Source organism: Notolabrus celidotus, chromosome 17, assembly GCF_009762535.1.
Source record: "Notolabrus celidotus isolate fNotCel1 chromosome 17, fNotCel1.pri, whole genome shotgun sequence".
NCBI lineage: Eukaryota > Metazoa > Chordata > Actinopteri > Labriformes > Labridae > Notolabrus > Notolabrus celidotus.
This window is the reverse complement of record NC_048288.1, coordinates 7,553,623-7,625,711: the sequence shown is the minus strand read 5'-3', so window position 1 is coordinate 7,625,711 and position 72,089 is coordinate 7,553,623. Positions and strand designations below refer to the sequence as shown.

The window sequence follows — 72,089 nt, the reverse complement described above, 5'->3', positions numbered from 1 at the left end:
AATCTCTGGATTCCCACCACCAGAAAAAACCCACCCTGGCTGTTTAAGATTAAGAAGACAGTCCGCTAGACAGTACCGTAGTACACTTTGTAAAATGGTTTTACTTGTATTGTTGGTCAAACTTTGAAACTTTTTCTGATTGCTTTGTGACTGAGAATTTTCCTGATAAATACATTTCCGGTTGGTTTGTAATTATTTTCTCGGAAGGAATATTTGTTGGTTTTCCTATTTTAGATGAAACTAAACTGTTATGGCTTGGTGTTCTTATTTTGGCGTTGTTCACTACTAGACAGAGTGGATAGAAACAGGACATATGTTCAGGGGATATTGGGGGTGACATGCACCAAAGGGCCGGGGGTTGGCGTTAAACCTGGGGTCAGAGCGTCAGGACATCATGGGCACGCTATAAACACTGAGGTAAACCAGCACCACATATATTGTTTTTTCAAACGCTTAACTTTGATTGTGTTCAGATTGTATGATCCAACTTATATCTACACGTTTCAGTAAAAGCTGCAAATTGGTCTACAGCTATGTTTTACCTATTCTTTACAGAGACAGGTGATAACACGCTTAAGGGCACCAATGGTGCCAGATCACTACTGTCTGTTTTGGTGAAGTGGGTAGCTAAACAAAGTGGGAAACAAAAATGTGTAGTGACTACAGGGTCGTACATCTCACATTAAATCCACACCTCAGTAGTCTGCTTTCTGCTTGCTTTTATTACCAGGTGAGGTGTGTGTGTGTGTGTGTGTGTGTGTTGGCATATATGCACTCACTTATTGTACAAGATAGGCCCTACAGTTGAAGTAGCAGTTACATAATTTCCCCTTCTCTGTGTCAGACTCATGTGCATTAACGACAAAAACCACTGCATTATCTTTTTGTTCCTAGTCAGATGGAAGTATATGGCTAGCTAGCTGGCTAAGTGAAGGATAGCTAGTGTTAAGCTATCAAGCTAACATCTTTTCTAACACTACTCAGACAAGGATATTTCACTTAAGGTTAAAAGTGTTACCTACCTTTTCTTTCATGTCATTTTCTCCAGAGAGGGAATGTCCTGCATCTTATGTCTTAAGGGGCCAGAGGGAGAAGTTCATTTTTGCGTCCCGTAACACTTAAAGTGATAGCCTCCTTCAAACTATAAACTCATCCTTCTTTTACGAGTATTCAGGATTAGAAGCTATAACTTAATGAAATATAACGTGAACAAATAGTGTGATTGGTTTAGTTTTAGGGTAACTGGGGGCTGATCTTGCCTGGAGCTTTCATCTCACAAATTTGCAAGCTAATGTTCTATTAACTCGGTGCAAAAGCAACACTTAAAGAGCATTGACTGTAATTTTTCAATGAAGATGTAAAATTATTTACCAACCTTTTCTTCTGCTTAATGTTTCTCTTAAACACTCGAGCAGAAAGTCAGCCTTTAGGGTTTTAAGGGAGTCCAAGAGAGACGACCAGAAAGTTGACCTAGCCGCCTGGTAGATATAAAAATATGGACGAGTGACGGTCGTTTCTTTGAGGTGTAAAACGTCACTGAAGGTGAACCACCTGCAGCTGGATGACACTACAACTACCCAACTCTCTGAAAACAACCAAGAAAACCTGACCCGGCCGCTCTGACCCTGTGTTTGAGGAGATAACATAACCCAGCATTTCTCTGTGTGCATTTTGGATAACAGGCGAAATCAATTACCTCAGGACAGTTATCTCAGAGACATACCTCTTTGAAGTGTTTGCTGTCTTACCTGGAATTTCATGGAAGCTTCTTTTCTCTGAGTTCACAGAGAGACTGGTTCAGGGTTTGTAACAGAGGTAGTGAGGAGGTGTGGTGACGTTAAGTTCCTATGAAAACAAATACAAACTATCTCATGGTTCATCTACATGTGATCTTTTTATTACATGTGTTTCTTAGCTGCTAGCCGATCGTTAGCTTTGATTCGTTTTTAACTGATGAAATTCTGATAGAAAATTAAGAGCTTTTCTTGAAAGAAACCGCACCTTTTTTCTGACCTCGCAGTTTTGGCAGATCCACTTTTCCACAAATCTGACCCCTGACTCCCCCTAAGCACTATCCCCCCCAGAAGTAGACACACACATAACCAAGAACACTGATTTGATATTGAAAATATTGATCCTACTATGTCTGCAATGTTGTATAAACATCAGGGTATAAATTACTGTATCCAGTGATCACCCTGGTGCCCTTATGTCTAAATAACTCCTCCAGATGTGCCCTCTTATATTCCTTTGTAAATGTTGAACATGTGAAAAATGCCCCTGTTGATACCTTACCTGAGGATAAAATCCAAACAAGGAGCCCTCTGAAATCTTCTTCCAGTGTATAAAGTGTAATAGCTTGCCCCCTCAGGTGCCCTTTTATAAATATTTACCAGAATGCAGACAACTAACTGTGGATGCTCAAAATTTATCAGGGAGGGCCCCAGCCCACTTCGTATTACTTGTTCCTCAATATGTTTTTTTTAAATCCTCTTTCTGGTTACCAGGGGTTAGAAACATTATTCCAATTCTGTAACCTCCAAGTAACCTGCTGCTCAGGTACCCACCTAAAATTTAACCAGCCAACCTTTTATTTTCGAAACTACCGTATGGTAACAGAATGACAAGGAGCGATGGAAAACTGAAGGGCTCACAACATAGGCGTTGTTGGTCTAGTGGTTCAAGTGCACCCCATGAACAAAGCTACAGTCCTCTTCGCAGCAGTCGCAGGTTCAACTCCCAACCTCGACCACTTGCTGCATGTCTTCACCCTCTTTCTACTAACCACATTTCCTGTCGCTCTTCCGCTGTCCTATCAATAAAGGCAAAAGTGCCCCAAAAACATAACTTTAAAACGCAGGTTCGCTTTTTACTATTAGTTTTTGCCCCTGCCCCTCTAACAACTTGTGTAGAAGACGCCAAAGGACTTGTTCGGCAGGTGCTGGTCAGGACAAAGTCCAGCACTCTGGAAAGACCCGTTGACAAGCTTTGCCTTATATGTGAAGCTAAGGACTGAATGATGTGGGCATTTCCTGCCTCACAAATGGACTTTATTTAAGGATGTAGGCATTCCCTGTCTCACAAACGGACTTTATTTAAGGATGTAGGCATTCCCTGTCTCACAAACGGACTTTCTTCAAAGGATGTAGGCACTTCCAGCCTTACAAATGAACTTTCTTTAAGGATGTAGGCACTTCCAGCCTTACAAATGGACTTTCTTTAAGGATGTAGGCACTTCCAGCCTTACAAATGAACTTTCTTTAAGGATGTAGGCACTTCCAGCCTTACAAATGAACTTTCTTTAAGGATGTAGGCACTTCCAGCCTTACAAATGGACTTTCTTTAAGGATGTAGGCACTTCCTGCCTCAAAAAAGGAGTCTTTCATATGAAGATTCAAGAAGATCGAGAACACTTTGTTATTGCATGTCAATACTATTTGTTTGTTAAGAATGATACAGTGATTATGATGTCCAATAGAGGAAATAACTTTGTTAACGGTAGAGCTATGTTTATGAGTTAATGTTAATGTTAATTAGCTCAGCATTTAAGTTAATTATAAGAACGCCTACCTTATAATTAGGGGCCGGATTTGTAGAAGCCGTTTTAGTTTAAGTGGGAATTTACCTGCTGGGTTTTGGTTATGGGCGGGGCCAGTAATTATATAAGGCAGGAGGCACAGGTGTGTGTAAATACATTCTTTTGTTTTGGGTTAGATGGAGCGTCACGAGTAATGCTTTTTGACCGTGACCTATTTGAGCCTGTTTTTGAGTATGTTTTCAGTGGAAGAATATGGAAAAACTCTCATGGAATAAACTGAGATTGAACTACGGACCTGTGAGTAAATTGATTATTTTTATTTTTTATGAATGACGGTGGACACGCGTCAGAAAAGAGTGCTCCTACTAACCAAGTGACATTTCAAATTGAAGTAAGAGATCTGCCACTACAGCTTGAGAACACAACTGACGGCATCTTTACTATCGTGGAACACAGCATGCTAGGACCTTTATTTTGTTTTGTCTGACAAGCAGACAGCTGTTCTGATCTAGCCTCATAACATGACCGCACACTGCAGTGTCTTTACAGAGATGACTCCATGATAAATAATACAAATTATATAATCCAAAATTTTAAGATGTTTGGATTTTTCTCAGATTTTATATCACTGAAATGAGCACACTATGAAAAATCTGCATTTAACAGCATGTTGTTCTGCTTTCATTCAACTTTTACACTTTTTATTTGGCATCTGGACCCTGCAGATGACCAGCAGTGATGTCAGAAGACAAACAGCTTGCTCGGCCAGTAGATGTCTTTGATTGCAGCATTTGTTATAACCCTCAAAACACTGACACTTTTTCAAACGACTGCCTCAAAATCCGACCTCACAGGCCGCGGCACTCATAGAAAAAGCCATGTGAAGTCCTGGAGGGACTGGAAAGAGGGTTTTCACTTATTGTCATCACTTCCTGTGTTTGTATGTGACAATTACAAACTTGGTTTTAGAGTGTCAATTAGACTGAACTGTTACAGAGCACAGAAAAGACGATTCAGGGAATATCTGTGGTGCTTGGGTTTTCTAAAAAAAAATGCAAATCAGATGTCATGGGGCAGATGTTGCATTCATACAAGAAAGGAAATTAAAAATCTAAACTCCAAGTCGTCTCTGGCCTTCATCACCTAGTCCCCGTTTCTGTGACTACCTCAGACCTCATACCTGTCACCACAGTCTCTCTAAGAGGTTCAGTCTCAGTGAATTTATCAAGTCTAGCTCTGATACAGCTTGTCCTGCCAGCTTTTCTAAAAACCACAGAATCTCTTCAAGCATGCGTGTCTGTGTCCCTTAGCACACTAGCGTCCAAGCTGTGTGCTTATCTTTCCGCCCTCCTCTCTCCACAGCTTCTCCTCCTTGTCCTCTCTTCTCACTCAAGCTTCTCTGTGCAGGACTATCAACTGTCCAGGGACCTCTCTCTCTTTCTCTCTCTCCCCTCACTCCAGATGTTTTGGATCTGTGTGTTTGTCCTCCAGGAGACTCAGCCTCCTCTCTTGCGTTGTCTTGTCTGCACGTTGCCCTTGTCTCTCTCTCATCCTGTTTGTCTGTTTCATTCTCCTACTTGTGTGGATGCTTACTTGTATTAGATGCTTTATTAAAGATCATAAAGTATATATGCTGTGTTTGACAAAGTTCAGGGCCTAGTAGACTTATTTATTATCTAAAAGCTTGCTTGAATCAGTCTTTGACAAAAGAAGAGGTCATGGCATTAATGGTGCTGAACTGTGCCTCACACCAGACACTCTGAGTGTGAGGAGCAGCAGGTGGAGACTTGTCACATCTTCATTTCAAGAGGTCAGTTAAAGCCTTTGTTAATCAAACATGAACTGAATATCATTTCAAGTAAATTTGGGTCTCCTACAGACGAGGGCTGAACAAAGTACACTATACTTAAGTAATGACTTCTTTTTGATTCAGTGATGTACCCATATAGTTTTCAAGTCTATGAATGTAACTTACTTTAACATTCAGAATATAAGATGCACTTTTAATAAAGTTAATTTTTTCATCTGAAAAGTTGGTTGAATTTTAAATAGTGGAAGAACCAAATGAACTGGTGAAGCCTGTAGACTACACAGCTACACAAAAACTGCACCTTGTGGACCTTACTGAACAGATACACCACACAGGAAGACGCCCGGATTTATCGGACAACCTGTTGTTTTATTCCTCATGTTCAACAATCTCTCCACCTCATAAAATCTTATTTGTAACAGACTCCACATGTTGGTTTCAGTGCCTTTAGGTGAAATTATAGATTATTTTAATTTACATCATTGTAAGTTCAATGAAAAATGTTTTAATATATATTTCTGCATTACTGTTAATCAGAACAGCACAATATCACTGAGAAAAACACTTGTTGGCATATCGATCAGTGTATATAAAGCATATATAAAGATTAATGAAATCAAACAAACTAGAAATAACATCATGATTAAACAAGAAAGTAAAATCTGATCACAAAGAGGCGTGCACTGAATATGATGCCTGTGACAGACATTGAAAACTTGTATCCACATGGATGAAAGTGAATTAGCCAACATGACTGAGACTCAAGTCGGATTTGTATCCTGAATTCCAGGACTCGTGACTCAACTCGGTCTTGAGCACTGATGACTCAGACTTGAGCTCAAGTATTGAACTCAGAGGATGGAGTGGAGGATGAGGACTGATTCACTGATAAAGACAGTTTTTCTTTTTTATTTAAGTCTCTAATAATTGATTCCAATTGGAGCAAAGGCTGGTACTTGTGGTCACCTCCATGTATGTTCACACGTTGTATCATTCAGCAACAGTTCCTGCCAGGATGTCTAAAGAGGAGCCAGCGATTGTGCATTTTTTTCTTTCAAATATTTAACTGCAAATGAAAGCAAGAGCAGGGCAACATGTTCAGTGTTTAAGAGTAACATGGGGGAGTAGACAGGGACAACCTCAAACTGTAACAGACATCTGTCCAGGATGCAGCCAGCAAAATAAAGTGGGACAGTAAAGTTACTTGAACTGTTGCTAACTTTGTCAGTAAGCTAGCAGTAATGCTAGACTCCCGCAGTGATCCCACAGCAACAGAACTGATGAAGACGTTCCTCAGTTAAGCGAGGCACACTGTGCATTTACACACAACATACAGCACTCTAACTTTATTGATAACTCAAGTTTCCAGACACACTGACATGATACCAATATATGAAATAATAATTAAATATATTTAAATAAATATGTTTTCTGCACACAGAAGATCTCCAACAGTCAGTCCAGGTTCATACAGTAAATAGTTTGGGGTAAAACATCACTCCTCTTTATGATGAATGATGTTTCATTTAACGGTGAATAATCTCAGATTCTTCTAACTTGGATTTAAGACTTAAACACAAAGGACTCATGCCTGGAAGTTTGATGACATTACCATGACACAGATGAATGTATAACTTAAATGTATCTATTTATCAGTTTAAGCGTTGTAGTCTTTCAAATATTACAAGCAGTTCAATTAGCTTTGAACAGAAACAGCCAATGAATGCTCTTCAGATTAGAGATCGACAGATATCGGTTTATAAATGGCTGATGCTGATAATTAGAGTGCAGGTCAGCTGATGGCCAATATATAAGACCCATACAACAATACAATTATAACATCCATTAGTCCATGCACATTATAATCTTATAAATGTGGACATTTTAGCCAGTAACATGTTTTAGATTCATTCATAAAATAGAAAAATACACTGGATTGTACTAAAGATTTCAGAGCATGTCATACATTTTTGACAGCAGCAATATTAAACTGCATTATCTTACACATCATAATAAGTGTTAACATCGCTGGACAGCAGCCTGATGAGGCTGCAGACATTTAATTTTGTAATCTGCCTCAGGAGTGTAAGCATCGGCAGATGCCGATTATTTCATAATACTAGTATTGGCTTTGACGATTGATCCGTCTATCTCTTTTTCAGATGGTTATGTTATGTCTTCTACACCAGTAAAAATAAAAGTACTCAACTAATGTGCTGAACCAGAAAAGAAGAAAGTTCCGGCCTTTAATTGTATTCAGTCTTTAAATACTCAAGTATTTGTCCATCTCCTTGAGTTAAGATCTTGCGTACTTTAGGCACCTTTAGTCTGTTGAAAAGATGACTAAGATTGAGGCTTTCACTGTCTCAATGTACGAGCTGAATGCAGAGAATTCTTCAAACTGTAGGAAAACAAAATGTTCCTCTTTGGATGTTTCTTTGAATATAATCAGAACTCTGTTGATATTCCAGCACATTTTCATCCTGCTACAGAGCATTTTTAGCTACAAGATATAATTCAGACAAGGTTTCCACACAGGAGGATGTTTTGCCTCACATTAGACACCCAGATCAGGTTTGATGTAAAAGTGGAAGGTCATCCTCTGATAACCTCGAAAGATTGCTTCTCTTGATGTGACTAAGTGTGGAGGATGGCACTCTGATCACAGCCTTCTACTGAAATGTGGTGAAGGCTGTTGATCAGGTGTGGTGTGGAGTGGATTTGAGTTCAAACACTGGAATTTTGAGGTTTAGAAACAGGTTTAAAAACAGAATTTGAAAGAAATACACAAAATCAAAGGGATCAGTCCTTACAAATGAAGCAGTGACAGAGTTTGAAATGAGGACGCAACTAAATATATGTGATACTGTTTTTAGTCTGAATGAAGAAGAGGAACAAAGGAGAAGCAATACAAACTCAATCTACATTCACAATCAGCTCTTATGGATTTATAGCAATAACTTTTTCAGATACAAACCTTTAAAACAATCTGGGAGAGAGATCCTAATTCTGATACAAATAATGGAACAAGAGTCTGAAGCCAGGTGGTCAGTAATCAATGCAGTGGGTAAATTAACCCTTTACAAAATCATACACAGGTGTTATAACACACCTGTGAGAGGACTCACGATGCCTGCTGATGGAAGAAGCTGGTATTTTTTTGTACCTCTTCTTAAAAATCACAGTCAGATTTATTGGAGAGTGGATGCATAAACCATTGCCAGAATCTCCCCAGTTGTGCTTACTTGGAAACCGATCGCTCTTACCACCAAAACTAAAATTTCTGACTTGCATTGGCAGGTTTTGTTGGCACTTCAAGGACTCATCTCTGCCATTTGAAGAGCCAGAAAAGCCCTGTTTTTGCTGAAAGGTTAAATTTTAGAGAAATGCTGCCTCTTTGAAACTTTAATCACAGAATGTAATAACCTCTGTGGATGCTCAGAATATTTGTCAAGTTTTTGAAGTACATAAGGAGAGAAACATACCAGACATGTCTGTTTGGTTATATTTACTTAGTTGAAAGTTCTTGTGGTTATATAATAATCATGATTTTCATCCATCAGAAAACCCACAAATACAAAAACTTGAATTGCATACTGCTCATTAAACAATCCCCAAGGTGGGATAAATCCTCTGTGGTGCAGAAATGTATTAAGAATATAATCGGAGGCTTCTATGAGGCTTCAGCTGGAGATCCTCCAGATAAATATCCTTTTAATTTATATTCCCTTTTTGTAAACATACACTAAGCTGCTTTCCTGGCAAACACAAAAAGAAACTTGTGCACATGAAAGACTTTATTTTGGAAGATGCAACTTGATTTGACAAACTCAGGCTGCTAAAGCTTCATATGAAGTTTGGATCAGAACGAGACGTGGATGGTTGATTATTTTCCCTCATCAGAGCAATAGAGGGGTACAAACAGGAAGTCCATATGTCTGTTTTGGTGTAAACAGGAGAAAATATGACAACAAGACTGTAATTATTCACATGGGCACTGGACTACAGGGGTGTGATAATGGGGTGGCTTGGGCCCCACCTGTAATCTGATAAACCCACTCATGAACTGCATCAGCCTTAAAGTGCAAACTCACCGACCAACAGACCAATGTGTTTCATCAGGAGAAACAGGCTGTGATACCAAAACAATGAAAATTCAGAAATGCAAAAGTATTAAGCAAATACAACGATGTGAAAACGCTTTAAATTGTGCTACAAATACATAAAGAACATATAAGAGAGGGGACCTAAGAACAAACCACTTTAATGAGATTGGTTGTTATAGACTTAGAGCATTTTGTGTTGCTACACTTTACCTTGAATTCACTAGATATAACTTTTGCAGTATCTAAAGACTCCTCACGAACAGTTAAGTATAGAAGAACGATATATTCACTGGTGATATTTCCAAATTATAAAACTCATACAGAGAAATGTAACAACTGTATGATAGCTTAAAGGTACAGTGTTTAGAAATAGGATTATGAAGTAATATGTAGTGGTCAGGTTCTAGACGGAAACACTCCCTTGCTCACTCCTCCAGTTGATGAAGTGATGGTGGCTTTCCTATGTTAAGTTTGATCCTCCATTTGTCAAGTTTTTCCTATCAAAACCTTCAATCATTACTAATTTTATTGGGCCCAACTTCTTTGTCTTCCAACCAGTGCATTTCACAGGATCACTCACTGAATACAAATACGCCATTTGTTATAAGTTTGTCTGTTCTGTGCCAAATGGTGGCCTATATGAAGGGGACCTGCTCTTCTTTGGATATAAAAGTCTCATTCTAAGTTAACAAGAGCAAAACTATAATTAGGGGATTATACGCCAATTGTAACATACTTATGTATATCATTAAGCATTTCTACCAAGTCTGTTCAGCAGGAGTCAGAAATGGTTAATACGTGTTATTTAACCTTGTTTTGTGCGTGAACACCAAGTGGTGTTGAAAAATAAAGCCAATGTAGAAGTGCGTAAAAGTGCAATTCATCCAGTGATCACATGAAGCTGGCTCTAAAAGCTAATGATGAGCACATTGTAGCAGTTTACCAGGCTGCAAGGCTTTGCCCACAACTTAAGGTCTTTGTCTGTTTTCAGATTAGTCAGAAGTTAGTAGATTTCAGCATTACCATGGGCTTTACAATACATGGACGTAGCCTCTGTGACCACCCAGATTGTTTCTGTAGAGGAGGCTTAAAGCATATATCGTTTGAATATTGGTTAATGCTGATTCAATCTAACTTTCAGTTAAAATAGCAAGAGGCCTCCTCACTAAAAGCTACATTGTGCCTGCTTGTCAGTCAGGTTAGCAATGACCTTAATTAGGTAAAACTCTTAAGTTTAATATCTTCAAAACAAACCTGTTATGAAAAATATTCAACCCCCGTACAGTGTGTGCAGATAGAGAAATTAGCTATTTAGACCAAATCTGTTCTTTGTACCAGGCTGTAAACATGTTTATTTCTACCGTAAAGATTGTCTTCTTTGAATGGGTGTGTATGTGGCTTCTGGTGTTTCTGCAAACAGCATCTAGTGGACACTCGATGAACTGCACTTTTTAGCACTTCAACATTGGCTTCATATTTTAAGACCAGAGGCCAGCATATGACACCTCTTCAGAAACCAATGGATGACATCACTGAGACTATGTCCATGTTTTAGACAATGTAAGGTTAAGCATGTTTTTTCTCTGTTGTAAAAAATCTCCCTTAAAATCCTTTGAGTGAGACACACTAGTATAGACTGTCAAGCTCATGAGACCATGTCATCAGCTCAAAACCATTCACCAGCTGATTTGGTCAAGGTAGCGTTCTGAAATACTTCTTAAATAAAAACAGGATAAACCTTTCAGTTGTCTTTATCAAGACCACATGATAAAGAGCGTGGACTGTCAGAGCTTTTCAATACACAGTGACATTCTGTGAGAGCTGCCCAGAGCTACCGGAGCATTACCACAGAATTATTGAAAATCCCTCTCTTACATACGGGCACATCGGAGCCATTGTCAAGCCAAGAGCAGAGTGTTTTTCATTCTACTCCCCCAGCTCAGATATTCCCTGATGGCTTTCAGTAGTCAAACTGGCAACCCTGCAGTCACAACCCCCCCTCTCAAGCCTTCAGGTCGCAGCTGCCCTCCTCCATGATTTGTAATTTCTTCCTGCAGAAAACTGGATGCTTCACAACCTAAAGTGCTCTCCAGATGTTTGAAGTGTCATAACATAACAATGCAGGTGGCAGACTGACAGTGAGGTGGATTTCACTCCTCGGCACTGCCAGGAAGTATCTCCTGTCAAGACTCCCATATGACAAAGGTGTTTTTTTTCAATCCGTGCTGTTTGGGTGGTTACAAAAATCCCTCGAGTAAAATGCATTTGTGCACACATCCTCTTTATTTCCTCTCAGTTGTCATAGTGACCACATTTTTATAGGTGCATGCTATCATAGTATTTTTTTGATCTTTCATAAAACTGCCATTGAGAATGACCACGAGGAAGCTCCTTTAAAGACCTGGCTCACCTCTCACCTCATCTCTTTTTTTACTGACTCTGGTTCAGTATCAGCCGTGACAACACTGCACGCTTACTGTAAAAGCAAATCAATGCAGTCATGCACTGAATCAACACATCTGATGTTGTCAAGTGTGGATATTGTCAGTGTCAGAGGGAGAGCCACAGGGAATACTAGATATTTATCAGACACGCTCGTCTCCTGTCTCTTCATCGAGTGTCACAGTTATCCGAGAGCTCGGACAAACCAGCATCCCCCCTGCGCCTCTCTCTCTGCTCAACATTAACCCCGGGACACCATCAATTAAAGACTAATTAATCCATTCAAAGTGAAAAATTAGCATTCGTTGCCATCTGCCAGTTCTGGTAATAAACACAAACAACTTACTAATTCATCATCACTTAATGTGTTCCCATGAAAATATACAATAAATCTATTATTATAGAACCAGCAATGCTTAACTTCAAACCATGCTATGAAGATGTCTCATACGCTCCTTTGTTAATTCTATTTTTATCTATGTACTGGAAAATAGTTACAATATGATGAAGACAAAGTGACGAAGCTGTAGAAGCTGAGAGAAAAAGAGAATTCAAAATATTGTTTTATGGTTACGCCAATATTTCTGATATAAATCAGGAAAAAATGAGACAACCACGGAGCCTGGTGAGAAAATACAATTAACCGTACAAGCTTACACTGATACCAATGAGTCAAAAACTTTGAAACAGTAACAGGGCATTGCAATGGGTTGAAGAAATACCTTGAGTGTTGTAATGTTTCAGTCCGTTCAAAGTTCTTATTTTATGATTTGTTTTGTTATTCTTGTTTTCGTGCAGGTTTATTAAGTTTCTAGTGCTACCTGTTTCATGTGTTGATTTTCTCGTGTTATATTTCAGTTGTTTCCTAAGTGTAGTTTATATATTCTTCTTACTTTTTGTATACCCTTATGTTAGTGTATACCTTATCTGTGTATAGTTTAGTGTTTCCTTTTTTATTTTTTAGAACAATCTCCCAGTGTGTTAGGTTTAGTTAGTTATTGTGTTTTTGATTGTCTACACCTGTGTTGTGTTGTCTCACCTGTTTCCCCTTTCTCGTTACCCAGTGTGTGTGTGTGTGTGTGTGTGTGTGTGTGTGTGTGTGTGTGTGTGTGTGTGTGTGTGTGTGTGTGTGTGTATAGTTTCTGTGTTCCCTCCCTTCTGTGTCAGTTCATTGTTACGTCTACCATGAGTGTTACTGTGTGTTCCCTGTGTTCTTATGCTCTTGTTTTTTCCATGGACTAGTTTAAAGTAAGTATAGAAGATCCACATGTTGTCACTGTTGCATTATTTTTAGGACCGTCAGTGTTTAAGTGTTGATTGCAATGCGAGTAGGGTTAGAAATGATCTTTTCTTATATCATGTGCTATTTTGTCCCTTCTACACACCATGGTCAAACTGCCGCAGTGTCTTCCTGCTTCCTGCTGCTGCTATGACGGGAAATATTTAACTAAAATATCACCAAGATTGAGCTACCACCTACGAGCTAAGCATACAGGTGATATCAGCAGGCAATTACACAAAAGCCATCAGAGTACAATACTGGAGTATGAAAATCACTGCAGACCTGTGGATGAATCTAAATTGAAGAAGTGAACTACAGCACTTGGGCAGTAAGTGCATTATCACCTCTAGTGTTCCATCTCACTTCTGTGATTTCAGGTGAGAGATTTCTTTTTTATTTTATCAAGTTCGTCCCTTGTACCAAAACTTTGGACAATGATGACTCACTCCTCATATTTTCTTTTGTTAAAGTCATTTTCCTCAGTTTTTCAACAACACTCAAAGTAAATGGAGCTTTGGGATGTTTTTGTTTAACATGTGTCCATTGCGTGTTGTATTATTTGCACATGCATTCCTGCAGGTTTCTTAATGTGTGTTATCTGGAAATTATTGTAATTAAAGTAAGCTGTGTATTTTACAGTCTACTATCAGAGAGCTGTGAAGTTGTCTCTTACCTCTGAGTCATGGTTTCAGAGCAGTCTGATGCAGCAGAGCAGCATTTATTTGAATAATTAATCTAAAAGTCAACATCATAAAGTACATTCCAATGCATTCATTTGATTACCAAATCAAGACACTGGTAAGAATTGCTTTCCATTGGACTTAAACAGTGTTTTGAAGTGCAAAATAATTACATTTCAAACACGAGATGAAAATGTGATTGATTATGATTAACTTGAAATTTATGGATGAATTGCAATTAAATAAATAAATGATTTCTTATTTAACAACTTATATCCGTGAGACTAACATCCACATGATATCTTTGTGTCATTCTGTAAAGTAGGTTTGATTAGTGGAGAAAGAAATGATGAATAAATGTCATCTGGACTTGTTTCAGTGTGAATGGATACTTCAGGGCCACCCCTATGAAATCACTTCCTCTATTAAAAAGTCTGGACACACCCCTGTCTAAAATGAAACAAACAAAAATAAAACCATGTATTTTTACTTTTTCCTCTGGTGTTATATTCTGGCATGTTTAATTTTATAGTTTTGTCAATACCACACATGTTGAAGAAAATATGGGGAAAGCGTTGAGACAAGGTATCAGGAAAATCATGGAACAGGTCCTTGGATTGCAAATTCTTCGGACATTCATGTGACATTTTTTGGTAATCTACCAGAAGAATAACAGCAAATGACAGACACAATATTTCCTACTGTGGCTAACTGGCTGAAGCTCATTAAAGGGATTCATTAGCAAGAAAGTGACTTGTTTTTACTTGACAACACCATTAGTTTTGTATTTAAATGTGTATGGATCTATTTGGTATGAAGATGTAGACATATGAACATGTTGTGCTGCAGAGCAAAACCCTGTCTTGTCTCGACTTAACATTACATACACTGTTTGTTGTCTAGAAACTGAGAATGATAAAGAGGTCAAGATATTTTGCAACTGTATTGATTGGTACCCTGTGTTTTTTTGCTGTTGTTTGGTCAGTCAAAAGATTCAGTAACAAAAGAGAGAAATATCATACGCTTTATTTCACTTTCAAAGGGGTCTTGGGTGGCTGAACAAGAACTTAATCTAAGCATGGCTGCTGATTGACGGCAAATGACTGATAACGCTCTTCACAGGATGAACAAAAAGAAATGATTGTGCCGTGTGCAGGTGCTGAAACTGTAATTGGACCAGTGTTGTACAATGCCTCTCTTTCATCATAAAAGGGATCGATATCCCCGAGGAGGGAACCCATGAAATTATCCCGGAGATCGGCCTGTATGCTTCAGAGCTGACGATGCCATGGGCGAACACCGGAGGACCACGGCGGCCTTGAATTTAATAATGAAAAGTTTTTACTCTGACCACAAATATTAGCACGTTTAAGAATATAACGAGCACCTTGAAAGACAGGGCGCCCTCGGAGCGCTTGAGGAATGTACTGCTTTGTCTAGACATGTTAAATTTTTATGCTTCAAAATAAAATTCATGCCCTGTTGTGGGAATAAATATTCTTTTGTATTTGTGGGAGAGTGAAAAGAGACAAGAACTACATTTTAATAGAGTTTAAAGAATAACAGCCTCGCAATAAAATGTTTACAGTTTGTTTTTATTAATATCCACAAGGAAGCATTAAATTTAGGGCTTGAGTATGAAGCTTAAACTTTGGAGGACTCAAAGGAGATGGGCAAATGGCTGACAATATATGTGACTGTTTTATTTATACTGTCAGTCTGCTGTTGTGTGGCTTTTTTACTGTGCTGGTATAATTTAGTCTAATATTATAGGAGGATTCAGAGGTGCTGGAAATCAGTCATAATTGGAGGTGCTCAGAGAAACCAGTTGATGACATCATACTTTCTGCTGCAGAATTTAATTCACTAATTTGAAGTTTCAGAGTTATACTTCATTATTAACACAAGCTCATGATGATTTGATATAAAGACAATGTATGTTTACACAGGTTTGACCTTTGACCAGTTCATCATAGTTCTTAATAAACAGCAGCGAGGACACGATCATTTCAAACATGACAAACTCATACATTGACAATCCATGTATCATCTGTTACAAGATTTTTTTAATATGACTGAAACAAAAACAATAGAAAACACTCCTTTTTCAATATTTTCTCTTAAACCATAACAAAAATAATCGATAACGTCACCTTTTCCACGTGCGGCCATCCCCTTGTGACGTCACGCTCACGGTGGGTAGCTTAAATATTAATATGGGTTATTTTGTGTTCCAGGTTGTAAGCCCAGTTCTTTCATAGCTCACTGATTTCATAGGCAGCCATGAAGGCAACGGACAGAGAAATATTGTGAGAGATCAGGCCATATTTTAAGTTAAGTAACATATCAGACAGCCCGTTAGCCAACATAAGAATACTAATGTTAGCATACAGCTAGTTCCTTGTTCAAATTGACGTTCAAAAATCACAGATACGACAATACAGAAGAAATGTTTACACAAGCAAAATAAATATTTTATAGATGACTACTTTGAAAGTGCCAATAATTATCTTGGTGTCTATTTTCATATCATGTCATTTGATCATATTATATGGGGGTCTTACTTTTAACATCTGGGATAAAAGCTCCATCCACTTGCTGTATTCCATCTGTTGTAGGCAATCTTGGTTTGCACAAAACATCCCGTTTCAGAACAACTTCTCAGAATAATCCAGGTGTGAACGTACCTTAAGTTAAACATAATTCTCATTGAAACACCTTAATGTGGCAGACCCGCTGGGAGTTGTATCACTCCAGAGAAATTATTCTAAACACTTTACAGACTACTCAGAGCAAAAGTAGCAAAGAAAATCACCTTGAGTATCAGTGTATGGCATATTACGTATAAAGGGGGAAACGAGGTGAAATGTTTTCTTTAACTCAGTTTTAATCAGGGATGCTCATTCTGGCACTGTAGGTGGCAGTATTGATCCCAAAGCATTAGAACCATAGACTGTAAATAAAAATGGACAGCGTTGCTCCGCCTCTTCCTGTTGTACAGTTCTGAAGCCAAAAAATCCCTCTCCTTGGCGCCGCCATTGTGCAGCCAGAGCTTGCGAAGCCACTGTAATAAGCTCCGCCCTACAGCGTAGCGTCATAAGACGCTGTGTGTCCTTTGAAGTTTCTCTCTATGGCGGCTGTGAATCAAAGGAAACCCGGAAGTAAAACCCCGTTTTTTAAACTCTAATAACTAACGAAAAAGAAACTTTTCAGGAAAAAGAGGCCTTGGACACAAAACAGTCAAATACTAACTACATATCACCACAGTATACGGATACGGATGATCATTTTTTAAAGTTTGACTGCTGGGGGAGACAGATTTTTTGAGCTATACTGCAGCCAGCCACCAGGGGGCAGACTCACTGCTGAAAGCTTCACCACCAAAGCCGTAGGCACGCTTGAGTAGAACAAGCACATGAGAGAGTAAACATGGCGTCACTGATTTGGAGGTTTTAAACAGAGGGGAACAATACAGTTACAGAAAAACATTTGCTGCAAGGATTCCCAGAGGAGGAAAAAATCTTCAAGATATAACCCAAAAAACTCATCATAGCCACAGAGATGGTGTTAAGGAATGCTAGGCTGCATCAGCCGCAGCTAGCATTAGCACCAAGAAAAAGATGAGTGCTGTCATGTCTGTACAAGAGGCTTTTTAAAAACTGCAGGAAGTGGCCAGAGACAGTTTAAAGGCAAAAGTTATTAATGATACAACTGCTTAATTTATTGCATTTCATGATCAACCTGTCTCTGTGGTAGAAGCCCAATGATTTCACTGACTACGCTCAAAGAAATATTTTGTTGGGTGAACGTAATACAATTATGGAAAGAATTTCCACCTAATTAAAATGCTTTCATTTAACAAGACACAATTTTGTTGAACCAACTAGTTGTAAATATGTTGAGTGAAAATAAAGTTTTGACGTTACTATTACTTATTTGCGATGTTTGGGTCCAACTTAATTTTGAATGGTACAATAACACTAATGAATCGTGCTGACTGAACAAAACTAAAGTTCAATCCATCCATAATCATGACCACTTATCCCGTTCAGGGTTGCGGGGAGCTGACTTAGGGCGGAGGCAGACAACTATTCACACACACACACATACAGGCAATTTAGAGAGACCAATGAAACTGGTGAGCATGCTTTTGAACTGTGCGAGGAAGCCGGAGTACCCGGAGAGAACCCACCCATGCACAAGGAGAACATGCAAACTTCACACAGAAAGGCACCTGACTCGAACCTGGAACCTTCTAACTTAGAGGCAACAGTGCTACCCACTGAACCACTGTGCAGCCCGTATGTTCAATCATCAGAAATGATTTGAATTGTGAGAAAAACCTTTTTATCATGTGAAAATAAACTCTCAAATAGTCATTATTGAGAAAATAAGACATTTTTTACATATCAAGAATGTTTACATTTAGCAGTTTAAAAGTGCCGACTTAGTTTACCCCAGTTGGTGTCAAGTTTGGAAGAAGACCACAAAACAGACTGGGTTTGTTGGAATAGAACTCGATTCCCCAGAGAAGGCAAACAATGACAAACAAAAAATATGGATCTTGACTTGGTAGCCTTTAAAATAAGCGCTTACTGATTAAGACATTTCTCCACTGTAGATGTCACACGTTACTGCCACCTTCTGCTCTGGAGAGGTATTGCAGATGGGATTCCTACCTAAATCCATTAGGTTGTTTTGACATAAAATAATCTTGTAGTTTTAAGGATTTTGCATGTCATGTTTAAACTACATGATTTAGAAAAATGTTTAACTACTAAACAAGAATAAATATAATAGAAGCTACATGTTGTACTTATGTTGATAAAACAGACACCCAGGTTGCTTTTTTTGAGTGTAATAGGATGTTGGGAACCAGGGTGTTCTCTCCTGATTCACTGCAGACATATCCCTGCCTGCCCTGTTTGATGTGGATGATCGACAACAAGGTGAGTGGCAAAAGTTTCACCACAGACAGATGGACTTCTGACGTTCAGGTAATTATCTGTTATTGGGATTGGCTCAAAAATATTCATATCATGCATCCCTCATCATGCCTGGTCCTGCACCGATGTTTGAATTGAAGGAAATCTTTTGACCTGAATAAGGGTCATAATGGGACACAAAAGATTTTGGTCTTAACTGGAAATTTTCAATTCATAATGTTTGAAAGTTTGAAGATTAGTTTGAAAAGTGTTGGTATGACCTACCAACCCAGAATGGACCCAATGTAATTCAAAATCTGCTCCTTCTGCAGAAAAACAAACAAACAAAAACCCAGTTGTTTCAAAAAACTATTCCTGTATTTCCAACAGAAAGGCTCGTCAAAACAACCAAGCGCACTTATTTATGAAGTCCAGTGATTGATAACAGGTGAATTGGCCATACAGCCGTGTGTTTTCTCCTCTCTTCACGGCAGAAATGAAAATCGTTCTCCAATAAAAATCCTGCTAAAGAGCAAATTGTTGAAGGAGGTAATCTTATTGGTCCTGGTTGGGGAAATTGATAGAGTCACACTATATGTGGATTTCTAATCAAACAAAGTGGACATGACAAAGCTGAAATTAGAAAAACAAGGAGATTGATGGTGGTGAAAAGAAATGAAAGGGAGCTTTTAATAGGTGAGGCTTTGGAGGAGTTTGTTCTATGACACAAACACCAAAAATCTTTTATTCATTTGGAGACATTTATTTAACGTCTTATCAGGATTAAATATTTTGCCCTGAGGTTCTGCCTCACTCTGTGTTAACTCAGAAAGGGATTTTTCATATGGTTGTGAGCTTCAGCATCAACATATTCCACTAAAGCTTGTTTTTTGGGGAAAATATTGGATCTATTTTGCTAAAGAGAGATTGAAATGGACCCGAGTAATGTTGTCATGAACCAGAGGTGAAATTCTGACTATGATGCATGACTTGACAGTTTCCCCATCCCTCAAATCTATTGTTTTAAATCGACTGTGCTTTCACACGATTCAATTATACAGTCAATATTGCAGAGGCTGCCTTTCCGCTGCAAAATATTTGACGATATGAGAACCTTGTGTGACCCATTTATTTTGATTTGGGGAAAACAATTGTATCTCATCCGTAATGCCTGTCGTGGGCAAGGTTCATACATCACTCTGCCTGCTGCATACAGATAAGAGGTGTAAATTCAGCAATATCAAAAAGGAGGAATTAGCACTAATAATGTCATGTATTTATCAGGGATGTGTTCAGAATACAGCATGTGCCTTCCCCTTTCTTCAAACCTCTCTTTAAGAAGAGTCAAAAGTTGAGCATTCTGGTACAGACACTCTCTTTCTAATCAGAATAAATTCCTCAGAAGATCTTTGAAGTTATTTTTCCTCCCTTTTGAGGTAAACCAAATGTCACTCAGTGCATATGTTTTATGCAAAACAGCAAAGAAAAAGGGCGTGAGCTTTAACACCGATGATAGATCAAACCTCTCTGCGTTACCAATACACTGCCTCTATTTTCTGCTCTGTTGTCTTTTCCTGCCATGAAAGAGAATTGTAAAAAAGACCCCCAACACTGCAAGAGAGAGAGAGAGAGAGAAAAAGTGCACGCAAGGAAAGGGAGGAAGTGCGAGAGTGTAGAGAGATAGTGTTTATTGCTTGTGGGAGGTGAATGATGGCGCAGCATAAAAACCCCCACCAAAGCGAGCAGATGGAGCCGATGTGACAGTAAAACCCCAAACGTCCGCTGAAGGTTTTTTACCAGTGACTTATGAAAGCTATCTGTCAAAACAAAGGCAAGAGTTAGCAGGATGATATGATAATGAAGCAGCTCGGCTCTGCTGACAAATTATGCTCAAAAAGGTAAATTGTTTCTCATAAGAGGCCTCTGTGTGAGGAAGGACAGCGCAGAGTGGCATATTATTGGCCTGGGAAGTGATATGAGACAAGTGGTTAGTGAAGTTCACAAAGAAATAGAAACGATAAATTTTTACTTTTTGGGGATGACAAAATGGGAAGTGACTTAATAAAAAGTCAATGAATTAATAAAGAAATGTGCTCCGTCGTTCTGAACAGTCTCTCAGAGGTGTGACAGTTTCTACAAATGGTGTGATGATATGTTCTTCTTTAGAGACTTATTACTCTGTCACAACATCAATATGAAGTAGTGAGAGGATATGAATAACATTTCTCAAGTGCTGTACTCGAAAATAATTCTGAGAACTTAAAGCCCCTGTAAAGAATTTCTGTTTGCGTTGATTTTTGGCACACCCTCTGAACAAAGGTTTACCTCTTCTCTCTATACCGATTCTGGAGTTTTCTAATAAAGACTCTCGCTCTCCTTTTTTTTAAGCACTCATTGTAAATCTTTGACATTAAACTGTAACAAATACAGTTGTATTTTTCTGTAGCAAGCAGTTAATCAGTCCAGCTGACACCTATCCACACACAGACGTTACAAATATTAAATAGAAATATTCCGTCTTGTAGCTGATCATCTCATTTGTTTTGTATATCATACAAAGACATCAGTATTAATGTCAGCCTGTTTTATACCCATCTAAAAACTCCTTACTGCAGCTTTGGTTTTCGTTTTTGCTCATTTGTCAGCTTCTTTTCAGTACATTGAATACAATAATTAACATGAAAAACACCACTTTATAATATTAAATCCAACACACAACCATAGCCATATTATGTGGCTGATAACAGGGTGAGATTATGTACAAGATCTAATTTCAATCCACTCATATGCAGTTGAAACATAGTGTAAAAACGCTTTTTTGTGGCATCATTTTTGAAAGGAGTGAAAGCAGGATGACAATATTTATTCTGATGGCAGTCCCCCAAAGTACTTCTCCATCAGTGGTTGAAACCTTGTCAACACTAAGATATAATTTGAACCTGTGTTGCTTTTTTTATACTAAAATCAAACATGTGGTGCATCATGGGCCGTGAGATGTTAATATGACTGTTCAGACATCAGACATGGTAAAGAGAGCAGTCTGAAACATTCCTCGCAGAGTAAGAAATGCAGTCTACGCATGCACAGGTACTAAAACAGTGAAGCTTTAACTACGAAGGTAAAACCACACCTGAATATGATGCTGCAGATGGACACTCTGGGAACGATGTCACTGAAATAATTTGTTGCCTGACTGTGGTGAATTGCAGTGTTGTGTGCCTTAGATTGTGGGATTGAATCTGACTAAGGACTTATTTTTGTGTGGGTTGTGATAGAATCATTCTGGCCCTAAAATATATTATATGCAACACAGAAATTTGCTTTGATGTGTTAATGTGATAAGGACTGTTGGAGATTTTCTTGTGAAAAGGATCGAAACATAGACGTTTGGTCAACAACATCTATAAAAAGTTAGGGGGAGAAAAAAATTCACTGGACAACCAGTTTCCATAATCTTTTTATGGTGACCATAGACTACTTAATGTTATGTTTAGTGTATTTATTTGTTTATTAATTTACAGAAAATGCTCACAAGGAGTTTGCACATGTTCTCTACAGCTACAAACAGTCCGAATAAGAACAATTTTCCCTACTTTACACAAACAAAGCAACAATTTGATAAAAGACTTAATTAAAATAAGAAACAAAAACAATCGCAATTTTATTTCACATGCCCAATTAAGAGGCTTTCTAACAGCTAAATCAAAATGTAACAGCTTAATCAATAGTTCATATGTATGTTTCAAGTTGAAGTGTGAACTTTAGTGCAGAAATCAAAAATCCTGATAGAGGGGAAGTGTAGAGGTTTGGTGAGGGAGTAAAATGAGCCGGTCCTTCAGACCAGGATTAAAGCAAAGCGTGAGGGCAAAGGTTAAGTTTGAGTCTTGTAGGTAAGGTAAGTAATGAGAAATGAACAAACTGAGTTATATATTACTCTTATACTTATATTAATTTAACACATCTTTTTTTCACTTCACTGAACAGTTTTTGTTTCGTATCCTTTTACAAGATCACAGCTGTTTCACTGTCTCAACATGACCTGGTTTAATACCAACATATAAACAAGGACATGCACACCTCTGGATGAAGCCCGGATGTCTTCAACACACGCCTGATTTTTTTCAAATAACGTATGTGGTCATATAGGTTGAAGGGTTTGTTGCCCACATCAGGTGACCTCTGAGATTTACTGGTGACCCTGTAGTGGAACTTAACCTCTCGATTAGAAACTGCTGAGTTACTTGTTAAATACAGCTGGACCAAAACCTGTAGTGAAATGCTTTGTATGCATCAAATCAAATATTATAACATTAAAATAATAAAATATGAATAATATAAGACTCCAGTGTTACTTTACAATATTAAATAATAAGATAATCATAGTCATGTAGGATTTTCAAAACAAGGCATCAGTCTGTTGTATTTTTGGACAGTAAAGGATCCATGAACAAGCACCCAAACTCAGAGCAATTGCACGCTGAAACTGCAACAGAAGTTGATAAAGTGGGCAACACTTTAGAGAATCCAAATATTAACCAAAAAATGAAGGCAGTCAAAGTTGAGTGAGAGATGGAGGTGGCTGTGAACAGAGGGGGCATTGTGTCTGTAGCCAAAGCGTATGACTGTAAGAAAGGGCAAACCTGCAGGAGGTTCTGTGACAGAGTTATTGTCAATGTTTACATGCCAGGTGTCAATGGTGTCACAGATTGCTTTCCCAGTGTTCTCAGCACGGCTTCTGCACGGTAAACAGACTTCAAAGGAGACAGCTCTGTGCTGGAAACGGGGACACATATGCACGAGAAAGCAGCACACACAAACAAACGCTCAGGTAAACAAGCAAGCGCAAAGTCCTAACATTAAATGCATTAAAGTAGATACGGGAGGGGGCAATGTATGCAAGCGTAGGCATGCATTCATTTAGCTGGAACACACACTCAGGACTGTAGTCTCTGGAAATGTCATGGCAGGCTTGAAAAGCAGCACAGGCATGACAGGGTGGATGATTTGATGTGTTCATGTTTGTGCTTCTCTGAGGCAGTATGTGTACTTTCACACAAGGCAAATACTGCATGTGCTTTTGTGCACAGTTTACAGTATTTTTCTTCCGATGTTTACCCAAATGGATTATAGGGATTGCGCACTGCGCCACCTGCACTATTTAATTAGGATGAACTTTTCAAATAATCCATTATTAGCAGGAGTGGATCATAAAGGGAAAACAGAGACAGGACAGAGTTTTATTGCTTTCCTGCTGCAGCACAAAGCCCAAGTGTGTCTCTGTCTTTAAATTTAGATCACATTTTGAGTATTGTTTACACCGAGGCTGCTTTTTCTAAATATGTAACATAGCATTGCAACAGTAATTAATTCATTACTTCACTCACATGACTTACATTTCTGTTGTTTTGTTTTTTTGCATGCTATGGGCCAATTGGTATTCCAATTGTATGCAATGTTTTATGAATCATGGAGCCGATAGCTGCTGGTGAAATATTTCCCTCATCATAAAGAATCTCCTCATATATTCACAGCATTTGTGAGGACAAAGACAGAAAATTTGGCGGAGCAGTAAAGGATTGATGTTTTAGGGGGTTTGAAGATTTGCAAAATATATATAAATATATATCCTCGTCTCTTATGCAGTCAGGGTGGATGTGCCTTGAGATACGCGTTTTGCTGAGCCACAGAGGAGTGTTTGATTTCAAACCAATTTTTAGCTGATCATTATATTTTATTAAAGCATCGCGGTTCATTATATAAAAGCCCTCTCCAACGTCGGGGGAAGAAAAAAAAACATGCCTCGCATCAAAAGCCACACACACAAGGAACTAAGGAGAGTCTAAGCCTCTAATAGGAATCGGAGTTTACACATTTATGAACCAAACAAATAAAACTGCTACCACAACAGCTGCTGTAGCTGTCAGACGTAATGTATTATTGCTGTGATAGTCAGAGTTGTAGTCTTTTTATTTAGATATTACACACAGGATTCTGCGTGGGTCGCTTTTCCAGCTCCTGGCTTCCTTTCAGTGCCAATTAGATGGGAAAAATAGGATCTATTTTCATCGGTTTGTATGATTTTTTCAAAGGAACAAGGTGAGTTTCAGAGATGATTTGCTGCCAAGACGGCGGGCCAATCAGAATTGAACATGGCCTTATCCTGGGAGGCCATGAAAACCACAGGGGGGACACATCCTTAATATTTAATCATGATAATACAGCAGCAAATCACATCAGAGGCAACACATTCTGGATCATATTGTCTGATCCAATCGCATGCTCATGTGTTGCTATCAATTACAACTTTGGCACACAACTAATTTGTTTGAGGGCCTGGATTGGTAATTTGATTTCGGGCTCACTCACTTGATTTCCCTTACCCATTAATTTCATTTGCACTTGCCCATCAGCGGTGGCGGCACATGTCGAGTCACCCGCGTCCCAGAGCTCATCTTAGCCCGCTCTTATTAATACCACCAGTTGTGGCGAGTGCCAGGCTGATGCTCACACAGCATGCGGCCTCTCATTCGGAGCCATCACAGCCTGCATCTCCTCCTTCAGTGACTTGGAACCCTCTTAACCTGTCCACTCTTCACCAGGTTGTGGCTCCGCTGAATATGAATTGAGTGCCTCTCTTTTCGAAACACCAGCATCGTTCTCAAATCCAGTTATCATTCCTGGCACATTATTCCAATGAAAGCTTTGTTTTCAGAAAGATGCTGGTGTTCGAAAAGAGAGCACCATGGATGACTTTGTTTCGTGAAGAATAGCTAATTGTGTGCTTTAAGGGTTAAAAAGAGAGGTATACATCTTTATGTGGGTATAAAATGAAGACAAAGATGACAGGGAGATAGTGTCATTACTGTAATGAGTCTATTTGCAGCATCAAGATGAATTATTGGAAAAACATATTTGAATCCTGAAAACAGCGTTTCCAATTAACCTCTTATGACACAACTATCAGGTTGACACAACCTCTCCTTTAGCTTATCGTAACGCAGGAAAATAAATTATTCAGAGTGTTAAAAGACACTATTTTGATAGCTTGTTAATAAAGATTGAACTACAAAAACAGGAGAGTCCTTAAAAATGAATAAGAGGCTGCTGTAATATTCCCCCATGAAGAAGAGAATCTACAGTTAAACTCACACAAATCCCATTTGTATTGATGAGTCTACTGAAAAGTGTCATGTGCGAGCGACTTGTGTTATTGAAATTTTAACAAGGATAAATGGCGGAGACATAGAGGCTCCCTCTGGGGAATCCTTCCCCTCCCCCCTCCTCGATCAGCTCTGGTGTTACAAGGATGTCTTCTGTCGAAACGCTGAAATGAACCGGGCTGTAATTTGAGAGCTTCTCTATATTTCATATTTCATCACATGTCTCTGACTGAGTATAATTTCTTTTCCATATGGGCGCTTAGCAGTTAAGAGTGAATAATAAAGGAAAGCCAAACAATTATGAGGCTTTAGTCGTGCATCGCTGGCCGTGCTAATGTCACTTGTCTGTGAGGGGAAGTGTTCTGTCTTAGTTAGAAGCTCTGTCACCCCGGGGCCTCTGGATTCCTGGCTGCTAACTGTTGCTATACGACCCTGGAGGTTTCTAATATTTTTTTTCTCTTCCTCTTCGTCTGATGCAGTCTCTTGACACGTGTGTGAGTCTCTGGGTCCCACGAGGTAACGCAATCTTTAGAAAAATCTATGGCTCTGTCTCGAGCTGAAACACACAACCTGGAGTCTCTTTTCCACACACGTAAAAATGATGTCAGATGTAAGAGAAATTATAAAAAAGGCAGTATTTCACATGCTTAAGTATTGCTTTTCTTCCCCTCCATGGTTAATGTTGCATGCTAATGTGGGGGCACAGATTTGGGGGTTATGGATATCATTCTCCTGCCGCTTACCCCGACTTCCCACCCCTCGTGGCAAATTATCGCAGTCTTTTTCATAAATAAGAATAAACGAAAACACATTTGTGGCGTATAATAAGATGCAGTAATTAATGTCATCGATTCACATCTGTAAGGATACTGACTGGGAAAAATGTGATTACTTTTATCACATTTCAAAACTTGGAGTTAGTTCTGGAGCCCTGTAACTCGGTTAGCGTGCGACTGTGGAGAGAGTGAGAGGGCTGCTCGGGCTCCATGATTGATGAGTGCACACCGGGCAGGCTATTAAAAAAGCTGCAGCGTATTCCACAGACAATGGCAATAAACATATTCAGGGTGCTGAATTCAAAATGACTTATTTAGGAAAAGAAAATGCCTTTTTTTCACCAACCATAACCATAAACCTTGGATTAATGGAGAATTCCATGTGCGCATTTTAATATGATGCTACACAAAAACATCACATAAACAAACACACACTTGATGTGAATGCACACATTTGCACGCATAGCCTCTGCTCTCTTGTATATAAAGGTTACAAATCTGCATTTCAATCAGCAAGAGTCAAGACCATAAAAGAGAAATAATAAACTTGTTTATGAAGCACATTGACTCCCACTGTCGAGGCAAGAGTTCAGGACACTTTCAAAACTTTTTAGAGTTGGATTAGAAGATTTGTGCTGCTCTTTGGTTTGAATAGAACCATGGACGGCACAGCAGCTACCTCAGAAGTGAAGCCAAACCCTTTAGAGCTCCCCCTGGTGGCTGGCTGCAGTACCGGTCATAAAGTCCACCTTCATCATTGAAACAGAAAGAACATGGACCGAACACATTTTTCCTAAAATTGCTTCCTGTCACAGGAGTTTGTTCTTCTCATGCTGAGTTTTAATGTGTTGTTTAATCTTAATCAGAGGGGCTGTGACGTCATGATTTGGGGTTTCTGCAGCTTTCTTTACCAGATTAGTGGATTAATTAGGGAACATAAAGAAAAGAAAAAGCTAATGCTATAGAGTCTTTCAACTTTCCATAATCTGGAGTGAGTCCTTCAAATTAACAGTAGAATCTGTTGTGTTGAGGACCATACTGAACCGAAGGATCTTTGCAGTTATATCTGTCATTTAAATGCATGTTCGGTTTTCGGGAGAGCTCTGACATCAGTCTTGCAGCTCCACCAGCCAGATAGCTTCTGCAGATACCTCGTCTCCAAAACACATCACCAGTGAATCATGTCAGCACCCACTGAGGGAGTATTTGAGCGTCACTTTGCTACAACAGAAGGAGATGAAGGTGCACCGACCATGTACTGTATGCTGATATACAGTCAATGGTTTGTACAATAAATAAGAAGCTAGCGCCAACAGCTGGTCAAGGTTAACAAAATAAGCCTCTCAGCATGGCTAAAGTTTAAAACAAATATCTACTAATCTTTAATTTTAACTATGTTGTTTTGAAACTGAGAGGCAGCATTTTTGCATTCTTTCTGGCAACCTCTCCTCACAGTATTTTCATGCAAGCCTTTTTTTTTTACATCAAGATCATGGGACAAAGGGTGCTGGCGGCCTAGGGGTCTAAGCGTCCCACGTATAGAGGCCATAGTCTTTGTTGCAGAGGTCGCCGGTTCGACTCCCAGCCGGTCGACCATTTACTGCATGTCTTCCCCCACTCTCTACTCCCTGCGTTTCCTGTCTCTCTTCAGCTGTCCTGTCCAAGGTTTTCCTCTTAATTCATACTCCTGTCTCAAATTAATATCTATTTGTTATATTCACACATTGTAGCTTAATGCTAGAGGGAAAATGTCTGTAATGTAAATACGATAAGTGATGAATGGGTTATTTACAGATGAAACAAAATGAGATACAGTATAACATGTTGATTAATGAGCTTTAGATGTGCGGATTAAAGGAGTGTTACCTTCAGTCAGAGTCAGGCTTTACAGCTAACAATCAGCTTAACATATTTTAACATTTTCAATATTTAATTTTCATCAAATAAAAAAACACAGTTCTAATGTATGCATAATTACAACGTCTTCCAAATGTCTAACTAAATATATCAAGAGAAAAAAAATCCTCTTGTAGTTCTCCAGACAACAGCCGTAAAATATCAGCTACAAACTCCTCCAAACTTCAGACTTAGGAGAAATGATTTGGCAGTCGCTGCAGACGTGCCTCTCTCTGGGAGACTTGGGAGAAGGTTATGATTAAAACAGTGCTCAGCAAGGAAGATGAATAATTATATCAGAAAAGAAATATCTTTAAGGATGGAACAGGTGATTAACAATAATGTAGATGCTTTGCAGAATGAGAGGCATGTGGTGGGGAGAGAAAAGGAAAGAGAAGAACCAGAGTGCTGCAGATGGATAATTTATAAATATGCTGTTCATGGTTACGTCCCCAGTGGAAACGATACATACATCTGCAAATTGTGGTAGATGAGAGTTTAATAGCAAAGTAATGAGTGTTTTGGCTTGGAACATAATGTGCGGCTAAAATGTAGTGACAAATATCTTATTCTATAAGTTTCTTTGCACTTTTTGTTGTTTCACCAAACACAGAAACACACCTTCTGTTCACAGGCTCATACATGAGTGGAAGCCTGCATGCGTGTGTTGTATGTGCGCTCACAGTGGGTACAGGTGCTCCATTATTCAAAGTATCTCCTTGGGCTTTAAAGCTCTGACAGAAAACTAGACGAGGTTTCTCCCCCTCTCTCTCTTCAACACCCCTCCCAACCGCAAAAATACTACCAGAGCTTCCCTGGGGAGCAGCAGAGGGGAAACGTGATCTGGAAGAGAGGGGCGAATCCACCACAACAACAGCTGCTTCCAAATCACAACAACCTGGGGAAGGGTTGTGGGTTATATTTTATGGGTGGAGAGGGACCACGGATGTTCATTTATTTATCTCCACAGTCAGCACCAAGGTGTGTGTGTGCAAGTGTGTGTGTGACAAGATCTGTCATAGCTTACTTTTTACTTGTACAGGAAAGCCTGAGGTCACCAGTTTGTTTAGAGCTGAGACCTCTAAGACCTCAGCCAGTCGTGTGCGCTAATGATGAAAATGTAGAAATAATTGCTTTTTAGCGTCAAAATATTATAATGAATGTATGGAAGACAGAAAATCTTATTGAGCTGTGCAGATGCCATCTACTTTCCTCTTCACTCACTCTCATGGACTCCACTTCTCTTTGGGTACAATTATGCTAAGAGCATTTTCATATTTCAAGTATGCAAATATCGATACTGTGTGGCCACAAACAGTCCGTATGCATGAAAAATGTAGGCTGCCGAACAGCAATCCTTTTGAAGTGTCGTGCTAGCACATTGCTTAAAACCTAAATTAGCTTGCATGTGCATTTGAACACATGCATGTGCACACAGGGATCCAAATTAGCCTAATGGTTCTCAGTAGAGCCACATGCCTCTGATGGAGTAGGAGGCAGGGCTGAATACAAACGCTACCATTAGCAGTTGGAGCAGACCAATCTAAGACAATGACCTCGGACATGTGTGGGTGTCTAGTCCTCCCCTCACGACGCTCTGTCATTAATTTGATCATCCCTGATTTTATATGAAGTGGTAATAGCATGTCTGAGATTATTTACTCACCACGGGAGCTGAGTCATCAGGGATTACCCCCACAATCAGGCTGGAGTAGGTGATAAGAGAGATGCTGAAAACAATCAGCACCTGGACCAGAACACACCTGCCACCAAAAAATGGTGTTTGATCATGAATGAATGAAGCATATCTTGTGTTTAAAACATAAAGCTCGTTACTAAAATAGCTTAATTAAGGTCTAAAGGATAACATAACCAAAGTATTGACATCAGTATGAACTCCAGAAAGTGAATACGGTGCTACTCACACTTTTCACAGCAAAGTCATATTTCTATTATGTTGACTGCTCAAAGTGCTTTTTCAGTTCAAGACCAAGAATGCCAACAAACAGCAGCCAACTGTGCAACAGAGTTATCATTTACAATCTACATGCAACAGCTAAAAAAGACTTTTGACCCATTTTAACCCAATAATTAACATTTCAGACCATGCATGTTGCATGTTTGATCAGTATGACATCTTTATTTGTAGCAAAGCCAGAAGTCGAGCAGACAATGTGGAAGCTTGATTAAGTGGCATGCTGTCGCAGAGCTGTTAGCTGGTTATGTCAAGAGCTTAAAACGTCTTTGATGCTTTTCAGTATAAAATGTGTTAACATTATTCATAAAGGATGTCCCTGTAAAGAATTATAAGACATCATGAACATACTTGAAATGCATTATAATACAGCAAGGTTAGGCATTTCAGGAAAACAGATAACTTTCTCAATAGCACTTGACTGTCACCACGTTCAGCCAGAATCAACATGAACACTTCCTTGTAACTCAATCTCATGTCACAGAACCAACCAATCAGAGGCTAGGATGACCAAACTTCAGGTAAACGTAACGAGAACCACAGAAGTACATTCAACAAGATGCTTTAGATATGATTCTAATATTATAAATACACAAATAATAACTTTAGTAAACCTGTATGTAAATAGTTCACTATATAAATAATATAAACATATTTTAACCTTAACTCAAATACATGAATTAATTCAAATTCCGAATTTACTTTCCTGTTAAAGCTTCCAATACCATTCAACCTCATGAAGGTTAAGCTTTAAGCTACTGTATGACTGAAAATATGTCAAACCCCAGCAGGTTTCTTACGCTTCAATATGAACTTAGGTGATATTAAGAATAATTTCATGAATTATATTAAATCTCTGGTTTTACTGAATGTGTTGAAAAATCATCTTCAGTGTTGTTGAATCTGTTATTTGTCACACAAGCTCATCAGGCTATCATACTTCATTCATCTTGTATCAATGGTATTTAGTCTCCACTGGCTCTGAGTTACTATCAGCTTGAAAATTATGTATGAAGAACTATAAACTGCAAGTAAACACACTTATTTTAAACTATTTTACTTTCTCCGACAAAACAATGATTGCAGTTTGGCAGTAAACATCAATCAATCAATCAATCAATCAATCAATCAATCAATCAATCAATCAATCAATCAATCAATCAATCAATCACTCACTCACTCACTCACTCACTCACTCACTCAATCAATCTTTATTTATATAGTGCCAAATCACAAAAAAAGTGTTATCTGAAGTTGCTTTCCAAACAGAGCAGGTCTAGACCGTGCTCTACGTTCTATTATTAACAAATACCCAACATCAAGACAGGATAAGATCCAGTCCCATCTTACAGACAGTGGCAAGGTGAAACTTCCTTTAACAGGCAAAAACCTCAAGCAGGACCAGACTCATGTTAGACACACATCTGCTGAGACCGAGTTGGAGAGAGGGATAGAGGGAGATGAAGAGAGAGAGAGATCACGTGTTGTCTTGCTCGGCCAAGAGGTGCCACACTTTGAATAATGCTAACGTAAATAATTGTGGGTAATTTTTTCTTCTCTTCTTTGGTAACAGGACAGTCCAGAGCATCCTTTGCCAAAATACATAAAGGAAGCAATGACGCTCGTTGAAAAACGTCCTGCTTTCACGCCTTTGCTGATGTCATCAGGGATGTAATAAGTACTTTATGCTAGCAGGTTGATTGAGAAATGACTCTTTTACGGAGTGTTTTAATCGTTAAAAGTTGATTGTTTGAGGCTTGTTTTTTCTGAAAATATGAACTTTCACCTCTCAGAAAAACACGGTTCTGTCCAATGAAGAGTGTAGTGAATATTTAAGTTGGGACTAGGATGTTTGTGTGTTGTGTTTCAAGTGTGATGAATACAGTTTTTGTCTTTCCATTTGCCCCTAAGCTGTAAATAACATATTCTTTGTGTGCCGTGTCCCTTTGATAGACCCACTTTTCAGGCCTCCTCACACCTGCAGAAGTACTCCTACAGAGGTCCAAGAGTTCCTTCAGGAGGCTCAGGATTTAGGAGACACTGATAGCTGCTTAAAGGTATAATAACAAAAAAAAGATTCCTATTTGACACAGCCCGATAAGACACAATCCACGGATAAAACCCAGGCTCCTGTGGGGGAAAGCTTACAAGTCTGTAGCTATCGTTTATTCCTTAATTTCTTATACAAGCCACTTTATGTTTCCCCTGTTGGTTGATTTCATAACTTGCATTTTAATTGTGAGGCCTCTAATGTCCCCTGGGTTACCACAACATCCTGCTTTTATGGGTTCCTAAAATGTGCTGTGAAGAGAACTAATTTTTCCCTGGTTGCTGTTTTGAATCACAACTTTTTAACCTCTGTCCGGGGTGCTGACTTTGATTCCTACCAACTGATACCTTCACGAATCATGGAGATAATTTCCAACATTTGGATGGTGTTTCTGCGTGTTGCTATTCCTGTTGTATTTGAAGATGTTTCTGGACGAGAGATCTGAGAGCTGTGGTGCACAACAACTCTTCACCAGGGGGATTCTCCTGCCATTCTTTCTCTCAGATGTGGGCCTTATTATCACTCTTATTACCTTTTTTGTTGTCTTTTTTTCCTGCTGCACCATCTGTCTGTCCTGTGCTTGTTAAATCAGTTTGCCCATTCATGGCGCCCTCTGCCTTGACTTCACCCCTGGCGCTTTCCACTTAGTCTCTGAAAACGCCACAAAATAATATGCAAGCCTGAGTCAATCCAGCCCAAGTTCTTGGATGTTTGTCAAACAATACAAGAACAACAGCATGATTTGTTCTTTGCACAAATCTCAACAGTCTATACCCTCTTGGCATTGTTAAGGGAAGGCAGAGACAGACATGAAGAAAATCTCCTATCAATCTACGGAATATTAGCTGCAAGGCACCCGTTCATTCTGCCAATGATGTAACCCTCTGTGCCAGTATGAGCAAGTGCCATAATAAATTACTTCACATCATCCAATGCTTTTATCAGATGATAGCACTCTGTGTGGGTTGTGTGATTTCAGGCTTCAGATTGTGTTGTTGTGGCGGTGGCAGCATGGTGATTAAGAGTGTGTGAGGGGGAGAGGGGATCCGAAAACAAAACTGTGTACAAGGCTGTAATTGTACAGGGTTTATCATTTATGCAGAGGATAATGTCTGAATCTGGAACCCCAACCAGTTCTTCCCCGACTGTAGTCACAACTTATTGTTAGAGCAACACACTTATTCATCTGACACCCTTTTACACCCAATTGGCTGCGTTTAGCTTTTTTACTTGGAAGCAGTTGTTGGATTCATTAGGAGGGGATGATTTTACTCCTTGAGAACAAGAGAGGAAAGCTGTTTTAAAAGAAATTAAAATCAGGACATGTTTTATCAAATACAAACTCACTGTTTATTTACTTCATAGTAAATGGTAAATGCACTTAAAGTCAGAATCTGATGCTGATTATGCTCCATGGATGGCAAATAAATAATCAATAGATCAGTCATACTCATTTATAGACCATAACCTTGGCAGCATTTGGGAATCGGTGTTTTAATCTAGAGGTACCACAAATATAGATTAGTAAAGGCGTAAAGAATCAAACCGCTTACTTAACACTTGATGGATGACCCGCTCTACCTCTGTCCCACATGCGGGTCTAAAAACGACCATATTTTAGACTTAAACCTATCCCAATCATTTCCATCATGAATTCAAGTCCTGTGTGTTTTCTGCTAACACCGAATTCTCTCATCTTAGAAAGTATCCCTTTTTTCAAACCTCCCTCTTCCTTCCAATAAGCCTTGCTTTTAGTGAAATAACAGCAGTTTTACCTCTCCTCAACCGAGTTGGCGAAAGATGAGACGATTGTGTGGGTGGTGGGCACCTTGGCATACCTGAGCAAGCCTGCGCTTGGTGGGCCAGTGGGTGACATTGCCAGACTGCAGACATGTTGGCAGAGACACGAACACGATCAGCTGAGGACCCAGTTTCCAAGGTAGAGGAGGATTCTTGAGCATGAAATAAGAGGCCAAAACAAGAGGCGTTGATTTTACTCAATAGATATTATAACGCGGTATCTGACTATGGTGGAGGAGCAGAAGAGAGACTGAGAGCTGGGAGTGTTGGAGAGGTTACTGTATTAATCTGCTTGCTCACTAGTATTAGCTACCGACTGGCTGCCAAAAATCCAGATACAAGCGTTTGCCAAAGTGACGTCAACACCAGACAGCACATCCATCCTCGTCCCCTCATGTAAATCTGCATTGCTATTCTCTAAAATACAGAATGCTGAGACTAACCTGGCTGCTGATTCTCTGTGTTCACGCCTCATTTACTTTAACTTAATGACTTACCTCACATTACATGCAGGTTAATGTAAAATAAAGCAACATAAACAGATGTTACTCTAAATGATTTAAGCACTTACATGTCTTAAATGATCTCTTTGTTTGTAACACAAAGATGAGACAGGGAAATTGGATATTTGTTGTAGACAGGGGATTAAAGGCCTTTCTTTTCTATGGTTCTTTCATCAAATCTTGAAAATAATAAGTTCTTAGCAGTGCCTTTTATAAATGACAGGAGCTATTTATAGAACAGTGATCACAATGATAACTCACATTAAACCTGTTTAATTACTAACATATGAGAACAGTGTGATATTTTTTTAATCACACATTGACTCTTTTTTATTAGATCTTTACAGGTTAGATTTGTTAGAGGATCTTGTTCTTTGCATTATTTTCACATTTCTTATTGCAAATATTCCTTAAATATTACCTGAATAAAAATGTGCCTGTAGTTTTGTTCTGTAGTTACAGGCACAGGCTTAAAGCAATGTGATCTGTATTCATACAAAACTGCTGACATTAATATGACAACTCCCAACCATGTCATTAATAAAGACATGTAGCATACTTTCACTTAGCATTGTTGAAAAGTCCCACTGATTGTCATAAAGGGAAGAGTGTGATGAAATGTTTGACATGCTTTTGTGGGGTTGAAAATGGGATAATTGCACTGCTGTTTTATATTGATTAATTAAGGAACAGGTGTCTGAATAATAAGCAGTGAGTCAGATATTCACATTTTAATAAAGAAAGAACAAGTGCATACAAAGAATGTGATTAGTCACCATCTATAGATGCGCAGAAAATCAGTAATGATTTCAAATCAACCAGCAGACGGACTCCTAATAACCCTCCATGTATAATAAAACTACACAGCTATTTACACTCTCACACCTGGAGTAGTTTCAGCCAGATATATTGGCTGTACATAATGGATGAAAAGAAATCGAAGCGTACATCTGATCTCCAATTTGTTCACCGCTTCATGCCGTTTCATCTCCCGCAACACCATGTTTACTGACCTGGCAACATGTCATGTTGTGTCAAGTCCTCAGTCCTAAGAAGACTCGCTGAACAGAAAGGTCAGAAAAGCATGCTCATAAAGGGATGTGGACAGCTTTTAGCCTGTGGCTTTGCTTTAATCAAAGCCAAATGCAGTTGCAGTCAGAAAACACTTCTGATTTATTCAAGCAACAGTGCACACTGGCTCTGAGTAAGACCTGTGGGATTTGTGGCGTTGAGGGCATTGACTAAGAAATCACAACATTTCCTCCAGAGGTATGAGGTGTGCTGGTATGTTTGTGTGTGTGTGTGTGTGTGTGTGTGTGTGTGTGTGTGTGTGTGTGTGTGTGTGTGTGTGTGTGTGTGTGTGTGTGTGTCTCTGTACAGGCTGTCCTTGTGGCGAGTCCGTGCCCTGGGCTGTTTTTCCCTGACTTTGTCAGAAACATGTGGCATGCAGCAATACACCTGCAAGTCATGGTGTTAAGTCATTGGTGCTGTGCACTTCACAGTCCTTGGGCCAGTCCATGGTTAACCAGGTTTGCTCCTTATCTCGCACAGAGCAGCTTCATAACCACAAATAACCTCCAAGTTACATTTCTAACCTCTTACTTCATTCCAATTTACTGCAATAACAACCCAGCCAGACTTGCGTTTAACTATTATCATTTTTAGCCTAATTATGCAGACTAAGGCGTTCGTTTGCAGATTCTGAATATAACTGCATCACTGCTTCTATGGCAACAAATACATCGAGTGAGATTGTATGTTTTGAAGAGGAGCATTGTGGTGTGTGAGCAGCAGTGAGCTCTTCCATCACGATGAGAGACAGCCCACACAGTTTCCAAATTGCTGATGAGCTTATTTTTAGTCAAAGGGGTTTGCCCCAGCGTCTGCTTTCCATGTGGGACTGACAGAAAATGTAGAGCAGATTTCCCAGTTAATACTTGTATAGCAAGCCCTTCCTGCTCCGTAATTAACCAATTAACAAGCAACATGCCCCACCAACACCATACCTGATTCAGTTTGCGATCAGTAAATGCTCGTCTGCAAAGTTTTAATTGTGCCCGAGGCAATAACTTACTGTTTGTAATCACATTCTCTCCCTCCCTATATTGCACCATGGTGCGTTTGGGAGGAAAAAACTTACTGGCGCAAGCTAATTCGGCGAGCCTTCATGTTGGAGGTGAGCACAGTGCACATTACCAGCAGTGCTTAGGGTTTTGCTGAACAACAGAATGAGAGTTAATATGCTCCCCGAATTATTAACACATTGTGCATTTATAGCCTCCAATGAGAGGTGAGAGGCAGGCAGGGGAGCTTTCACTCAACATGTCCCCCCCGTACACCAAGGCTGTGTTGAGATTACAGAATGCGGACACATGCAAAGAAGAAACTCCCTGCCTCCATTTTTCACAATGAGCTATTAGGTTAATACTTGCTTTAGTGAAGAGTAAAAGAAAAAAGACGACATCACAGGTTTAGACTCGGGGAACCCTTGCATGGGGGAGGCAAGCCGGATGCCAGAGCCAATCATTGTTCAGGAGGCAGACATGGAGCGTGGACTAGATGAATCACTAAGCTGTCATGTGTATGTTTCACGTTCTGACTGTGGGGAAGCAAATTATAGGTGACTTAATGTTCCTTTTTTCTCGGCTTTCTGGTTCACTGCCAGGTAATACACGGAGCAGAAAAGGCAGAAACATTCAGTCTGTCAGATGGAAGCTGCCACTAATTGTTCAACTCAAATCCCTCCATTTTATTTTTGAGACCGCAACCACCCTTCACTTTTAAAAACACATGCTATTGACGCCATTGGCAACAATCAACTTCAAGCCATTACAAGCATTCTAATGTGACGGACAGAGGCGAGACTGGGATTAGCTTTGCACTCTTGATGTTGCATACACACACCCTTACTGCGAAACACAAACAATCTGGGGCAGCTTTTCCAAAATCCAATTGTTGTGAACATGAAGCCAGCTAGTTTCAGGCAGTGGGGGTGAGTTTGGCCCACACATACCAATTAGGCCCGTTTCCAAAGCAATACTGCACAATGCTGCCCAGAGGACTGCAGCAGAACAAGACTTTGATTTCCCTCAATGTGATAGTAATTTCATATTCCTCTGAAAAGCAACATGGCTACTGAGGCTTGAGTCTCGAGATAAGCGATGAGGAGCGATCCACAACAAGATGCTTGTTTGGTCATTTACATACAATTTCTCGAACAAATGCGCAAATCTGTTGTGACTCGTCTGGAGCGGAGGTACTGGGAGGACTTGCGCGCTTGTTTGAACAGCCTGTGATACCTCCTCACACCATTCATGGAGGCCCCTTTTTTCTTGGCCTCGTGGCGTCCCTGGGTAGCTTCGTTAACCGCTTGCGTTAAATCAGTTATTGTCTCCTGCCTTCCCCCTCACACGTTGGAGAGTAATCCTCGCATTTGGGATCAAAAATCAAGGCCGTAACTGAGAACGCAGCCTGTGGTCTTGACGCTGGCTAAAGACTGTTGAGTCTGAGTCCCAGCACAGTGTATCAGACAGATTGAGGAATAGAGAGGGAGGAGGCTTGTAATGAGAGTCAGGGGAATTACTACACTCTATTTATAGGGAGTGCAGGATTGTTTACCTTCTTTCTTAGCTACTTGTTTTGACGGGTTGTGAACCGCTAATGAGCAGGGCGGGGGGATTCTCTATGTTGCCAGATTGTTCAATCCTGTCTCTATTCCTGAAATTCACCTTTGAGATCTTAAGACCTGGTTACACGATTCCTCTTTGAATTCTGTGTGTCCTCCTTGTTCGTTGCAGCCTCTCTTGCTCCCTGTCGTGAAAGGCGATCATATTTTTGGGAATGGGAGTCACAGCAGCAGCACGACAATTGGTTAGGACTTATTCCTTTGTCAGACGGTGTGGGAGAGCCTTTTGTTGGACTAAATCTTCACCCTCTCATTTGAATCACTGGGAATACTCCATCATTTGTCACAAGAGAGGAGAGAAAGCAAAGTACCCCAAAGAGAACAGAGGTGTTACTGCGTGGAGGCGGCCATATTAACAGAGATATTCTTCAGGATTATGTTGCCCCCTCAACCCGGGCCAAGAATTTGTCAGCAGAAGTGCAGATATGGCTCTATCAATAATCCATGGCATTGTGTATTTCCCAACTGATGCCATTATACGGCTGGGGGATGACAGCACTCACCAACTCCATCATCTTATCCACGGGGACCAGGATCTCATAAAGCGCTCTCAACATAGACATCTCATATAACGGGTAATAACTCCAGCCAGTTAATACAGGGGAATTATCAGGGAGAGGAGCGATGAACCCAGCAAAAAGCGGGGCGGCCACGGCTGTTGTGGAACAGAGAGAGAGAGAAAGAGAGAGAGAGAGAGTGCAGGGGAAGGTGCTGAAGGAGGGGGAGGCTCGGAAGCAGAGGTAGGGGCAATGAGAGAGCATTAGAGATAAGACGGGGGGGAGTTGGTGGAAGATAAGAGGCAGAGGAGGAGGAGAAATACAAAGTGAGAGGGAGCGAGGTTGTCGTTTGAGACACAAAAGTAAGAGAGGAGGAAGAGCAATGAGTACGGGGTAAAAGAGGAGTAACAGAGACAAATGAGGTAATGATTTAACTGAAAGCTGTGTGAGGGCAGCAAAGAACTTGCAATTCTTTTGAACTCTGCTCTATTGAAAATCCTCTTTGACTGTGAGGAGCTTTCTTTCTAACCACCACAGAGAAACTGAAGGTATCTTTGCAAAAGACTCTGTAATGAAGAGCTTAAAGTAAGTATCTCCCTAATCCAAATTAAAGCCGTCTGTAATTGTTTTCATTACAGAATCATTCAAAGGTTGTTGCACCATGAATGCTGCATATTATCTCTTTATGTAACCTTTGCCAGTCCACATTTAGCTTTTACTGTTATGGGCACCTCCCTTTCTTAGCAAAATGCCAGTGAAACCCAGTATGAGTTACTAACGTTTGACCCAGAAGCAATCCCCCAAGGTGTAGGGCTTTCATTTTGTTTAGTTGTTCATCATTTAAGAAACACGTATGTACCATAAATGGTAAACACATAATCAAGAGAGCCGGTTGCACATATTTACACAACATAGGCTAACATTTGGGAGGAGTTGGGGCTCAGTATCCTCCAAGTGTTGCCACAAATATAGATTAGAGAAATCCGGAATCAAACCACTTACCTTACTCTAGGAGAATGACCCGCTGTTTCTCTATACCACATGTGGGTTCAGAAGTGACCACATTTCAGACTTCAGCCTCTCCTAATCAGCTGTTCATGCAAATATTTTCATGTGATTTTCTCTCATTCCCACCGGGAATTCAAGCTGTGTGTGTTGAAGAAGAAAACACCAAATTCTTCCCTCAATATAGAGGGCTTTAGGTATTTTCTATCTGAAAACAAGTTTGATGGCAAATCCAAAATCTTAAGAGTGGTAATTTTGCCCAACGAACTATCTGCCTCAGAAGTGATTTTTGATAAATATAGCTTGGTGTCGCAAAATCAGTGAGTTATTCATTGAAGGTGTTTTTTGTCTGTTCTTGGTGAGCGGAAACCTCCGGTCTTACAATATGAAGCCCATGCTGAAGTGCTAAAAGCTGCACTTCGTTGAGCTTCATCTGCTTGAAGCTTGCTGCAGAAACACTGGAAACCACATACACACCCATTAAGAAAAACATCTTTACAGTAATAATAAACATGTTTACAGCCTGGTTCAAAAAACAGTTTAGGTCTGAGAAGCTAATTTCTCTCTCAACTGTACAGGGGGATGACATTTTTTGTAACCCTGTATTTTCAAGGATATAAAACTTACGAGTTTTGCACAAATAAGGGCATGGCTGACTTGATTGACAGGCGGGGCCACTGTAAAAGGCTTAAGTCCCGCCTCTTTACCTCACACTAGCTCGGACAAAGTTTGGCTGTGTTCAACATTTCCAATATGGCACCAGCTGATGACTGGTTTCAAAACAGCACTTCAGACACAGATGGGTGATATCATGGATTCTATGTCAATTTTATATGATCTATGGTTCTTGGCCATATTGTTGAAACATAAGTACCTGCCATTACTAACAGGTATTATGCACCACTTTTAGGATTTCTTTTTTGCGCTGAAAATCGTGCTCCAGAAGTCCACAGTGATAAAAACTCAGGAAGGATCCTTTATTACAGTTTAACCAAATTCTCGTTCCATAATATGTGTGCTGCACCAAATTAATCCCCAGATTATATTGTGGATTGCAAAGATTTGTTTTGTTCAGTTTTAATATGATAATACGATCTGGGCTGATTTACATAGGCCTTTAAATAAACATCATTTATGTGACGAAGGCTTGGACTGAGTTGTTTGACAACCCAACATAAATGGTAATAACAAACAGAGTTTTAGGACCCAGCGTGATAATTCACCATTTGGATTAACAATAACGTCCTCCAATGACAAGAGTAGTAATTTAGTAGGAGCAGTTTACTATTATCATGTTTTTAAATCTGCAGCATGGAAAAAACATGTTTTCAAATTTCACCCCGACAAAGACAATCCTTCAGCTCCCCATAAATACAAGAAACTGCAAACATACCAGGTCCTGATTTCATCTCTCTGACACCCTCTTTTAGAGAGAGTTATAGAGGTATTTTCTTTCTCTGCTGTATGCCAGTTTAGCATGCAGCTTGTATGCATACCACAGAAGTGCATTACCTTTGATTACACTGTCACAGCCGCAACAACACATCACATATCATGTGGGAGTTAAAAGCAGCCTGGTAATTCCAAGTGGAACTTCATAATTCCACTTACATATGCTGCGTCCAAAATCCTTATTTTCTTCACAATCCCCTCATCATAAACACAAATATTCTTTTATAGTTAGTAATATCATTTTGGACATGGTCATTATATCCCAGAAAGTACAAACAGTGCAATTGGTTTCCGACAAGGAGGGATTCTGGACAGAGCTATAGTGTGTATGTCATGCTGTTGTGCTCTCTTATCCAACTGCTTGGACAGTTGTGCCACCCATCGTCATCTTTGTTCTGTGTCACTGCCCATTAAATCTTCAGCAAGCAATAATAAGCATCTGGCTCCGGCCCTTTATCAGGCCTTTTAGTCTTAAATGTGGGTGGGTGCCAGCCACGAGAGCTATTAGCAGGAAGAGGGACAGGAGGGAGAAAATAAATATATAATAATGCCACCCACCAAGCAAAGATATTCAGTGTTTGCATTTCCGGGGACAATAAAGAGGGCCATCTGTTCCTGTCATTCGTGCTTTATTGTTTTCCTCGGTGGGCCACTCACTTTGGAACGCCACATCAAGCCCTCCCCACCTTCCGTTCTCCGTACTCTAGGCCCCCGACACGCACAAACTACAGTCAAACTGTGTGTACACCAGCCCTACCACAAACAAAAACACACAGGCACATGTGTATTGCCCTCACCTTTAGCCTTGTGTAGCTTTGAGACGAGGAATGAGCTTTAAAAAGCTTTTGCATTTAAGATATTTGATCGAAAACTCAAGGAAAAAGAAACATAAAGACGAGATTACGTGTCCTTGTCCTTCATCTTGGCACCAATGTTAGAAAGGCAAGTTCTGCCAAATGGTTTTCTTTTATTTCCATGGCAGGATCGTGAGGTAAGAAAAGAGGAGAGGAGGTTGGGAAAACAAATCACGCTTTTTTTGTCTCCTGGCTTCGTTTTTACCACAGAGACGCTCTGAAATATCGGTTTAGGAAATGAAAAGCTCAGAGGGGATATGTCTGACGAGTTCCCAGAACCCCTCCTCACAGAATCAGCCTGGCAGTAGGATGTAGCTGGATGACTCACACTCCGTGGTGACATCCTGTGGTTGCACTGCACAGAGGGTTAATCAGCAAGGTGATGGAGCGCATGACAGACGCCATTTTATGCCCAGCTACGAAGCAGTATTTTACAGGAAGACACTGGTAATCAAATCAGGAAGTTTGAAGGAACAACTACGTCACCAGGACCAGTAAAGAGGCAAACGGCACAGACTACAGGAAGTCTTTACCCCCAGCCAGGAGACAGACCACCACACAGCCACAATTTAAAGCTCCTGTGAAGAACTTTAGGTTTGTGTTAATGTTAGCGCCCCCCTATGGAAAAAGAGACACCTCTTATCTCTTTGTAGATCTTGTTGTGGGGAAACTGTGTTTTGTGGGCAGAAAAAACATTTTAACATTTAAGTATATCATGCATCAAGATCCTTTGCCATGGAAAATTAAAATAAAGTCTGTTTACAACAGAAAACTGTCCTTGCTTTCAGAGCTTTACTGGCTGAAAACTCTTCACAGAAGCTCTAAGAAATTGTCACGTATACATCATAATATGTTGCTTTAGCTTATGTTAAAAAAGCATACAATACATAACCTCTACTCCTGCCCCACCTCTGTCTTTGTTCTGTTCTGTATTATTTATTTGCTTTATTTTAATTTTTTCTGTAAAGCGACTTTGAGTACCATGGAAAGTGCTATTTAAATCTTATCAATTATTATTATTATTAAAATGAGATTATGTTATGATAGCATAAAACTCCTACTGGGATGGCGGTCTGTCAAACAAACAGGCTTCTTTTTTTGGACCAAGCCAAACTGTGACCATTTCCCAACAACAGCCATGTTGGAACCAAAATCTGTTTTTATTTTTGCTTTAATTGTTTAGTAACACCATTTTGGGTATATTAATTCTGCACTTCTGACGTGGAACCCAGGATGGAGCATTGAGTGAGCATAAAATCAGGTCTCCAGGTGATTGGAACAAGCGTCAACATCTGGTGTTGGAATATGAAACTGCTGCAGAAGTGCCCCAAAACTGCAGTTCCTCATGTGTCCACTTGAGGCTGACTCCAAGAGCCCCAGACGCCACATACACACCCATTCTAAAAAGCCCATTCTCACTGCAAATTAGACACGTCAATGTGTTTCAATGGTTTTGATCTGAACAGGTAATTTCTCTATCTGCACACACTGTACGGGGGCATTAAGGTTACCAGTTTTGTATAATTAGGGGCACAGCTGACTTCACTGACAGGCAGGCACACTGCAGCTGTTAGCGAGGAGGCCTCTTACTAGGTCAACCATAAGTCAGGCTTCAAAAGTCCACTTCAGAAACCAGTGGATGACATACTGTAACTTGGACTATGCCCATGTTTTATACAGTCTATGGACTGGAAGCAAAAAATATTTTAACGTCAGAGTATTGGTTTGAGTTTATCTATTTAATATTATTTAGTATTTGATTTGGGGACTTTTTTTGTGTGAAAAACTTGAACCCTGATATAATAAGAGTTGGAAATGAAGGGATTCACATCTCCAAACTGGAAGAACGCACTTGACATTTATTGCTTTGATTTGTACAAGCCAGTTCAACAACCTTCACCTCAGTGGCTTATTTGAACAACGTTGGGTTTGCTTAAATTGGTCACTTCAAGTCATTAACTTATGTTACAGATCTAAAAGTTAGAGAAAAGTAAAAGGTCTCATGAAAACTATATTCTTAAGATTCCAGATTTCAACCAGATGTTGAGTGTTAATAGTGGTAACTTAACCATAATGCATTTGATAATCAAATGCCACTAGATCATAATTAATCGAAGTGTAAGGTCAAAGGAGGACAAAGCTCATTTTGCACTTTTGAGGATTAAACTAAAAACACATGCGTACAGGTGCTGGTGGGTAGATTTAGTTTCTTTCAGACAAAGACAGGTTAAGAATTTCCTTTTCCACGTCTTCATGTGAAACTAAGCTTACAGGTTGCAGGCTGATTCCCAGACAAGGGATTGGTATAAATGTTATTTTCTAACTCTTGTTAGTTAAGAAAATGATCATGCAGATCATAAATACTGAACCAAATGTAAACTATTCCTCCTGCATTGTGGAGATGGAGGTTTATATTTAAGTCTCTGTAATCTAACTGCATCTTTACTATGAATTAGTCATAAATATACGCAAACATTTCCTTTAATGGTTACATGATGTATCATTTTACATCGTTTTGTAAATTAAAATGGATACAAAAGCAATGGATGAATAACGTCTCAAGACAATGCAAGCAAGAAAACACTTACAAGCAATCTTTTCTCATCAGTGATCTGACTGAATGCAAGATTTGCAGGTGCTTTTCCATCACAGTCAGCAAGGTTAAACTCCAGAGAAATTAAACAAATTGCTCCTCTAATGCAGAGTAAAACAAATGGAGAACTTTAGTGCACATGTGGAACCCTCTTGGGTTCTAATTATGTAAAACTATAGACATCAGAAGGCACTGAATTCTTTAATGAGCACTTGAGAGAACAAAGGGAATTTAAGTGCATGTTAATAAGAGAGGCGAGACAACAGGAGGAGGCAAAACGCCACAGAAAGAATCACTGCACATTAAAAGGGGGCATTTGCTGTCTTACCACCAACCAGCAGCTTCCGACAGCTACACCACATAACACTGTAGAAGAATCTATTTCTCACTGTGATTTGTGGCGGTTAGACTGAGCACACACCTAATGTGCTAATAGCTTCTCCATGGAAACAACATACAATAAATTGAGATGAATTGAATGTCAGGGAATTCAGATTTTGCTATTAGAGAGGGAGAGGATGAGCAGGTTGAACATTTTCCTCTCATTCAGTGAACTGAGGACTTCTCTCTGACAGCGTGCTGCATGTAGGTATAAAATTACAGGTTTAACTCCCCTGTTAGATCCTCGGGCTACCGGTGGCTTCCACAGTGCCACAGGCACAGTACCATTTGGATTCACTCAATAACAAACAAGGCGTGATGTGTTTGGGAAGCTGTGTTCCACTTCGCTGGACGGTAGGCTGGCCAATTAGCATTGACAAAGACTCCCGTGAGTAAAGACAGGCTGAAAACCGCCCAGATAGCACGTTTCTGTTCAGGAGCCAAAAATGGATCGCGCTGTGGGGGGTCCTTTAATCCCCTCAGTTCCTCCCAATAATATTTTATATATCAAAAAACACAGAGCCATGTTCATACACAGATACCTGCTGTCTGTGTGCAGTTGCAAACCTAGCTTAATTACCACATGTCCATATGTCTGTAGGCTTCAGTGGACTGTTGCTGAGTAGACACACTTTAGAGTCAGTACTGATGTTGTGTAATAGATATTTTGAGAGTGAACACGTTGGTACACATCCAACTGAAAAAGACCCATTTCAAGTTTTTAACCATGTGTTGCATTATTCAAGTTAAACCATTTTCAAATGACAAGTTGAGATCAGAGAATCTAGTGAACACTTCAGCAGTAAAACAACTTCTGCACGATCTATCCCTGTTACACATGAATCCAGGTGTGCCTCCATTGTTGCAGTTTGCTTCCTTTGTGGCTGTCAGTGCTAAAAATGACAGTTCAAATCAAGCTTCAGGAAGTTTGCTCCTAAAGAACTGTTGTTCATGCACATAAATCAGTCGATAAATGCCGGTAATGGATCATTTATTTGAGTGGAAGATTTGATAAAATGTCCATCTTGAAACGATCTCCCACAGCAGATAGATCAAAGAGGAATCATCTGAAAGACTAAAGAGAGGGCAAAAGTGCTTGAAGATAAAACTGAAAGTTTGCTCACACACACACAATGAGGTGATTGACCTGTTTTTGGACTATAAATGTAAAAACTAACACCTGTGCATGAAGATAAAAAAGTAAACGTCCTTGTAACATGTGCATGAATAAAAGTCAAATTATAACAACAGCTTGGCATTATCAAATTGAATGTCCTGTTTAAGCTAATGTGTTTGCATATTATTGTTTTTTTTAAAAAGGGATTAAAGGCTTTGACTGGTGTTGTTTTATGTTTTTGTTTTAATATCAAAATCCATAAAACTAAAAAAAGGAACAACAAACTACACAATACTTTCCAACCTCTCCAGTTTGGTCTGTGGGATTCAAGCCCATAGTTCCTAAAGGTGCAAATCAAACATAGATCATAGATTTATATCTAGTATAAAATATATCATTTTTAAAGATGTAAGTTTTTAAAGCAGCTGTTTACAAAAATATGAGCAACATTTCTCAAAAGGAAGAGTGTTTTTTAGTGTGTTTATTAGATGATATATATCAAGCAGACAGCTTGTCATAGTTTCATCAGTATATCTAAAAGCATCAGCTACATGTAGACAGAAGATAACTTCTGTCTCTATCATGGCTGTGAAACAATTCATTATTGAAACCCAATTAATCTCTGAATTTCAATACTTCATTATGATTAATCATATGTTTCTTAATATGTTTAAAATTCCATTATTTTGCATTTCAAAGTAGTTTTTGAGTCCTTATTAAAAAAGGCAAAGCAAACTGAGGACATCCCTTAACACAATGTCAACTGGCCTGTAGTCAGTTTTCACCACAGGTCTGTGGTGACTCACACACACCAAAATAGTGCTCCAGCAGCTTCTGTGAAACCCACTGACATCAGTCTGATAAGCTGCACAGGTACTGTATGTTTAGTTCATTGGTGGTAGATCAAACTTGAAGTGCATTTTACCTTTGACTTGTGGACTAAGCCGTCTGGGAGTTTTTTTTTAAGTGAAATGTGCTGCTGAAGCAGAGAGGTGTTGTTACTTTCCATCACAGCAGCAGCAGGAAGCATGAAGACGCTGCAGCAGCTTAGCTATAGTGTGCTGAAAGGGACAAAAAAGCATCCGTCCATCGATCATGTTCCGCTTTTCACATTCAGGGTGGCAGGGGAGCTGGAGTCGATCCCAACTGTCAGTGGGTGAGAGGTGGGGCGCACACTTGACCAGTCGCCAGCCTATCACAGGGCTTATATGTACTGTAGAGACAAAGAACCACTCACGCACCCACTCACACTTACAGGCAATTTTAGAGTGACCAAATAACCTACCCGGGGAGAACTCATACATATACACAGGAAGAACATGGAAACTCTTCGCAGAAAGACTCCTGCACAGCTTGAGATTCAAACCATCAACTTTCTTAGTCCAAAGAGGTTCCTTGGGTCTGACACAGTATATTATAGAAAGAGCGTTACTGTTAGACCAGTGTGTTTTCTTTTTACATAAATGTCAGATAAGACAACCAAACCTCTATAAATCAGCTGACAGACAAGTTTGTAGTCGAAACATGTCAAGGAAAACAAAAAAACACACTGGTCCATTAACATGAGCTGTCTTACTATATTACAAGAACTTTCTTGCTGTGAATCAACAGTGCTAACCACTGCAGCCCATAAAATAGCAATTAAAGAAAAGTGTTTATTTCAGACCTCTATTGCATCCTGATTCACTGGTTAAATCTGACAGCCCTAATCTTTACACGTGCAGAAAAAGATTTTTGTATCAATGAAATGTGAAGCTGTCAGATACATTTTTGTCCTTTTTGATGTTTTTAACAGTTTCGGTATAAAAAACAAGATAACATTATGCTGTTAATTTCCCACAAAAGTGCAGAGAGCTATGAAAGCTTAGCTGTGAAAACATCAAGTGTGGAGGAACTTTAGGTTATGAACTTCTTCTCAAAATGCAAAACAGGAAAACCATGGGTTAAGTTATTGATATCAGCCGTGAGCAGCAAACAGCTTTATTAAAATCCATATAATGTATTGAAAGAGTGTTCTTATATTTCAGCTTGAATCAATATTATGTTTGGAAAGTGTTAACAGCAATAGAGTGGTATGTGTTGGACAGCTTGGGGATAAACTGCAAGGCCCAATTGTGATGTGTATTTAATAGCTTCAGACAAAAACTTTAGTACTACATCATCTTTGCAAACTGTCAAATAGCCTTACTCAAAGCATGAATGGACCTTTAGTTAAAGCCAAGCGCAGACCACAGCCTGCAGAAAGCAAGAAAATCATCACAATTAAAAAACAGTTAAACAGAAATTACAACACACCCACATTATATTACTTTCCAAGCTCTTAGCTACTCAAGAATTTATATACCTACATTGTAAAGTGATACTTGCAGTATAACATTCTCATATTTCCTATATTTGCATATGTATGAGCCTCTCTAGTAAGTGCTTTGAGTAATTGGTGTGAAGGGAGCCACACAATCACAAAGTGATTCAAGGCCTTTGATCCAAACTTGTGCTCTCCGTGGTGCAGCAGTTCACACAAAATGAGGGGCTTTGTTTGGCATGAATAGCAGCAGATCAGTACAGTACCTTACAGAAGTCTTCGCAAAACTAAGGCTGTGACAGAACAAGGTTACCACAGAGATGCAGAAAGACGCTGAACCACCCTAACTCCAGACACGTCTCAAAACGCAATATCAAAAGGTTTGTTCATTTCCAAAAAGAAGGAGTCATCCTCTGTGACACACAGAAAGAGTGTTTCAGAAGTTTTGTTTGTGAAGTTGAAGGTGAATTATCTATATGTTTACCTCTCTGGAGCCACATTTGACCGATGGTTACACAAGCATTTTATCTGATACTATTTGCTTGCATTTTATTTACTCTCACTAACCTCCAAAACACCCTTTCACTGTCAAGTGGCCTGGCCTGCTCTCAGTGATTAATCATTACCACTTCAAAATGCTCTGAGCTTTTTACCTCTCCTCCAACTGCAGAATTAATGCTGGATGAGAGGGAAAAAAGCAGAAAGAGTATTTCATCCTATTCTATTCAAATTCCACTGCACCATCTTTGATTTCCATAGTCCAAAGTAAGGTAAGCCCCAGGGCGGTGACGGACTGTCATCCCTCCCCCGGGGGCAGGAACTGCACTCTACAGCTCTCTAATGATGCGCCTGTCTTTTGAACGAAGAAGCCCATGCCATGGCCTATCACTTAGCAAGCTTAACTAAGCAGGGGGTGGTGGGTTAGACAGGGAGAGAGACAAAGACAGAAACAGAGTGAGACAGAGGTGGGATGGCGTAGGCTTGGCTTCTGGCAGATAAAAGCTGTCCTTTTAAAGAATTTCAGGCAGAAATGAGGCAGGCTGAAAGACAGATTTACATTGTCAATACTGTTTTTAACCACAACTTCATCACACAATTTACCATTGCTTACTTGGTTTTCATTTTTATCAGATGCCACACTCGGGGTCTAGTTTGGTAGTGGTTATGCGTGTTTTCTGGGTGAGTAAAGCGTTCCCCTGGTCCAGCCAGCCTCTCAACACAAACAAGATCTGATTGGCAAATCTTCTGAACTTGCTGCGCCAATCAGAGAGGAGTGCTCCATTTTAGAAGCTGGGCATAGTCATCTCGAGGGATCAGCCTGATGCTGCTTCGCTCTATGCATTGTTAGATTGTGATAAGAGTTTTGTGTTAAAGAGGCACACATAGTTCCTGGACCGGGCCAAGGTTTAGTTTTTGTTCAGATTCCGGCCCCACTATGTTTTCTGTTCACTTTTTCCCAGCGATTCAGAGCGTGTTATGTTAATTTACAGCTGATACATGTTGCAATTTATCATACAGCATTGATTACAGGGAAGAATAGAGACGAAATACATGGCCGATGTGCGGCAATCCCAGAAGTGCTGTAAATGCAGGAAATACAACACCACAGGCTAGCCGATCACAGGGCTTGCTAGTTACATTTTGGAGGAAGTGTGCGTCAGCTACGTGTATAGGCCTCTGCAGAGGACGCAGACCCCTACGCATGTATCTTGCATCAATTCACCGCATAAGTATAAACCAGGCCTTTTCAGTTGCCTCACACAGTTAACTAACCCATTGCTTACTTCTTTTGTAATAAATTGCTTTTATTTACCTAAAACAACTGGTTTTATGCTACTTTCCTTTCCACTTGACGAGCTAACACTATTTAATATTACTCTAGCTAGCTAAATTTAGGTTGCCGACATCACCCGAAGCTTACTTTTTTTATTGTCTGTCAGTTATAAAGACCTTTAGCTAGATAAAATTACTGTTGGTGAGTTCACATTATCCTTAACCTTTGCCATTACCAGTTGCTGATTTGAATTAGTTAGCTATCGTTACTGTTAACCATCATCGCTCATTAGCTTCCCATCAAGGCCTTTACAGGCTTATCATGTAACATTATCACACATTGAAGCTAGCTAGGATTAAGTAGCTGTAGTTGAACATGAGCTGGTTTCTATTAGGAGAACAGAGTTTTGGTTCAATGTGCCTCTGGATGTTTATTACGATTATCTTTTCAGTTGCTGTTCAATTATGAGAGTTGAAATTATAGCAATTTGTCAGATTACTCACAATTATCGGATTATATGAAGCTGCATTACTGTAATACATCATCATAATAGTGATTGAGCTTCCCACCCTGTGCTCAGGGGAGAACGGACACTGTGGGCATGATAAATATGACATTTAAGTCAATTAGAGAGTCAAGATTCTTGTCATAAAAATCTATACAATGCTATGATGCAATACAATAATACATTACAACGACAACACGGCTCCCCAAAAAGTCAACAATCTATTATATTTAGCAGTCAGGATTAGCAGTGTTGTGCTCCTTTTAAGAATGGGGTAATTGGAGAGACACCGCAAGGAAATACATATTGCATAAATGACAGGCAGTAATACAGCTGTTGTCCCAGTGTCACACTGTAAATAAGAACATTTTCAATCTGGGCTCAGCATAATCACTGTTTATCCATTATATCCTCCTCTCTCCCGCTGAATGGCGGCTCACACAGTCGGATTGCCCTCAATCATTCGGTAATTGGTGCTGTGGCATTTCACTCTAGTATTACCCAAAACAGCCTTGGTTTACACTCTCATCACCCCCCCCAACAACCTCTCTGTCTAGGTCTTTTTTCTTTCCACCAAATATCCCAAAGGCATCTCTCAATTCTTGCAGTTTTTAAGTTTGGATTGATTTAAGCCCTCCTGGAAGCCAATTTGGTCTGTTTGAATGTTCTTATAATCTCCTGATTTGATTCACCAGGGGACTGTTGTTAGTTGAACAGAAACAGCCCATGCAGCAGAGAAGTACAGAATAGCATCACACGCATTGTGGAGCAAAGGAAGTACAATCGGAGATAAAAGAGGAGCAGCCTGAGGGTGCGGGGAGTGGCCAGAAGGACTCCTCTTCTTCTCCTGCGCTTTTTTTTCTTTTTTTGAATTATTAAACCACATAAATGCAGCAGCACCTGGGACAGCCCATGAAGGAGGATATGAAGAGGGAAAAGGAAGGGGGTGGGACGGCTGGAAGCACCACCCTTAAAAAATCCTTCTATTTCCAAGACTATAACAGGATTCTTGTATAGTCTGTGGCAAGGATTAAACACAGCCCACACTGTCGAACACGGATCAAGCACTCTTTTTATTCCTCTCTGCCCACCGCCAACTGAACAGTTTCACTGTGTTCTGAGGGGTTCAACGCAGAAAAGGCGGATCTTTTGATGTCGGACATGTTTCAAGGTTCATGTGTCGTGTGCTATTACCCCGAATCCCTCTGTTATTCTGCATATGAGGCTTAAAGGAGGCTAAAAGTGACTACAGAGAGGCTTCTGATCCTTCCCTTTGGATATAAAAAAGGAGCTGAAACAATGCCATACATATGCTGCTAGAGAGGTTTCATGATTGGCTTCATACACACGTGTGTGTGTCCTGTATTTGTAGCATTTCAAGGCCTTTTCTGCTGTTTTTATTGTTAGTCTTAATACCTTGCTATACCCTCCTAATGCACATCCACATGAAAGACCAGGAAAGGAAGAACCACTTGCCTTAAAACCACCTTTGAGTAAACTCAGAACCCAAAAATGATACGTGCAAAGATGGGGAAGGAGGCAAGAAAGGAACAGTGGAGGCAGTGGTATCATCTGGTGAACCTGTGGGAGATAGAAAATCAAGAAGCGTGGGGTGAAAGAGGAGAGAGAGGGAGACGAAGGGGGGGAGGAAGATACAGATACAGAAAGTGTTTTGGGAGGGGAATGCACTTGGGGAGTAGAAAAAGCACACCACCTTTGCATTTAAAAACACTCCAAAACTTTGCAATATAAAAGGCAGGGAGTAGGAAAGCAGGACACAAAAGAATATTCACAATGCCTCTGCGAGGAAAAAAAAAACTGTTTCTTCTGCTTCCTCGCCTCTCTCTCTCTCTCTCTCTCTCTCTCTCTCTCTCTCTCTCTCTCTCTCTCTCTCTCTCTCTCTCTCTCTCTCTCTCTCTCTCTCTCTCTCTCTCTCTGTGCCGGGGTTGAGTCTCTCTCCACGTTGATCACGATTTACCGTCTGAAGATGCATTGGCAGTTGTTGACAGAGACAGTTTGTGATGGTAGTTGCAGTTATTCCATTGAGATAGACGAGGGAGGGGCTATGAGGGGGAGTCGTCTCCCCCTCTCTTGTTTTCTTGCTGACTCTCTTAACTGTGTTTACTCTTTCAACACTGACATCCAAAGGTATGCAGAGCTGATAAAACTTTCCTGCCAGCTGGAATATGACAATTTTCTAACCTTATTTTCCGTCAACGTTCATTAAGTATTAAATCTAGACGAAAGTAAACAGAAGTGGATTGTTCAGCGTAACAATAAGTGATTTCTACGTGCAGTATTTTTAACTTTAACATCGAATAGCTCTGAATAAGCCACATTTAATCTTCTGATTAATTCATAGTTCAGTTCCTCCAATAAAGGAAGATTTAAAGAGTCCCTGGAGCAGTCTTGTCAATCACATAACTACTCAAGAGAACAATAAAGTCCATCTGTATTTCAGAGAAAAGTAGATAAAAGGAAATAAAACAGAACCCACCATCCAGCTCCTATAAAGATCTACAAGTCCATTAGCTAAACTAATGGTCTTGTAAGATGAATGAGATGAAACAGCCCGTAAAAAAAGAAAAATCACGATTTTAAAAATTAACAGATGGTAAAAAAGCCTCTTTTTTACATCGGCACGGAGACCAAGCACTTAAATTTCCATCCCAATAATCTCCCAGCCCTGTTTTAGGTGAAATTTAAGGCATCCTATTGTACAAGGCCTTATTCCCACGGGGGAGGTGAGCACTGCGAGGCACTGGTGGCGATGCAAGGAGAGGCTGTGATCATGCCCAAGTTTCATCTGAAGCGTCTGAGGCATGATCGCAGGGAAACTTCAAGTAAAAAAAAAAAAAAGAAACTGCAAGAGCAGAGAGAGGAGATAAGAGAGGAGCGGAAGAAAAAAAACAACTGATTTCCATCAAAACAGATTGTCAAACCAGATGGGGACTATTCGAGAAGTGGGGCAGAGTGGATGGGGAGGGACTCTGATTGGGCAAATCTCAACACAAACCAGACTCTACAGTCAGAACAAAATGGATTTCCTAAGCTCTCAGCTGCTCGGCTGTCATGTAACTCTAAATGGTTTTAAATAATTCTGAATTAAGTTTGGGTTAAATTTACTGGATATTAAAGAATTCAGACTGCTGAAATCCAGCACTGTGTACATAGCAGCTTTGGCTTTTTTCTTCATGTCGAGGATTTAGCTCTCTGGAGTTGCGATGTCAGGGTCAGACGTGATGGCTGCGTTTAATTTCCTGGACAGAGAAAGTGTCTCTGCCCTCTCACCTTAGAGTATGATGTCACGGTTATGAGCCTGTGCACTGTGTGGGAGTGTGTGATCTGGTGTGTATTTCATTAATTCCTCAGTGCTCCTGGAATGATTCTGCATGCTCTGACCATTATCACGGTGCCTCTGGCAACACCTGAGCAAAGCTCATCAGCATGCCAGCATTGATCCCGCACAAGGTTCTCCCTAAAGTGGATTGGCTCTAACGCCTCTTTTTAAACATGCTATCAGAGCCAACGCACGCTCCAGCCTCCAAGAAGAGGCTCTCTCTGTCAGCTATGGAGCAGCCAGAGTAAACACATGAGCACATTCACAGGCCAGGAGAGGAATACATTTCATGTTGCAGGATAACAGCAGAAGACACGTTTTTTAATTGGTTGCATTAAGAAGAACACTCAATAATCAGGTCCTTTAAAGACCTGCATGTTCCACACAAAAACTCATGCAGCCTACAAGCTTATACTTAAAAATATATAAACTGCTGATTAATTTTCTACTAAGATGTTGGTAAGAAAAACAACAACACACTTACAAACATTTAGCCGGGCTCAGTTTGAAAGATAAACAAATCTCTCCTCTAAAGCTCACAAATTAACACTTCCAGTCTCTGTTTGTTATCCATTTGCCGTTTAACTCCTGGTGACCTGACTTAGCAGGTAGTTCCTGAAATCTCAGCTGGTTGCCTGGCAACTGCCCCTGGCCAAGAAACAGCCGCTGGTAAAACAGCAAAGTGTCACTTTTACACTCTCAGAATGACTAAATAAGCAGAACATCTCGATTTTTGATTAAAGTGAGAAACTTTTAGTTTGGTCACTTTGGCGCCCCCTGTGGATAAAGCGGAAGTTGTTTATCTTATCCTCTACATGCTTTAGTAAAAATCTCATCCTTTTGACTTTGTGTCATTCATTGTGAATATCAGATGTGGAAATATACCGACATGACTGCATAGCACTAGTTAAGGGGGAATATAAATTACAACATAGAAATTGTCAGTCTTGTCACTGGTGGTCTTGTTTGCTTGTTTAACCAAAAAAAAAAAAAGCCTCAATATTAATATTTTTTTTAATAACTGGCAGAATACTCCTCAAATTAGCTTAAATTTTTAGGTGTTGGGTGTGAGACTGTTTGGAAAGAGTGCTTCTCCTGGTGTCTGGTCTTTGTGCTAAGCTAGGCTAACTGCAAGTGGTCAAAACAAATCCGGCAAATTTAGAAAAAGTTGACAAACCACCTTTACTGCAGTTGTGTATCCTTACAATATCTGTACCATAGACTGTATAAAATATGGATCCGTGACGTCACCCATCTGTTCCTGAGAGCTGTTTTGAAGCAAATCGACGGCAGCAGCCATATTGGTAATGCGGAACTCAACTAGGCAGAGTGTGACGTAGTGTGAGTCTCTTAGCCAATGGCTGTGTGTTCCCGACCGGGAGTCACGTCAGTCATGTCCTTATTTGGGCAAAACTCATAATCTTAATATCTTCTTAACCGTCACGTTAGAAAAAAATTCACCCCCCGTACAGTGTGTGCCATTAGAGAGATTAGCGTTGTAGGGCCAAGCCGTTTTTTGAACCAGGCTGTAAACATGTTTATTAATGCTGCAAAGATCGTCTTTTTCCCATTCATATCTATGTGGTTTCCGGTGTTTCTGCAGCCAGCCTCAAGCGGATTTTCGATGTATTGCAGTTTATATCACTTCCGCATTGGCTTCATCGTTTGAGACCGGAGTTTGCCGCTTGATCTGTACATTTGAAAGCAAGCTGCCCTAAGACGTGAACAATTTTCTGCTTAAACCATTACTTTCTATGTAACTTGACTTTATACAAGGATATAAAAAAACAAAAATGGACAAAGATGCGCTTTCTGGACTCTGAAATATGTATACGTTTGAGGTGTTCTTTAACGGTCATAATACCTGTATTTTCATGGCATGGTCATGTTGACCTTAAAATTACACTTCTACGTGTTTCTGCATCAATCCTTCATCAGGAAGTCAAAAGCATTATGTAAAACACGATGTAAAGGACATTGGGTTGAACTTATGGAGTTCTATGTTGCTCTGTAACTTGTGACAAACTTTAACTCTGGATAAGAAAAAATATTTCATTCTCGAGACTCAATTCTTTCTTCATTCTGTCCTCCTCTGACTGAGCTTTGGGTGAAATGATGATCTTGAATGTAATGTTGCTTTGCTAGCTAGTATGCTAATCAAGCAAGAGCCACATCATTGACACCAGCTGCGTTAGCAAAAAAATAGAAGACGTGCTTAATGAATATCTCCAAAAACATTTACCCAAGCAGCCACTCTGTGATGATGTAATGCAGCTTTTAATTGACTAAGCTAACTAGCGAGCAGAATAACATTGTGTTAAGCATCACAAACTATGGCAGACAGTGGCGTTTTTTTGTGTATTTCTCTATATCAGTCTGTTGTTGAACGTCTATAAAATAAACTCTAAGTAAGCTTGTATCCCCTGATTGACATCCCTTTATCAGTAACTAATGCTGTTGATCCAGCTGTCTGGACAAAGTCACCTGAGATGGTGAAACAGAAGTTGGTCACAGAATTCATCTATTGTGTGGGTTTTAGTGTGCATACATGAAAGTAGTATCAATCTTATCAACAGTTGATAATGGTAACTGATAAAGAAATAAATCAAAGATCATTTTTATATTATCTCTCTGAAAAATGATTTCAAACGGGTTTCTAATATCAAAATGACCTTCCTTTACCTTCGTATTCCCTCCTCATGCGTCTCCTGTCAGGCTGGGTGAAAATGAAGGGGATTATTGACAGTGAGATTAATTATCATCGTCACTGCAGTGGACTTATCGCAGACCGGCCTCAACTCTCCAGCCTACCAAAAGACTCCTCTCGCTTTTTTCGCCCTTAAACGTGCCTGTAGCATTCCTCAAGGTCCCCCGCGATGCCTCAGGCTGTGAAGAAACTCAGATGAACACAGGCTCAATTCAAGCCTCTCCTCCTGTCTGTTTATGATAGGATGAGTCTGACATGCTCAGGCTTTTATTTTGTTGTCCGTGGAGACATTGATCTGACCTGAGGCAACATGCAATTTCTCAATATTGGAATACTTAAATTATGTCTAAGCAAAGTATAATGACGTGAACTCCAAGCCCAATGAGGAAATGAGACACTTACATGATTTGAAATGTGCATTTTCCTTATAAAACATTTTATTAAGACATGCAGGAGCTCCATGTTTCTCCTTTCACTTACAATCCCTCTGAGTATAATGTACTGTACTGCACGGGAACCAAAATCTGCCAATGAAATAGTCTCTACATGGCCTTTTTATTGGCAGATCTGGTATATTGTAATGAATTCTAGGACATCGTTAAATTCAGAGGCTCTGCTTCCATACCTGTAAAGTTTTGTGGGAAATCCCCCCTGGTTCATAACTCACCTTATTGTCTAAAACACCATATGCAGGTGTGACTGCCAGTGTGTCAAACCAATCCTCCAAAAGCAGACTGAGGCGGTGAATGGTGACCATTGCCAGCTTGTGTCATTATTACAAGACAGCATGATCCAGAAGTCCAGGACAAGAGCTTATTAAAGTCCGAAATAATGATGCCTGAGTTGTCCATGGCTTTAGATTTTCTATGTAAGGAGACATTTTGTTCTAGCACCTGGTCACAACATGCTTTACGTTCAGCATAGGTGTTCACAGTGAATGATGAGAGACAATGGGAGCTTGTAGCACCTGTAATTTTGTTGCTAGCTGGCTAGCTTGTTAGTTGCGCAACAATAATTCAGCAAAACTACTGTCTGCTAGCTTTCCTCACTTCTGTATTCAAACCAGAAAACTGTAGTCCAGCTGAGTTTTGTCAACAATGCTGACTTAAATGGACAACCTAAACAGAAACAGCTGATATGTCTCAGACCTTGGTGGACTCTGATGTAGCTTGCATATTTGTGCCGTTGATGACACGGTGAAGTGCTAAACTCTAAACTCCTTAGCATCCCTTAAATTTATTATCAGATATTTAGAAGTTCAGGCAGCATTTGGTACATTGTAAATGATCATAAAAACTCTTTTTATGGGGATGAATAAAAGCGTATTGCTTTCTAAACACCATAAATAAGCGCTAATGAAAACAGTTCTTTTTTAACTCAACATGAAATGTATCGATTTAGAGCCCCTGTCTTGAATTTCCATCCTTATTCCCCTTCACAGAAAACTCTTTAATTTATGTGTGCTGTTAAAGGAGATCATTTATTTGGTAATTAGTCCAATAGTGTAAAAAGTCTTAATAATAGGGTCTCAACTAAAACAGTGTTAATCCCCCGTAGCAGCTGTAGTTAAACTCAGAATCGACCTGAACACATTTAATAACACTGTTTCTCCATGTGGTGCTATTTGTGATTTGTGCTGCAGTCAGCTGGCTGAATTCAAATGGTTCAAGTTTTCACATCTACTTACAATGAAGTAACTTTTACAGATTTCAGTATAGAGGTCTATACTGTGCGCAAAATAGATGAACTCTACTGGACAATAGTTGGTCATTCATAGGGTCTTACTCACTGCCAATTCGAAGCTGGATATTCACGCTCCTGTGCAATATGTGTTACAGGCGCTTAATGGTTAGGCGCCATTGTATGAGCTAATATGGCTCATATTAGGGGAACTAATACTTCTTTAAAAACATTTGGACACCAGGAAAAAAACAGGCAAACTCCCTTTACCGTGAGCAATGTAGAAATATGTGAATGAGGACAAAGCTGTCATCTTAAGAGGCCACCATGGAAAAGAGAGTATAATCTGAGTTTAAAGCAAGAAGCATCCTCCATTGTTGTAAAATGAAGCCATTATAGCAGTGCAAACAAAATGCAGTCCCTCAAGTGTCCTCTTGAGGCAAACCCCAAAAGCAGAGGAAGCTGCTTTAACACCGATGTTGAAATGTCGGTTTTTACAGAAACGTTGATTCAGAACACAGTGTCAGTCTGTGTGGCTCATTTCTTTATTCATACACCCTGAATGAGGAGGAGGATCAATCTTTTTGATATCTCATCCATTTGATTATAAGTCCAAGAGTTATACGTACTGTACATTTTCACTATTAGAGGTGTGGTTGAGTTGATGGACAGGTGTGTGTGTCATAGCTGTTTGCCAAGATTCTGAAGGCCCACCCCAGCTCATCCACTTTAACTGTGGTAAGCTAGTTCCAAAGTTAGGTTGAGTCATCTTGTCCAATATGGCGACCACCATTGTTTGGCTTCAGGAACCAATCTTTCTAAATGTTAACACTCAATTATCGATTAATCATAAAAAAAAAACGTAAAAGTTGTCCATGTCAAAAATAATGCCAAATGTATTTTTTACCCTGAATCAAAATTTCCTTCATGACACAATGTATATCACTGACAGTATTGAGTATCTACGGATCGTATTGAGGTGTTCAAAATGTTAAACACGCTGAATATCAACGTGTGGAGCAGGCTCAGAATCTCCACGGACACACAGTCATAAAAGTGAAGGCTCAGACTTTAACAAGAGAACTGAACAGAAACATATTTCAGACTCACAGAGTCCAGTTTTCTGTCTATTCGTTCTTATTGAGAAAAATAAGCATGTGAACATGGTCAGGTGTCAGCCGGGAGCGCAACCGGGTCATAAGCGCTCGAGGAGACTTGTCACTCAGCATCTCTGCTGTGGGCAACACCTGTAGTCAGCTGAATCACATCGAAACATGCTTTGAACTGAAAACACCTCCCTGATAGCTGAACCAAATATAAGATCACATGATGTTGGTTCTACGTGATATAAAATTGAAACAAAAAAATGTGTTCGAGTACGTTCGAGTACAATCAATCAATAAACCGATAGGCGATTAATTGTTGACATCCCTAATCCAAACCATATCCTAACTTGCAGGTCTGACCGTTGGCCTTCATCTGGAGTTGAGTTTTGTTTTTTTTAAGGTTTGTTGTGGGAAGTCATCCATCCTTGCTCTCTTTGCTCCGCCTTAGTAACTGATTACTCACATGGGCTTTTAACAGTTGGCCAATGGCCCAGTAGCCATTGCGTTAATTAATTTAACAACACACAGCGGGTTAACAGACTTTCTGGCTTAAAATCTTCCTCAAGATTATAACTTTCACAAAAGAAGCCAGTAAACATCAGACTTTGAGCACAGTCTCCATAAAAATGCACCAACTACCGTCACTCAACAAGCTCTGTGTCCCAAATTCTGGAGTGTACTCAAAGCAGACAGTGTGTATACTAAATATGAACCATTTTGAGGGTGCTGTTGTTCTCCCACAGTGCAACTCACAAAGGAAATGGAGGACCTGCTCACAGCTCGAGTGACACTCCAAAGTCACAGTTTGATTGACAAGCAGTGGCACACATATTATATCATTTCCTGTTGGTGTAAACTGGTAAGATGTGCAGGTATTATTTTCTATAAATAAGCTGCTAATACGGACCAGTAAGTAGGCTACTGAGTGGAATCAATGTGCTTCGTGGATTTGGGACACAGCTATATGGATTTGTTTTTACTGAGTAAACTTTTTCTACATTTTTGGTGCAAAATATTCAAAGCTTTAAAAAAAGGTATTCAACACTTAGAGATTTATATAACACCTATATGTGCTACACTGGGTACATCCTGTGCTTAGCAACACTTCCTACAAGGTGACAGATCGACCTAAAATTGGCTCCTGATGTCAAGATGTGTCATGGGAAGGAGAAAGCTCTTGGCATTCATGGGTGCCATTTTTATTGATTAATTATGTTGTTAAAGCTCTCACTTCAACTTATTTCTTATTTCCATTAGCCCACATGGAATCAAACATCTTGGTGCACAGGGATACAATCAATACTCACTTCATCTTGTTTGGAAATCAGACTCTCAAGATACCTATTACCCTTGTGCCTTGTGCTACATTAAGACTTTTGCGTTGGTTGTATCATGCAATCTGGAGAGAGGTGCATCCATAAAGTCATGCATGAGTTTTAAGTGATGACGTCATGTGTTTGTTGCTGTATATCGACAACAGTATTGTGTTGCTGTAGATACACTACATGCTGTCATGGAGCTGGGTCAATTCAATTATCAACAAGTTTTTTTTCCCCTGTAGACTGGATATGTGTTCTACTTGTTTTATTATGTCTTCTACAACATGCGCTCGCTTCTTACTGTTGTCCCAAAAATCCATGCATAAAATATTTTCAAAAACTTACATGCAACACCAAATCTGTGGTTTCCTCTGGTTCCATCTGCTCCAACAACAAAAAAAACTATCAACCTGTGGAGGAAATGCCTAAAATATTGAGTTATGTATAGGTTTGTATTATCACTACAACAACCTATTCTTGTGCCTTGGGTGGGTGATTGTCTATTTCCAGTTACAGGGGCAAGAAATGTAACCTTATTAAACTTGTTGTTATATCCCCTCCAAATGATCCATGTAATTAGCATTGCCAGAATCCACACCTGCACCTGTAAAAATAGTCCTATCACTGTTCTCCTGCAGCTGTGTATCTCTGCGTGTGCATATTTGTCGGTATGCATCAGAAAAATGTGTGTATTTCTGTGTGTGTGTGTGTGTGTGTGTGTGTGTGTGTGTGGGTCCCATATTCAAAGAATCACCAGCTCTCCCTGTGTGTTCTCTCATGCAGCCCAGCTAGTTGTGCTGAGCTACTTTTCCACTATTCTAATGAATGTGGTTAAACTGGTTAGCTGCTGGGACGCTCTCTCCCTCTCTCCGTCTTGCTGTGCAGAGATCTAATGTGTAGACGGATGATGCATTGGAAGCATCACATCAAGGAGTTGTTCATGTGCTGCTGTGTGGCTCCATGCTGCCTACTATCTATGTGTGGTAGAGGAGGCAGGGTGGGGAGCACTGGGTTTGTGGTGGTGGTGGTGGGTGCCGAGCTTGGACGAGGGTTGTATTTTCTTTGGGGAATTGCGTGTTTCAGCAGTATGGATATTGCAGGCTGTGGCAGGAGGAATAAACAGACTTTCTCTGTCTTTTACCACCCTCACCCCTCCTTCCCCCCTCCTCCCATGTTTTCTTCAGGGATGGCCTGCTCACAGAGGCGCTTCTGTGACTGATGTTTGTCTGTGTTACGCTTCTATTTATTTGTTTGGCAAACAAATGCATTATTAACAAGCCACTGCCACATGCTATCCTCTCAGTGTATGTTTCTTTTGCATCAGCGTCCTCCTATTCATGTGCAAATGAGCTGGGTCACTGCAGAAAGTCCGCTTAAAGATGAAATTTGACTGGTAGAAATGGCCTTTTAAAGCAATTGATGGTGTTTCAATCAAGAGATTTCTGTGTGCAAACTATCTTACGCCCCAGAATAAAGGACACACAGGTGGTTTTATGTGTCCTACAGGTTATTCCTCCAACATAAGGCTGTCATCGTTATGACCCTGTGAAATTAGCAGACCTCATTTTGAAGGAAACTTATCGCACAAGGTTTAAAAGATGATATAATGAGATCTGGATCATTAAAAGAGGAGATAAATCCTGACATTCAACACACACTGCCTCTCAACTCAGCGATATTGGATATTAGACTGAATGGGGCCCCCTAAGCATCATTTCAAACCCAAAAAAAACCCGCCTTTAGGTTTGCCTGGGAACAGCTTGAATAAAAATAATGCTGTGAAAATCTTATTCACACTCACAATCACACAAGGCATTTTCAGCCATAACAGGGACCAGGGCTGGGAGGAAAATGGCAAAAAGAAGACACCTTTTTCTGAGGGTTTTTTTTTTCTCCTCTCCTCTCATGCATACCAATGTATTTAGCTCATCTCCAATCAAAGGAAAGGTTGAAAATCTTGTTAAGGTCTCTCTCCTTTGGCAGTGTGTGGCTGCAGAAAGATACACTCTGACTTCAAATGCAAGAGAGAAGAAGAAGAAGAAAGAGGTATAGAAATTCAGGAAACATCCAAACAGAAATCTTGCATCCAATTTAGCTTCATTTATCAAACTGACCATGCAGAGGAGTGCAGGTTTGGACATAATTACTTGATAAATGTTTCATTTTTAAGTTACTATCTACAAACTGCAGCTTTTATATGTTCTGTTTTTTAAAGGGGAGCAAGTAAAGCATCGGGGGTGGGTTCAAGATGGGTCAAGAAACTACTTCTTCAGGGTCTCACAGTGCAGCAACTGTATCAACATGTTGTCTTGACCTCAGGCCTCCTAATGGAAAAGTAATCCTTGGGTCTATAAATATTTTTCTTTCCAGTGTAACAGAGAGGAAAGGTCTGGTGGAGGTCAAAGTTATCTGCAATATGCGCTGTTACAAGCAGTAAATGTCTGACTTGGAATAAAAGCACAAATTGATTTGCACTCTTAAAAGTATTCAAATCAATTGTGATCTCGAATTTGAGATCAGATAGCATTTTGACACCATGAGGAGAACATAATTGGTGCGAGGCTACATCTAAAGTGTACATAAATTAAATAAGATGGTGCATTATGTCACTTTTCATTGAGAGCAAAATGTTCACTCCTGTGCATACAAAATGCATTTGAACAAAAAGCAAGATCAAGGCTGAGATTTAAGTTTCTTTTTCCATTAAAGCACTTCGTTATACTCTAAAACTTAAGACATAAATATATTAAAGAGATTCTTATGAGGGAGGAGAGGGGGAGGAAGCTGGTATTCATCTTGTTCTCACAGCTCATGAATCCATTCTTCCTGCAAACTTACAAAAAATGTCAATAAAAGATGACACTACCTGCCAACTACCATCCCTGTTTAAACTGAACAAATCTCTTTTTGAAGAGACGCAAAGGCAACGTAATTAAATGTTTAGAGACTACAAGAGGAAATGAATGTCAAAGCTGCCTTGATCTTCAGAGGACAGCTTTCAAATCAACAAGCAAATGACTTGAATTCTCATTTCTACGACGGTTTTAATGTTTCTTCTGCAGCCGACTGAAGATTTGTTTAGATGTTCCCCCAATATGAGCCACTTTGTTCAGGGCTGAATGAGTAGGGATTACTCTCTGTCGCATGTGTGTGTGGTTATGTATGGTTATGTATCCATGTTAAACTCTGCGTGGGTGTTTACACTCTAAAACAACCTCATTAATGAAAAGCTGACGTGCTATACGAGAGTCTGCAACCAAACATGACATTGGTCTGATGAGTCTGTTACATAATTTAGATTCTGATGCATTGAGGGGTGCATGAGCAGCCGGCCTGTAATCCTGCTACATGTGCTGCATGCTAAAGCAACGCATGTTACAGAGGCAGTGCTAAAATGAGAGGGGTGTTCTTAAAAGAGCAAATAATGCTTGAAAATGCAACAAGGCCGTCTCAGTTTGAGGCTTTTGAACTGCTTCTACAAGTTTTTAATGACCTGCATGAGGCCTTAAAGGACACTAAAACACCACCTGTGCTTCCATAAAAGAAAGGCCCTGAAAAGACCTACTGTAGTTTAGGGTGGACAAATTTACACTGCAAGGCTCGAGGAAGGCTCTATATTTACTGCAACAACAATAAAAGGTAAGTAAAAGTGAAGAAACTGGAAGCATTGTAATAACTTTTTCTGTAAAAGTTAGGATGAGATGTCCCGATTAAAGGTGCAGAAGTCTTTAGATTGAAGAAATTCAATAAAAATGCCTCACTTTCTGCAATTATAACTCCCTTTGTTAAAGTTAGAGTAATCTCTACCTGATGAAGGAGCTTTAGTCAGACTTAACTGATGGCAAACATTAAGTGAAAAGTGTTTCTGTTTCCATCCTCAGTTGTTGAGTCTGTGTTTGATGCCTATCTTAATGATCTAAGGGAACCATTTGGAAGCAGCCTTTTCCTTCCACTGTGAGCACGATTAGCACTTTACAGGCCAATTTAATCCAACCTCCAAATCACTCTGATTGGCTGGCAGTTTGTGCAGCTCTGTGCAGAAGAGCTACTGCTGGCATCAGCAGCTCTCTCTCTCTCACTGTCTTTGTTCTCAGCTGTTGTGTTTTGTTATACACATAAGATGAAGGTATTATTCAAAAAATCACGTTAAAGGAATACGCCATCAGATACAGGTTTCCAGATGCTCACATGTATGATATCATCACATACAAATGCAAATGTTTCCAGAGCTAGGCAGATGTTGGCTTTCATCTCAACCCAGACAAACACAGTGTCTGTTTTGTGTTTTCTTCTGTTTTTGTTTGAGCATTGATTGAATGTGTTTCTACAAGCTGCGGATTATCGTAAACGGCAGCAATAAGTCTCTTAACTCTTTTGGCAGCTTTCATGAACTTTTTTTTTATCATTATAGTCATGGTGGCTTTGTTTTAAACTGACATTCTGCATAAGAGTGGCTCCTGTTTGGATTCAAAGAACCAATCGGAGGGTCTAGTTACTCAAAAAACGTGCTTGTTAAAAAAAACCCCGCAAAAAATAAATGAAAGGATTTTTTTGAGGCTTTATAGCCTAATTTCTTTTGTTTTAAGCTTGAGTGAAAAAGCAATAAATAGTCTTCAAACCAAACTTCATTATTTCTGCAGTATATCCCCTCTCCTCTCCCTGCAAACTAATTAAGAATCTATGTTTTGTATTCACCAGTGACTATTGTTGAGTTTTCTCTCCCCAAATCTCCTCCTACAGATGAACCTGCAAAGACATTAGCAAGCTCGACACAAGGAATCTAAGGATGTGTCTCCATTGTGACCCAGATTACGACATTTCTCCACTCCAAAGCACAAAAAGTCAAGAAAGTGACCTTTCAAAATAAGATTAAGCATGAGTTAACATGGTTTGCCCTGTGAACCTGTATTCTTGCATCAGAGAGATCCATTTTGTTATGCTAACCTGCAAAATTAAAGACGATGAAACTGAAATTTGCTGCTTAAGATATTGTCCCAAACAGTCTGGATTTAGCCTATTTCTGAGTGGCAGTGGTGCTTTTGCTATTTCTCAGCCCACACCTTGGTTTACCCCAATGTTATCTGTGACTGGCACAGATTTAACAAGCAAAATCAATACAGGATCAAATGTGTCACCTCATCACTGTGCATGTAAAACCAGCCACCGGTGTCCCTGATTCTCACTTTTTCAGAGTGTTTCCTGCAGAACATCCTCTTATTTCTGTCTTTGAAACTTAATGTAAGAATTAAGAATATATTATCGTTGGCATTTTCCTCTGAATCAACACGTTTCTATCAAGCGTGAGCTGTGATGTGATTTGAGGATAGCATTTGTAATCACTCATTAGAGTGTTTAAAGCTTTGAATGTGGTTCAGATTTGGCCTTGGATTGAGCATTGGGAGGGGGGATTCTGTTTGTGTGTGTTTGTGTGTGTGTGTGTGTGTGTGTGTGTGTGTGTGTGTGTGTGTGTGTGTGTGTGTGTGTGTCTGTGTGTCATCCAAAAGATGGTTAATTTTCAGCGGAAGATAGCATCAAATAAAGTGCTTTTTAAAAACAACTCAAAGGCGGGAAAAGTTCACGCCTATTTTACGGCACTTTAGACAGTTTTCGCCTTCTTTCACTACATATACTTTCACATAATTGACCCTCTATTGACATATTTAAAAGCATAATTAGTGGTTCATCTGTGCACCGTGAAAAGGAGTTTTTTTCTAAGTTTATGTGTACCGAGTAAAGTCGCGCTCATGCACTATCGTGCTTTGTTCCATAAATTATTCTTAAACCAACAACAACTGAAAATAACTTTTAAATGGATTAGGATATATTTGTTTTGTTCATACTCCTTAGATATATTTATTCTTGACACCCTGCTGCCTCTGCTGGGACACTTCGTTGTAGTATATTTCAGCACCTCGGACAGCGACTGAAGCCAGCTGCACTTCTGTCACTGAGGCCTCTGCTCTCATGTGAGAACTCTTTCTTCTAATAGGAATACACACTCTCTCTCCATCCTGCTCCCTTTAAATGTAAATCCACGTGAATAAAAAGTGATAAATGCGCTTAGCCTATACAATACAATATCTTTTATTAAGCGGGACATATAGGGATTCTTCTATTATTTCCACAATGTACATTTGGTGAGCAACGTCACTGAACATTAAATCAGTCAAAGCTACGCAGATTCCGAAATGTCGAACACACAATAATGTGAATATGTACTTTATAAATGATAGAATAATCTTCTTAATAAAAGGGCTCTAAGTCGTCTCCGGTGGCTGAAATATGTCGCCTTTTTTTCTCTTTTAATAAACTCATCTTCGGCCTACATTTGGCTTATTTTCAATATGTTCAGCATCCAAACGCAACACCATTGACAGCACAAAAAACATAAAGTAAAAACTTCCACTCGTGCAAAAAAATGCCTTGGGCGTGAGAGCACTTCTTCTCTGGTTGTCCATTATTCCATATACTTCACTTGGACGGAAACCATAAATTCTTTAAGGCTATACAAACATAAAATAGAGCATAACACACTCGGCCTGTCCGGGACTTCAGTTCCTCCTCTCTTTATCTTTCCCCCGTGTCCTTTTTGCCAAGATACACCCTTTTGTCTATTGGCAAAGTTTGTTTTCCAAGCAAGAAAAAATCCACATACCCGACAAGCACGCGCCACTGGCCGATCAATACGTTGAATCATCCAGATTGCGTAAAAGTTGACTGATGGATTTGAATATGTGAAACTCCAAGGAAACGTTCATATTTGACTAGATAGTGGACGAGTGTAGGTATACAGATATTCGTCGGCTTCCTTGGCTGACAGTTTTAATTAAGTTAAAAATAAATGGCATGTTGCTGTTGTTGTTTTCTTTTTTGTTCCTCAACCTAGAAGAAGAGTCCGAGGAGTGCGACGTGGATCATCGCAGATTAGATTATAGAGGAAAGACTAGAAAGCCTGAGAAGGTGGAGTATTTCCATCCGCCCATAAGGGTGCCCCGTTCCAGCTTCAGATAAACGCGGTCCTCCCTTTCCACCATCAGCAGTACTCCGTTACTGGCCGCCTCTCTCGTTACGTCCTGGTCCCCGGCGAAGGCTGATATAACCGGATAATCGTTCTGCATCAGGTTCACCTGCAGGAGAAGAAATACAGTCTCTGAGTTTAATCTAATCTCCTAAAATCATCTGTTACTTGCATATTTTTCACAATTTTCTTACCTGTATAGTTTGTCTGTTGTAGACCTTCACAACGTGAAAGCTGAAACTATAAATCCCCCTCCTTGGAGCCTGGAAAACACTCGCTTTGAGATCGAAATGGTTGCCGATGTTCACTAAAACCTGTGACCAAGAAAGGCGCACAATCAGTTTTCAATCCTTTTTTTCCACTCGACATAACAGCTGTTTCTGTAGTAATGTATTGTTTGTCCCTTCCATGCACAGTGGCTACAGAGAGGCGTATCATTCATCCTCTGGTTCTGTTAAGCCAAATCTTTTTGGCTGCACTTCAGTCGCACTTTGGGATCCTTCCCAATTTGATGCGTCTGACAGGCCGCTGTGCGTAGACCTCAGCCGTGAAACTTATCAGATCATCCGAGCAAAAGCAACACAATGCATATGTCAATTCGGTCGAGGCATAAGACGCACATGTTAAATGATCTCGCGTGGATGATTATAGATTTTGGCAGCACATCTCTACATCGCGCCAATTACGCATTCAATGAAGCCATTTCCGAGTAAAAAGGAAAATAGCAGAGCTCTCCACGTGAGAGACATACATGCATCAGCTCACTCAGGGCGTGAGCAATAATAGGAAATCGATGAAACATGACCTCAAACAAGTTCTCCTCGCCCACGGCACACAGATATAATGAATGTTGTGGAGTGATGCGGGTAAAAACAGCACTCGAGCTACGGAATAAGTCAGAATATGATGAGTATGCAACTTTTTCTGCACTATTCTGGCGCTAAATGCAGTGTTGATCTGACCTGGTCAAAGTAGATGGTCATGGACGTGTTGCTCATCTCTGACGGCTCGTGGTTGGTTCCACGCACGGCGGAGAAAGCCACCTTTGCCCCAGCGGAGCGCACCGATATGCCAAGCGAGGACGTGACGCCTCCGTCCGAGGAAGGGTTCGAGTCGCACACCACAAGACACTTCCCCTCCAGGACGATGGGCTCCGTGTCATTCTGGCCGGCGCTAAACACCACGCCGCATCCCATGAGGAGGGTAAGCGCCAGCATGGCGCAGGGTCCCGGGCAGCGCGCGGGCACCATGGTTTGGATCGCTGATCCCGTGCACACTGATAGAACCCGGCAGCCCCTTGGAGGTTTGTTAGTACTCGATCACCTGGTCCAGACTTAGTCCCTTCTCTCGTCCCCTCTCTCTCTCCCTCTCTCTCTCTTCCTCTATCTTCGGTGCTCCCTCACTCTCAGCCTCTGACACACAGACGCACTAAGACTCTCTCCGGCTGTGACTCCCCTCCCTCCTGTGCGTCTTGGTTGATTGGGGAGAGTAATCAGACAAGTGATGTTGTAAATCCTGATTATTTAGGAGAGGGAAAAGATAATTAATGTCAGATATCATAAAAAAATGAATCTTGGATAGTTTAGCCATTAAACTGGAGTACACTCTCTGTGCGTAAAATGACCATCGCGCGTAAAATCAAAGGCTATCTCTGTCTGCTATCACCAAAATAAAAAAAATGGCGTTAATTTCGACATACATTTATATTGTCTCATTATTGATAAACAATTTACGCAGCTGCCGAGTATCTCCTCAAACACAACAAATTATAATGTCCATGGAAAACGATGTTACAATGATGTCCAGTCTTCTTTCTAATTGATAATCATAGCGAAAAAGCACTTTGCAGGCTTTTATCTTTGAGGAAAAAGGTAAATCACGACCTACCTGTGCGCTCCATCCCGCTGGTATCTGCTCTCTGTCTCGCGCACTCTGTAAACTGAGCGCTCAGATCGCTGGTGCTCAAACAGCAAGAGTCTCCGGGCTCCCTTTCGAGGGACAACTCACGCCCATTCTCCTCACGCGTGTGTGGGCACTGCATGCGACGAATCTCCACACAACTGTCCCGTAATTAAGAGCACATGCGTGGACTTTAATGGCTTTGTTTACATATTAATCAGTTCAATGTTGCTCAAGCTCAGGGGCCCCTCAGGACGCCACAGATCAGTGGCTCTCAATGTCTGTCATTTATACGCTGAGGGTTTCTCATGTCTCGTTCTGATTAATCCGGAATGAAAGTGGGGGGTGGTGGGGGGTCTGCGATGGGTAACCCTTCTGTATGGTACGTTCAGCATGCATGTATAGTATGTTGCTAATTTGAGACTTAAACGAGCATCTTTATGAGTTCAATAAAGATACTTGTGCGCCATCCAGTGGTGGTTTTCACCTCTGAAGAATGTGCTGCATCTGCATTTCAGAGGAAGAGAAATAAATCAAAGCAGAAGCATGATTAAAATTATATACTTTTTGAATTTGGTCTTTTTTAGCAAATAGTGTGTACTGGCAGCAGATTAGCAAAATATTCCACATGTACAGAATTTTTAATAAACACCGCAAGGAGAAAGAAGAAGGGGACACTTCAGAAAATGCCCACTTCACAGAAACCTTCCCTGTACCACCCTTTGGCCTTTTTTCTTCTTTTCAATTCCTGACATGTCATCATCCTTTGAAGAGCCTTGTAAAGGGTCCTATCAGCGCTCAACACCTCTGAAGAGTCTGCAAGTGGGCTTCATAAGAGCTGAACCCTCACGTTAGACCTTTAATGAGCTGTCATTTTATAGGTATGGTAGTGGCTACGATATGTAAAGAACAGCACTATATAGACTGTCTTCTACTTTATACTGTAAGAACACGTAAATGGAGGAGGTGAGGTCGGCATTTTTACCAGCATAATTAATCAAAACTATAATCTGTAATTTGAATGCATGCAAGCAAATAAAAAAGGAGGGAGGGCATGACTAAATCTTTTACTTTAGCTATGACTGTCACTATAAATAAGCATTAAAAACCCTGAAAGAAAGCAGAATGTGATGCAGAAATGTCTACCAGCTGCTTCCATAAAATACATCGTCCTTGTGTAACGATCCATGACTTGCAGAAGACATTATTCTAGACTTAATCAGTCCGATCCTTCCCCTCTTTCTCACCCACATTTGACAAACATCGCACTGTCAGAGCTGAGTGAAGCAGCCATGCGGAAGAAGGAGTGACATCAGGTATCCAAGAGCCACAACTGACCCCAGGCCTGCAGAAGGACACACACACATTCACACACACACACACACACACACACACACACACACACACACACACACACACACACACACACACACACACACACACACACACACACACACACACACACACACACACAGAACATCAAATGTCAAGTATGGGGACATGCAAAAGGAGAGGATATGTGGCCTACATGGCATTACCATACCAGGGGCGGCCGCTGCCCTAAAAGGGACTTCACTTCTATGGGGCAGGCTGATCAGCGAGGCTGACAACAGTTTTATGGTGATTTTCCCTGACAGCTAGTAGAGACAAGTGGCTTCCAGGAACAAGAGGAGGTCGATTATGTGATGGGTCTTAAAGCGAGGCATCTGCTTTTGCAGGGAAAAGGACTTAGCATGAGTCTGGTTGTGACTTTCCTGTACGAATCACTCAAGTATTTATAATGACATGATTCCTCTCATGACTTAGCATTGACTTTGCAGAAAGTAGGAGTCATTTTTTCGGTGATTTGGCCGTCAAGATGTAGAGACTCCATATTCTCTTCTGCAGCTTGTTCCATTCTTAATACTTCTGA

The 72,089-nt window shown here is 40.1% G+C and overlaps 1 protein-coding gene and 1 long non-coding RNA gene across 2 annotated transcripts; one reads left to right on the top strand and one right to left on the bottom strand.

Moving 5' to 3' along the window:
• The first annotated feature begins 13,313 nt into the window (after positions 1–13,313).
• LOC117829247 lies at positions 13,314–15,353 on the top strand. Its single transcript, XR_004634586.1, has 2 exons — positions 13,314–13,555; positions 15,071–15,353. It is a non-coding gene; the product is annotated as an uncharacterized LOC117829247 (long non-coding RNA).
• Positions 15,354–67,328: 51,975 nt separating this feature from the next.
• On the bottom strand, positions 67,329–70,526 carry cbln2b (cerebellin 2b precursor). Its single transcript, XM_034705835.1, has 4 exons — positions 70,166–70,526; positions 69,241–69,793; positions 68,473–68,592; positions 67,329–68,387 (listed from the first exon to the last, which is right to left on the bottom strand). The coding sequence occupies exons 2-4, from the start codon at positions 69,526–69,528 to the stop codon at positions 68,190–68,192; spliced, it is 606 nt and encodes a 201-aa protein (XP_034561726.1). The 5' UTR covers positions 69,529–69,793; positions 70,166–70,526; the 3' UTR covers positions 67,329–68,189.
• Between the last annotated feature and the right edge of the window lie 1,563 nt (positions 70,527–72,089).

Bases quoted from the DNA above. Each gene is read 5' to 3' on its own strand.
- cbln2b (XM_034705835.1), bottom strand. From the start codon at position 69,528: ATGGTGCCCGCGCGCTGCCCGGGACCCTGCGCCATGCTGGCGCTTACC. The intron at 68,593-69,240 runs GTCAGATCAACA...TCTTGGTCACAG, and splicing joins TGACCATCTACTTTGACCAG to GTTTTAGTGAACATCGGCAA. The intron at 68,388-68,472 runs GTAAGAAAATTG...CTTCTCCTGCAG, and splicing joins ACAACAGACAAACTATACAG to GTGAACCTGATGCAGAACGA.